Source organism: Homarus americanus, unplaced genomic scaffold (assembly GCF_018991925.1).
Source record: "Homarus americanus isolate GMGI-L3 unplaced genomic scaffold, GMGI_Hamer_2.0 scaffold57980, whole genome shotgun sequence".
Lineage (NCBI taxonomy): Eukaryota > Metazoa > Arthropoda > Malacostraca > Decapoda > Nephropidae > Homarus > Homarus americanus.
In genome coordinates, this window is record NW_024716703.1 from 24786776 (window position 1) to 24858864 (window position 72089).

The window sequence follows — 72089 nt, forward strand, 5'->3', positions numbered from 1 at the left end:
ACGCCATCACATCACACTAAAAGGTATGTCCCTCAATACTGTCAATGCCTATGGCCTGGCACTTGACATTGTTAGGGACCTGCCACGCTTTGCCATAAACAGATAAATTGTACCGGGAACTTTCCCCCCACACACTCATCATTCTGTCACTTTATGTAACTTGCTGACAAAACCCATGACCCTTCAGGCTTTTACGCCCTTAATGCATGAGTCATAAAGGCAAGCATGAACTCCGCATGCTTCCCAGATGGGCGCTGTAAACGCTTCTGCGCTTCACCTTGCACAGGATGTAAGGGGGTGCCCAATAAACTAGCCTCCTCCGGGGCAATCGAAAAAAAAAATCTACTCTGCCCATCATAGTGACAAACCTTAGGCTACGTGTGTTTGGTAAGTGAGATCTTTTGGTGATGTATAAGACCATGGCACTGTACTCGACCTCCTCCACTTCCTCATCGGCAAATGAATATCAAAATAAATATTGACAGATACAAAAAACCCAGACAGACAAAGACAGAAAGATAGAAAGACAGACTTACACATAAAAGGAAGAATAAAGATAACAGCTGATAGAGATGATAAATGAGGAACAAGACAAACGAGAGGTAGAGAAACTAATGATCATAATCCTCGTTCATGAACCTTGCCAAAAGTGAGGCTCTGTGAGAAGGTTCAACAGAGCTCTTTCAATGAGACGGACAGGCAGACAGACATGATTACACCCTTATGACGTCCTCACAAAATAAGGTGTACCTGAGAATGAGTAATGACCAGGTGAGTTACAAGATACATGTCACGATTAGGTCCTTGGCGAAACTCTTTTTTTGTCGTGGTAACATCAGCCTCCAGCACGAGCAGACACCCTCAGCGTCTCAATGTATTATTATTTCACTCGTCGCCCTCTCTGATCACTACCAGCTGACCACGACACTAACTATCACTGCCTCAGGTTAGCCTTGCTTGTGTCCTGTAAACACCATAAACTTTCCCAAGAGCAAGAAATATCGAGAGCCTCCTAGTTAGCAATTTAGACTTTACCTTTCCCTAACAAATCAACAGATGACACACACACACACACACAGACACATCCACACACACAGACACACAGACACACACACACAGACACACAGACACACACACACAGACACACACATAGACACCACACCTTATGATTTGGAAAGTGTAAGTGGGTGTAACACAGACGTTGCTGATACAACACACTGACTACTAAGGTTTCAGAACACAATGAGACAACCTGGCAGACACCGTACCCGACTACTCCATTCATAGCTGGGTGAACCAACGACTCGTAGGTCAGGAGGTGAGTACTGTTGCCACTCAGCCACAGCACTTCATCTTCCATTTAAACATTTAACTGCCATTAAAAATATTCTATACATTGAAAGTGGTGATTTAAGTAATAAAGAGTAGTTAGTGGCGCTCGTAAAGATTTGTTATCGTCTCGTATATAACCTTTTTACAATGAAGTAGTCACAAGTGTGTTAAGTTGCTCTTGGTCGAGTGTCAAGCCTTCGTGTTTCTTCTATCTGGATAACTTAGTAATTACTGATGACAGATACAACTTTAATACGAGTTAATCTCTTTAAATCGTGTTAATTAAGACCTGACACAGACCCGCCACAAATAATATATATATATATATATATATATATATATATATATATATATATATATATATATATATATATATATATATATATATATATATATATATATATATATATATATATATATCTTATACTCGGAGACACCAGAATAGTTCACCTCCAATAACTCGCCAATCATCTTAAATAATTAACTCTTTTCTTTCTTTAATTTCCATTTAAGAATAATCTAATAATTTGTTAATGGGGATTATATTTCAGGTTCTTATGAACAATTATTTTATACATTAATACTCACAAGGCAGTTTAATATGCTAATGAGAGCTTGTTAAAAATAATCAATATATTATTTTTTTTTGCTGGTAGATGGCTCCAACACACAGGAGAGAAGTTGTCTTGTTTTTCCTGTGTTTGTTAATAAGTTGTCTAGTTTGTTTTACTTGTTTTCCTTTATAAGTTGTCTTTTGTTTGTCTTGTTTTCCTCGTTTTCTATAATAAGTTGTTTTGTTTGCCTTAATATGTTTCCTTGATTTCCTAGTTTTATTTATTAGTTGCTCCACCTGCCCGTGTTCAGTAACCTTGTTTTATCGGCGGCGTTCATTTAGTTGACTATGATGGCGTGGTGTGGTCGTATCTCTGCTTGGTGTACGAGGCTGGTCACAAGCGCCGCCATAAGCTTTACTACACACAACGAGGCAGTCAGGTAGGTCAGTCTTCACATTCATTAAGTTGATATCAATTTTAACTCGCCCAGCTGCTTGGTAGGGGGTGGGTGGTTGGGGGTGGGTGGTTGAGAGGGTGGGTGTGATTGGGGTGGGTGGTTGGGGGTGGGTGGTTGGTGTGGGTGGTTGAGAGGGTGGGTGATTGGGGGTGGGTGGTTGGGGGTGGGTGGTTGAGAGGTGGGGTGATTGGGGGTGGGTGGTTGGGGGTGGGTGGTTGAGGAGGTGAGTGATTGGGGTGTGGGTGGTAGGGGGTGGGTGGTTGAGGGTGTGGGTGGTTGAGGGTGTGGGTGGTTGAGAGGGTGAGTGATTGGGGGTGGGTGATTGGGGGTGGTTGAGGGTGTGGGTGGCTGGGGATGGGGGTTGGGGGATGTAAAGAAGACGTTCTGCGTGCTTCGTGCGCCTCAGTCAAGGTCGACCTCAAGTTAGAGCATGACACGTGCCGAGTGAAGTACAAATTTCTATTGAGTTTGAAGAGTTTGGAGGGTAACTTTTCTATACTAATCGGTTGTTAATTGTAAGTTTGTCACGTAAGTTAGTCATTTTGTGTATGTTTTTATATCAGGTCTCTTAACTGACCCTGTTTCTGAAGCTCCTTTGACTTGTACCGAGGGCTGAGGAGCTGTACCGAGGTCTGAGGAGTTGTACCGAGGGCTGAGGAGGTGTACCAAGGGCTGAGGAGTTGTACCGAGGGCTGAGGAGTTGTACCGAGGTCTGAGGAGGTGTACCGAGGTCTGAGGAGGTGTACCGAGGTCTGAGGAGGTGTACCGAGGGCTGGGGAGTTGTACCGAGTCTGAGAAGTTGTACCGAGGGCTGAGGAGTTGTACCGAGGTCTGAGGAGGTGTACCGAGGGCTGAGGAGCTGTACCGAGGTCTGAGGAGTTGTACCGAGGTGTGAGGAGTTGTACCGAGGTCTGAGGAGTTGTACCGAGGGCTGAGGAGTTGTACCGAGTCTGAGGAGTTGTACCAAGGTCTGAGGAGGTGTACCGAGGGCTGAGGAGCTGTACCGAGGTCTGAGGAGTTGTACCGAGGGCTGAGGAGGGACCACCTAACCTTCCTGAAGTGTATATTAGTTCCTCCTCTTCTTCTCGTTATGGTATTAGTATGCTGAGCTCGGTCTACCTCAAGGCCGCCTAGTCTTTAGCCAACTCACTTGCTCTGGATGGTAATGAAACGAACCAAAAGTAACAGCAGCAGCATACACAAGTAACACAGCAACAAGTAACACAGCAATAATAACAAGTAATACAACAAGAACAAGTAATACAGCAATATTAAGTAACACAACAAGAAGAACAAGTAACAGCAGCAACAACAAGATGGTGAATAGGAAAACGATAAAAATAATTCAGACAAAATCAATAATAAAAACAAAAGCAAATCAAAAATAAAATACAATAAAATAAAATAAAAGTATGAAAAGAGAGAACTAAAAGAGATTATAAATAGAGGAGAGAAGACAAAATAAATAAGAAAAAGAACAAATGCAAATAAAGAATAAGAAATATAATATAGACGTGGGATGAGTAACATGTTGGTTGTGGTGGCCGAACAGATCACCAGGTACCGCTACCACCTGCGAGGAACAAGTACAGTAGGATAAAGTCCACCTGGCGTCTACCTGTCTTGGTTACCTGTCCTAGTTAGGCCGTGGTACAGGACCTCATCCTACCCACCCCCCTCCTCTCTCTCTCTCTCTCTCACATCAGCAGGTACAGGGACATTAAAGAATAAACAACGGTACAGTAGAGTCTTACAGGTGTACACAATAGAGGAAAACGGTACATTAGCCTTCTGCAGGTACAGTGGAGGAAGTTATGGTACAGACAACGTTAAGTTCACAATGACCTGAGACTTCTTCTTCTTCTTCTTCTTCCTCCTCCGCCTCTTCCTCTTCCTTCTCGACTCTCTCCTGGTCACCATAACTCACACATACACGGAGAGTATCACCAGCAGGTATTTAGGTTAGGTTAGATTAGGGTAATTTAGGTTATAAAGTTATTCAATGCGAAGCCTAAATATTGACGTGTGAAGAATTCTTTATTGAGGAAGATTTGACCCGATAAAGATGAGAAATCCAGAATTTTCTCGACAACTGAAACAAACTTAAGAATTGTACAAATCCTCCAGTATACAGTGATCGCTCCTCTACACTGTAACAATCATACCGAAGTCAAATAAATTCATGAACCCGTGAACCCCAGACATCACACATAGATAGTATACTGTGTCATGTGATGTCTCGGATTCACAATGTTCATGAATCTCGTCAAGTCTCGGATTCGTAGGTTCATGAGTCTCGGGGTTCATGTATGGGAGGGAGAACGGACAGGACTTTTTACCGTGACTGTATCTGCCCTGAAGGGTCATCATCATCACACGCTGACAGACAACAAGTACAACCAAAACTACACGAAAGGACAGCCAGGAAGAGAACGGTGAAGTGACCTTGATGGCTCGTGAGAGATGGAACTTTCTAAATGATAAATCTAGTTAATGTTTCAAGCATGACCTGCATGTTTACTTCTGGGGTGTGAGTAATGAGCAGGTGTTGTGATTGGGCTCAGGTAGTGTGTGTGTGTGTGTGTGTGTGTGTGTGTTAATGTGTAAGAGTATAATAATAATAATAATAGTTAACAAAATGTATGTGTCACTGGAGGTGTATGAATATTTGTCCTTCAGACTTGGATAACAAACAAGTTCTCAAGACAAGCAAACAATTCTGTCTCGCGTCACCAGAAACAAACTAAACGAGAGATACATTAAAGTGGCGTTAATGATCTTATGACAAAGTTTACAGCTTCTAATTATTACAAAAACGAATTAACGCCCGCAATAATAAGATCTGGTGGACGTGTTCAGTCTCCGAGCATCACCACCGGCAAGTTTCAGGAAAATTATCTGAAATGTAAAGGACTGGACTACTGAAATTACGGAGAATAATGTTTGAAGGACGGAGGGAAGATCTTCAGCAAAATCTCAAGTCCTGGTTTGCAAGATGGAGGTTACTTTGTTGTATTGGCCAAGTGATGATCTCGTGAGAGTTGAAGAGTCCTTGTCGACATACCACTCTTATATATAAGGCATTTACTACCGTTCTTATTCCCAATCTGTATTCAGTTGCCAACGAAAAATAGTAAACACATAAGACAGCACGCCACGGGACTCCAGGGACTGACCAGCATCAACAACGATACAGAATCACAACCATTAGTCGTCTTCATCACGTCCGCACCCGAGATAATTTGTAAGTCTGATACCGACCGCAAGATTGTCAGCACGCGCTATATCTCTCTGTCATTTACACACAAACGCGTGCCGGTGTAGTGTTACGTGTGTGTGTGTGTGTGTGTGTGGTTGGTCTGCTGGTTATAAGAGATGGGAACTGACTACATCTTTACTATATTCAATAATGAAAGAAGAAGAAGAAGGAAAAGAAGCAAATAATAAAACAAGAAAATTGATAAGGACTCAAGATTGTGCTCGAAAGGCGTTAAGACAAGCCTTGACCTAGGACCTTGTGGCCCTGACTGCGCCCATCACCCGGTAAGCCTCCCCCATGAGCCAGACAAGGTCATTTGTGTTCTGATGGCTGAGGACCACTATCTCATCCTTACAGTAATCAATAAAGGCTCGGATGACACGACTCTCAGAGCCAATATGATGTTTTCTCATGCCAGGGTTGATGTACATGGCGTAGGTGATGAGTTGGTGTCCTTTAAGCCGGAGTTTTTCATCATGAACTCTGCTTAATAACCCTACAGACGGCGGTCACTTGGTGCTTCACTCCAGTAACGATTAGTTCTGTTTAGGATGTTAGGTTAGCGCCCCCAGGGCCACAACAGCTCCCAGGCAAGGCTCCACAACACCACCCCGTTGGTCCTCACCCCGCTCTTGGTGGCCACAGCGCCTTGATGTATCACACACGGAGGAAACAAACGCTCAGTTACAACGTCACAAACCATAAGTCTTTTATCAAGTCACCTCAGCTTCTCCCTAAACCAAGTTCCTCCCCAGGCTTTAAATCTCAAACACTCGTAATGTGATTTGATTTTGTTGTTTATACCTCACGTAAATAAATCCTGAAGCCACGAAGGTCTATCAGCTTACACACGGTCTCGGGTGATGGAGTCGACAACATAATCCTCAGCTTAACCAGACAACGTCAAAGCTTAACCAGTGAGGCGTCAAAGCTGGACATGGATGATTCAGACCGTGAAGAAAGTCTAATAATTTTCACTTACATGGACAGACCTGAGAGGAAGATCTTGAAAACTTTACAAAAAATATATAATTGTTTTGAAGATTCCAAAGGGGAAAAAGATTGAGAAGAAGCCAAGTTACACACACTGCAACGGTCCACAGCTCTCGTGTTCACCCAACCACAAAATCAACATTTCTTTAAAGGTCGAGAAGATAAGAGATAATAGATGATAACGAAGGGAATATCTCTCTCTCGTCTCTGTTACTCCCTGTTATCACTCTCTCTCTCTTGTGTCTCCTTTCTGTTGTTTGGTTGACAGAATCTTTAAACCTTCCAAAAACTTTACACAATCAATGAATCATTTTTCTTTGTTTCAGTCATGATGATTTGCATATACCTGTAGCTTCTTGAAATATATAAGAACAGATAACGTCTAGTTTCGACCACTTTAACACATTGATTAAAATAAATGAATCCAAAGGTATTGGTTAATGACCTGACTAATGATGGAGCTTGGACAGGTAGATACACACTGAGGCAGGTGACAACAGCTGATGTAGCGTACCAACGTGTTCCGACAGTTGTTGTAATTATGCAGATTAACTCAGCCTTCAGTGTATTAGTTTCACATAGACTTTAGGTAAACTAAATGTTAAATGAGAAGGAAATTCACCATAAAATCATCGTAAATACAATTGAATTAGTCCTGAAGCCCATAAGAGATTAGCTCAATGAGTTCTGTCTTCTGGGAGCTCGTTGGTACACTCACATGAAGGGAATTAAGAGTAAAACAATCTAAACGGGAAACAACATTACGTCTCTCTCTCTCTCTCTCTCTCTCTCTCTCTCTCTCTCTCTCAAGCGTTCCATTTACGGTGGTGCTGGGAATAAAAGATCTTGTAGGCATTGTCGTTGATTGGTCTAAATTTATACCTGCCACTCACCCACAGACCTCAAGCTCTGTGGTGATCTAATTAATGGTAGGCACTCATCAACAACTCTTTATCTTGGAGGGACAATAATTCATACACCAGTTTCCCCAAGAAGTGAAAGTCTCTCGTGAAACAGTTCAGTTGTTTTAATTATGGTCGCCTAACCTAACCTAACCTACCATAATCTACCCTAACCTAACCTAACCTACCCTCCCCTCACCTATCCTAACCTAACCTAACCTAACCTGTAAAGCCTCGTCGTTGTGGCTTGTCCAAACAGCTTTTGTTGTGTTAAAATATTCGAGTTCCTATTTGTCTGTTTTATTTACATATTCCAGGGACTTTTTTGCTCTCATCCATTCTCTTCATTTTCTCTTTTCGGTTGTAAACTTTCTCCGAGTTAATTTATCTTATTTTCTCTTTCCTTTCTTTGTTTTCGTTGTGAAGTGTCTCTGTTAACATCCATCAGGCTGTTATCATCCATCAGGCTGTTATCATCCATCAGGCTGTGGCTTTATGACGGATCAATCGCAGGTAACACAGGTGAGGAGATAATTATCTTGACTCCTGACGTGAATATAATATATCTCTCTCTCTCTCTCTCTCTCTCTCTCTCTCTCTCTCTCTAGGTCAATCACTTCTATATATGTATTTCATCTTTGTGGACCTCAGAGGGACACTCAAGCTACATCCAAACATTCACTCCTTCATGGTTCCTCCTGTTGGCTGCGGGAAAGACATACTAAGAGAAGGACCCAAAAGGCTTCTCTATCGTTCCTTCGTAGGATAAGAACGTGATCCTTCTATACTACTCATAGTCCCTAGACTCTCGAGTTACTTCTGGCAGTGTTCCAAGTCTACCCACACGACGAAGGACAGGTAAGTCAAGAGCTTGTATCAGATAATTAGTGTCATGCAAGTTATCTTACATCCCCTGCTGATTACTTCACCCCGTCCTGAATCATATCAACAATATAAATTAAAGATGGGAGAGCTAAGTTATTTTCTCGCCATCTGTTGCAGCCATGACAGTGTCGACAGGTTCGTACACAGTCAGTCCTCAGGGGGCTTTACATCCTTTATTGTGTTTATTCATTACTTCCAGGTGATTAAACTTTAAGATATTTGATTAAACATTCGTAATATTATTAATTGTCGCTATTCAATCTACAGATAGGTAAATATTTATTTTTATGCTGGGTCCTTGACGCTGATTGGTTAAGTTACAGTGGAGTCATATCAGAACAACGCTTTCATTGGTCAAGTTACAATAACGTCATATCAAAACAAAGCTTTTATTGGTTAAGTTACAATGACGTCATATCAGAATAACGCTTTCATTGGGTATATCACACTGTGTACTGTACAACATCGTTACCAGGAATTGTGCACCTTCCACACAGATCACTACATCATCACCAAATGAATTATCATCGACCATAAACTTAAACACCTCAAGTCACCATGATTCACCATCCATGCCAGACAAGAACACAAATTTGTCTCACTCCACTAAGATCTGTTCTAACGACACGTAGCAACATTCTCAGCGTCTAAGATTCCATGATTGGGATTTTTACTGGCGATCCTGTGTTCATTGTATAAGTTACCGGAGTCTGGTAATGTTCTCAGGGGATTATTCACTCAACATTAACAATAAACAGATTCTCACATAACTCAAGATGTACTGACAGTCGGCAGAGCTCAAGGTTTACATATAATTAATTTCATAATCGTAGAAACAATATATGAATAAAGATGAAGGAAGCAAACTGTAATAACTGCAGCAATAGTCTGTTCAAATTCCTCCTGTAGATACCGAGACTTTCAGGAGGGGTGGTGGTTATATGTCAGACAGCGAGCAATGTTCCTGATAGTGTTTGAAAAATACTTGTTGATTACCGCCATCTATCGACGACGCCTCTCCCTAACGTTAAGAGGATGAGAGCTGCTGGTGGGTGGGTCGAGGTGAAGTTCAGAGGTATCTCGAAGAACAGGTCGTCTGGAGGAGGAGCCAAGTAGGATCACCTGAAGATTAGTAGTCCCTCTTAGTTTATTTCACTTGATGATTAAACTTCTTAACGCTACCTGTGGAGAGGGGGTCTAGGTTAGGTTAGGGTGGTTAATCTTAAAGTGAAGTAAACCGAGGGAACTAATCTTCAGGTGATAAGATTCTTGTATAATGTTAAGATTCTAGCCTCCGAGATCTTTCCACGTCCACACCTGAGGGGATTTATCTCAGTTTATTGCCACCTGACCTAATTCTCACTTTAACACATTTCCAGAACAAATATTTTTTCTTATCTGTGGAACTTAATAAAAGACAGTTAACATACATCTTAGTCTTACTGTGGAATCCCTCAAGGCTGGGTTTTGTTCATCTAAATTTTGGCTTTTGAAGAATCTATAAGGAAAAAAAAAAGGCTACTGCTGGAACATCTGGTACTTCAAACGCGGTGAGGTAAAGGATGTCACACGCGAGTCTTCTCTTTAACCACAACAAAGTGTACAGGAAGTGTATCTCAAAGGCACTGATCCATCACCAAATAAAACTTATGATCATCTCGGCTTTTCCCCTTCACTCGCCTCAACACGTACAGCCTGGGGGGTGATGTGAGAGCCGGAGTACGTTTCAGCCTTACACCGAGATACGCTCCATGGACTCGGGTACCCTTTCTACCCAACACCTGCCAGCCTAAGGGAAATGTTCACCTGGTAGGAGGAGAGTGAAGCCTTTATCCCATGTTTTGTTGATAATTTACTCCTGGTAAATGTATACACAGATAGGTAGAGACAGGACACCAGGAAGACACGAGGTACTGGATTGGACTAGAAAGTGTGACCCGGAAGGAAGGCGAGTCAGTCAGTCCACCACACCCAAAAGTAGACGTCCCCGCTGCTACTAGTGACGCCTGAGATATGATCAGTGGGACTGCTGTGTCACTACTGGTATAGCCCATTGTCGCTCTCTCTCTCTCCTTCTGACATATATTCTTTCTCACTCTCTTTATCTCTGTCTCTTCTACCTCTCGCTTTCTACACTTCCCTTACACTAGTCTACCTTACCATATATATTACACCCTGGACACTGAACAGTAATGAGCTTCTTTTGATGACGTCTTTGGCGGTCGTGACGAGCGTGTCATCCATTAAAGTCTTGACAGGTAAAACCAGCAGCTCATACCGTCGATTGTCTACGTCACGCAGGTAACATTAGTATGCAGTGTATTCTGGGGCGTCAGGTGAAGAGCGATGGTGATATGTAAAGCGTGTGTGGTCCAGGTGGGTCCCTGTTGGGGAGTATGGGAAGGTGAGGAGGAGGTCCCCGGCGGCGTGGTGGGACCTTCCAGCTTGGAGCCAGCCTGGTACAGTGTGACTCTGATGGCGCTATTGGTGTTATTGTCCAGTTGGGTTGTTTGGGAACCTTTGTGGGTGTTGGTGACCCTTGAGCTCCTCGCTGTACCTGAGGTGTTGTGCTCTGGGGGAACTTCACCCATTGCCTGTAGCAGCTGGTGATGGTAGGTACACTGGTAAAGGTAGTGTGTGAAGCTCTGTTGACTCTGGGAATGTCAAGTGCGTGTCTTAGTCTCAATTGTCTGTCGTCCATTGATGAAATTTTTCAAGCATGAACATAAGAACACCATTTATATTCGCTTAACTTCAGGCTGTTTTATGTTAAGTCTCAACTACATTAAGAACAAGACTCACGTGAAGTAAATTTAAGTTACTGTTAATCAGAAATAAATGTTTATAAGTGAAACACAAACCTAACCTAACCTAAAAGACATCAGTTGGTAATGTTAATCGGACAAATTAAGTCTTCCATCACCAGCCTCCACGCTGAAGGTATCATTAAAACACAACTTCAGGTACAGGTGCGTGTTTGTGTACAGTGCATCCTCCTCCTGGCTCCCTCATCAAACAAAACAAACAGACAATATTTTCCTAGTTCTACCAAAACAAGAAAACAAAATAAACACTCGGGTCGGGTCGGGCCGGGTCGGGTCGGGTCGGGTCGGGGCCGATGAGGAATGGGACCCATTTCATGTGCAACTGGTAATAAAAACCCTTGCTACTGGTACTGGTGTTGGCTACTGGTGAGCTGAGACAGACATTCCTCGGTGCCCCCAGGTGGTAATTAGCAGTACTCTCTCTGTACCCTGACCTGATGGTGCGTGTCTGATACTTGTTTCCTCTCCCCATCCATAGTTTCACCTGGTGTCAGTGTTGTCTCCATAAAACTACACGTGAAAGTTGCTTCAGTGATTTAGTTTTGAAGATTAAGATTTCTCACAAGACAACGTGTAGCTACAGTGATGCCCAACTCGTTTTATTCATCAACAATAATGGAGCTTTGAAGACCACACCTACGGTACCTAATTCATGTTTTCAGGCCATCATTCTTCATTGTTGTTGTCTCGTAGTTCCTAGTAACACCGCTCAAGTTTTGTGGCGCTGTTAACGATCAGATAGTAGAGTGGTAGATAGAGTTCGGCCAACTTGGTGACATCATGCAGTTGATGAAGAAGTTTGCGTTCGTACTGTAGATGATGATGATGATGATGGTGATGATGATGATGATGATGATGGTGATGATGATGATGATGATGATGATGATGATGATGATGATGAGAGACATAACTTTCTATCGTAAATTATTCTTCAACGTTGTATTAAGCTTTTAACATGATATATAGTGTATTTATATCACGCCTCATTACCACCACTCCTCAACCCGGACTTCACCCGTGAGAAGCTGGAGTACTACCCACAGACTACAGACCACAGAACACAAACTGGCATTTCAATCAATTTCTAGTTCGACTCATCGTAGCCTGAGTATCATGCTGAGGGTCCAGGTTCAGTCCTTGCTTGTGATGGTTAGGTTAGGTTAGGTTAGGGAGGAGTCAGTAAAGGTCACTTGTTCATTCCTCTTGAACAGATATAGTGAAGTATAACATAATAAATAATCTGATAAAGGGAACAAAGGAACATATACAAATTTGTTTATTATCTTCAGGTATAACTCAGAACAGAGAAGCTCTATCTCGCTGACCTCTTGATAACATTGTTTAACTAATACTATTGTCTATTAACTTCTGAGAGGAGAAAGAATAAGGAGAGAGAGAAAAATTGCAATAAAAGAGAAATCAATCGAAACAGGAGTAGAAGAAATATTGATAACAGGAGAAAATAGAGAAGGAGAAACACACAATAAGTAAAACAAGACGAAAAGAACAATTGATAAAAGAATAACAATAGTATCAGATGTAAAGAAGAACAAGAACAAATGAAGCCTTATGGTGCCAGGTATTGTGTTGCAGATATTGTTTTGAGATTGGTGTAGTGTTTCTGTTGTGTGTTGATGTGGTGTGTTGATGTGGTGTGATGATGTGGTGTGATGACGTGGTGTGATGACATGGTAACTTGTGCAGGAGTGAACGAGAAATTATAACTGAACGGTATAAACTTATTCCTTATTGAGTTTATGCTTTAGGTTAGGTTAGGTTAGGTTAGGTTAGGGTAGGTTAGGGTAGGCTAGGGTTAGGTTAGGTTAGGTTAGGTTAGGTTAGGTTAGGTTAGGGTAGGGTAGGTTAGGTTAGGTTAGGTCCATGACTACTGTAGAATATTTAACTCCTTTGGGATATAAAATTAACTTAACGTCTTTTTTCCAGTTTAAGAAGATAATTACTGCATTTATAACCGCGAAATTAACACATCCTCTCTCTGGTCTCTTGGAACCTCCATATAAACAACTGCAACAGAAATCCACCTTCATATACGCTTGAGTAGCCATCTGGGGTAGAGGTAATTACTATAGCCAGGTAATCTATATTTATGTGGCAGATCCCGGGTGTTAGTGAGAGCTACACGACACGACGCGACGCCCTGGACCCACCAACGCCTGGAGCCCCGTTGGTCAAGACTGGGTATAATGGTAGTCGTGCTTGTCCTCACAGTGATGGTAGTCGTTCTTGTCCTCACAGTGATGGTAGTCGTGCTTGTCCTCACAGTGATGGTAGTCGTGCTTGTCCTCACAGTGATGGTAGTCGTTCTTGTCCTCACAGTGATGGTAGTCGTGCTTGTCCTCACAGTGATGGTAGTCGTGCTTGTCCTCACAGTGATGGTAGTCGTGCTTGTCCTCACAGTGATGGTAGTCGTGCTTGTCCTCACAGTGATGGTAGTCGTGCTTGTCCTCACAGTGATGGTAGTCGTTGGTACTTGTCCTCACAGTGATGGTAGTCGTGCTTGTCCTCACAATGGTAGTCGCTTGTCCTCACAGTGATGGTAGTCGTGCTTGTCCTCACAGTGATGGTAGTCGTGCTTGTCCTCACAGTGATGGTAGTCGTGCTTGTCCTCACAGTGATGGTAGTCGTGCTTGTCCTCACAGTGATGGTAGTCGTGCTTGTCCTCACAGTGATGGTAGTCGTGCTTGTCCTCACAGTGATGGTAGTCGTGCTTGTCCTCACAGTGATGGTAGTCGTTCTTGTCCTCACAGTGATGGTAGTCGTGCTTGTCCTCACAGTGATGGTAGTCGTGCTTGTCCTCACAGTGATGGTAGTATTCTTGTCCTCACAGTGATGTATTCCTTGTCCTCACAGTGATGGTAGTCGTGCTTGTCCTCACAGTGATGGTAGTCGTGCTTGTCCTCCTGTGATGGTGGTTTGGTACTTGTCCTCACAGTGATGGTAGTCGTCCTCCTTGAAGTCGTCCTCACAGTATGGTAGTCGTGCTTGTCCTCACAGTGTGATGTAGTCGTGCTTTCCCTCACAGTGATGGTAGTCGTGCTTGTCCTCACAGTGATGGTAGTCGTGCTTGTCTCACAGTGATGGTAGTCGTGCTTGTCCTCACAGTGATGGTAGTCGTGCTTGTCCTCACAGTGATGGTAGTCGTGCTTGTCCTCACAGTGATGGTAGTCGTGCTTGTCCTCACAGTGATGGTAGTCGTGCTTGTCCTCACAGTGATGGTAGTCGTGCCTCACAGTGATGGTAGTCGTGCTTGTCCTCACAGTGATGGTAGTCGTGCTTGTCCTCACAGTGATGGTAGTCGAGGGAGATTCACTACAAAATATAACAATCCAGGTGAAGTAATGGTAATAAAAAACAAAATGCACTACAGGTAAAACTGAAGTTAAGAATAGTGCAGTTAGAACCATGATCACACAGGTAAAGGAACTACCGTACACTGTCTAACTCTGAACATAGGTAGGAATGGCGGTACAGGTGAGGGCAACACGGTAGAGTTCTAGGTATTTCTGAATACATAACAGAATTACAGTACTTTTATAAGTATTATAGAACAAGTAATAATATAATTCATTGCCTCGTTGGTTCCCTATAATAAATAACTCTCCCATTTCATTATAGGACTGAAACCCTACCCATACATTAATGATAAGTGTCTCAAACAAGCCACATAAACCATTCATAGTCAGAGAAAACGTATGATACTGCACGAAGAGAGAGTTGGTGATGGTAGTGAATGTAGCTGAATCAAGCAACTAAACTAGTAGGTCTTATAAGGAGGTCGTTTAGATATCTAGACGGTCCGTCCCTCGTAACGATATTCAAGAGTGAAGTGCTTCCCCGTCTGGAGTACTGTCACCCCGTCTGGTCCCCGAGATATGCTAGGGACGATCAGTTGGTTGAAAATGCCCTAAGGAGGGCCACTAGACTGGTTTTTGCACTATAGCACCTCAGCTACCCAGAAAGATAAGAACACGTGCAGTTGCCTATAAAGCCCAATGTCCAATACTACAGGCGGACGGACGAGGGGTGACTTAAATGAAGTTTATAAATATCTCAGAGGGCGTTACTTAGTCGGGTATTCATGCCTGGAGCTGACGGACGCCCGCCCCACAAGAGATCACAGCTCAAGAAGCCAGAATGAGTCCCTGGGTTGGGTTAGGTTTTGGTGAATTTGATATATGTATCATAAAGTCATCAGGTAGCGAGGCCTCAGGTGTAAACGCTGAGGAGGCTTCTTAGACTCGGCGATCTTCTTTCAGGAGACTGGAGACGTTGAGTCCAAGAGTAAACGCGTTATATAACTCGGCCTATTAACAGGTCATGTATTTAAGGTGACTTGTGTAACGAGTACTAGCTCTTATCTGTGTCTAAATCCTGATAGGCTCTAATTATAATAGGCACCAATTTTCAGTGGTTCTAATCCAATTATGCCCCAATAATAATGAGTAGGTAAGGTTAAGCTAAATTTCGGTAGGTTAGGTTATGTAAGGTTATTTTTTTTTTTACGGGGATTAGCCCACCCGGGCACAGGTCACTGACCCACATCGGGGCCTGGGGGGCGAAAAGAATAATAATAATAATAATAATAATAATAATAATAATAATAATAATAATAATAATAATAATAATAATAATAATAATAATAATAATAATAATAATATCAATATCAATATCAATATCAATAATAATAATAATAATAATAATAATAATAATAATAACAACAATAATAATAATAATAATAATAATAATAATAATAATAACAATAACAATAATAATAATAATAATAATAATAATAATAATAATAATAATAATAATAATAATAAATAAATACAAAAACGAAAAAATAAATCAAGAGAGAGGAACGATACACATTATGTATGTTGTGTTGTCCAAGTAAGAGAAACAATTGAGACCCAGCAATTGTGTGTAAATGAGGCAGAAAGTCAGATCAGCAACCAGGGACTTGGTCACAATTTTCGTGATGCCATATGGCAGCAGGGTCTACCATTAGACAACACATTATGCTTCCAATATCTTCCCAGGCGGTAGTACCTCCCTGTTTGGTTGCTGCTTACTGGAACCTATAGAATATGAATTTATTTTGACGAGGAACGAAGATTTTTATTGTTGATGTTGTAAAGTATAACTGAGCATCAACAACTTAGGCGGGCATTAGAGTTAAATAAATTCATCGATTAAACCATTGTCTTTAACGATCGTAAATCAATCGACCTTTTTTTAGAGTCGACTTTATTTACAAATATAATTTTTACAGATTGAACTATCCATTTGTTGTGAGAGCGTAACAAGTAGTTAGTAATAGAAGTAATTGAACAGTTAATCTTAGGTTGACTGTAGAGAACTACTTGATAGAGGAGAATACAGTCATTATGTTTATAACTGGCTTTCAACCTGTTAAAGATGGGCATTCAGTATCACTAGACAGCCGGGTATTATACAACTTGTGAATAAGATAAATAACTTTTGGTTGCACGGAGCCGATTTGGTCATGTAAGCGTGAACAGTGAACCGCAGCTTACGACGTGAAATAAAATGAAACCCCTATGATTTTTAAAGTTTACAATAGGTTAGGTTAGGTTGGGTTAGGTTAGGTTGGGTTGGGTTAGGTTGGGTTAGGTTGGGTTGGGTTAGGTTAGGTTAGGTACTGAGAGGACAGCCACAACCTTATCATTAACTACTCACCTGTAGACGTTAATTATTGTCCAGGAAGAATTATAGGTGTGACCAGAAGTAACAACGACACACACACACACACACACACACACAACACACACACACACACAAGCGCTCATGTGCCATAAATACTCTCTCTCTCTCTCTCTCTCTCTCTCTCTCTCTCTCTCTCTCTCTCTCTCTCTCTCTCTCTCTCTCTCTCTTTCACTATACCGCTGGACTAGTCTAATTTTATGAGGCCTCAAAGTTCTTGTTAAGTTCATTAAGCGACTCTCTTAACAGCTTGGTTGAAGGAGTGTAAGCGTCTTCCACTGTTGTTGTTGTTTTTGTTATTGTTGTTTTAGTGTTGTTTTTGTTATTGTTTTTGTGGGTGTTGCTGTTTTTGTTGTTTTTGTTATTGTTTTTGTGGGTGTTGCTGTTTTTGTTGCTGAGTTTTGTTGATTTTCTTGTTGCTGTTTTTGTTATTCTTGTTGTTGCTGTTTTTTATGTTTTTGTTCCTGTTATTGTTATCATTGCTGTTTTTTGTTGTTTGGAAAGTTATGTAGCAAAGATTTAGAACTTGATACATAATCAAAGGCCAATACAAACTCTGTAGTCAATAACTGAAACTTTTGTAATGTCCGTCTGTAACCTTTCTACCTAACTGGCGACTGGCAAGTATAAATTGACTGGTGTCGACTGGTACATTGCACCCACTCACCCTCAAGCTACTCGTAAAATATTCGTAACTGGTCCAGCACACACCAACACACATACACTTACCGACACTTAACCAAAGTGTAAGTGTCTCTCTACGCAACACTAACACAGAGTAAACAAAGTGACCTTCAAGTGACCCCCCCACCCCCCAGGCAAGCTTCAAGTGACCCCCCCACCCCCCAGGCACTTGAGGACTGCGGGAAGCTTACAAAAACAAACCAATATGTAAAAATACTGATTGTGAAAGAATGTTATTAGATATAAATACGATACTAAAGGTAATTACAGGGAAGAAAACGTAATTACTGCTATTAAAAAAAAAGTATATGAAATGGTGATCCTTATAAGTTATATGATCACAGTTACGCAAGATCCTAATATAAATAAAAGGATTAAAGAATATATATTAACAATCTCAGGTAATCGAGTCATTTATAAATAATAAAGGTATATCCTAACCTAATTAATTACGTACAGGTGTTCTCGTGGAATGACATTCTCAAGGTGTTGTATCTCTGTCAGGTGTTCCAGTAACGACGCTATGACAGTTGAAACAAATATACATTGTCTGTCTGTCTGTCTGTCTGTCTGTCACACACATCCTAGCACCAACAATAAGAGAACATATCCTCCAGTTAATACTAAAGTAGGATATTGAAGTAGGATCTCGTTATAGACAGGATATAAATGTCAAGATCCTATATTAACTATCAGACACAACAAGTATTAAGACTGGATCCTATATCAGATAACAAGCTCTGAAATTGGATCCTTCACCCTTTGAGAATTTGACCTTCCATCAAAAATATAACCCATTTTATTTTCGTTCAATGTCAGAGCTCTTGGCAGATGCTAATAATCTCTGATGTACCATTAATTCAGAAGCCAGGCAGATCGTCTCACCATTCATCTGATCACCCTAGTCCTAAGGCTGACGGTAGCTGACGTTGACTGACGGAGACTGACGAAGGTTCATTATAATTGATGGCGATTGACAGAAGTTGAGTGATAGAAGCTGAGAGTGACTGACAGAAGCTAAGAGTGACTTACGGAAGCTGAGAGTGACTGACGGAAGCTAAGAGTGACTGACAGAAGCTGAGAGTGACTGACTTAAGCTGAGAATAACTGACGAAGGCTAAGAGTGACTGACAGAAACTGAGAGTGACTGACAAAACACCATCACCTCTTGGTACCATCACCCTCAGTAGTACACTCAGATCACCGCCTATCTATAAATCTTCGTCAGGAGGGATCGTGGGAGTCATGACTGGCTACTTCACCACACCATAACGTCTTCACCTCACTCCTTCTGCCTCAGGAGCCTCTAAGACTCACCCTAGTGGCTGATAAGTGACTCAGGAGATTATATGTTGACGAGTCTGGTATGGGTTGTCATAAACTCCCATACAAATAAACGATTCTACATATATATATCTCACTTTAATAATATCAACCAAGATGATAATAATGGCGAAGAACAAAATATTTCTTCATACAAAATATTTATTCCCCAGAGATTTATTTTTTGTCGTTACAGTCACCTTGATGGATGTCTTTTGTCGTGTTCACAAATTAAATATCTCGTTTAATTAATTACTGAGAGGATGGGCGACATGAGGGTATGTTAGGTGTACAGGTGAATCACAAAACACCGAATAATAATACCTACATTTTAATTAATTATATTGTAATTAAGGTATATTTTGATGACCTTTGTGTATATTACCTAGTGTTTACATTTTCCCTTACCTGGTTTTATCACACCTGTACGGTACCATTCAGATAAGTGACGTCACTGTTTGTTTATATACCATCTTGTGTCTTGTTTTTAGGTTAGGTTAGGTTAGGTTAACACGATATGGCCAGACCAGGTGTGCTAGTCACCCCTCCTACCTGGTCAACCCGTACCCCCAGGTGAGACTCTCCGCGGGGCACTATTGTAGACCTGACAGTAATTAGTACCTGGTCGCTAATACTAATTAATTGATGTTAAGCCCAGGTAGTTAGTTATTTGTTAGTGTGAAGGAGTGTTGTGTTGACGGTGGGCGCAGGGTAAGGCAGTTCTATGAATGCTAATCCTGACTTAAATGACTCTGATGGTGTGATAAATTGACTGGGATTTTGACTTGTTTCTCGACTGACTGTCTTGACTGGCTGGCTGATTAACTAAATGTAACTGACTGACTGGCTGGATGATTGACTGATTAGCTGACTGACTGAGAAAACTCTTACCCAACCAGCACTTGCACAGTATATACAGACTCAAAATCCTTCACAAGACAGACTGACTATTAGCAAAACCATTGTGACAAAACATTAACCTAACCTAACCTAACCTAACCTAACCTAACCTAACCTTACCTGACCCTGACCTGACCTGACCTTACCAACCAGGAAGTTGTGTTAATATGTCTGCATTAGTTACATCAATAAACATAAAGGTATTCTAACAATTACCTGTATATATTGTTAATTAAGACAGGTGAACAGGTATTGTGAGTACTGGACCATCCTGCTTTGTTCTTAGGCAAACTCATCAAGACTTCTTTAGGTAAACAAAGGTAAATACTAGTGAACACAGGTAAATACTAGTAAACACAGGTAAACACTAGTGAACACAGGTAAATACTAGTAAACACAGGTAAACACTAGTGAACACAGGTGAAAAAAAATGAACACTCGTCAACAAAACAATACCCACAGGTGAACACTAGTGAACACAAGTGCTCTCCAACGTAGTTTTTGCTCCTTGCTTTCTCTCCTATGATCCTATTACTCACTAGGGTGTGGTCTGAGTCACCTCTAACCAAGTGTATCGGCGCCACAACTCAAGAGCAGGGAAGACCAACAGTGTTTATACGTGAGTCCAACGTAACATCCCCTACAGCTGCTACAGTAATGGTAACGTAAACATCAAGAAATAAAAAAAAACTAACACGAGAATATTAACACCAACAAAACTCTTATTTCAGGTTAAATTTTGAGCTAAAATAAAATGTTGAAAAAGAAAATCGCAAAAGAATAAATTTGGAACAGGAAACTTGGATTGTTCGATGGTGGAAACTTGGGTCTGCATTATTATTTTACCGCCTCTTGAGAAGCATTAAATTATCAAGTGACATAACCTGGTATTAGGCTCCAGGTAACTCCTTATTACACGGGTTAATTTTTGTCTCCTGTACGACTTTACTGTATCTTATATGCCTTTTGTTCACGACCACGAAAGAGAATGATATGACACAAGAGAAACAAAAGAAATGTGTTTTTGTAGTTATTGAAGTTAATTTATTTAAGCTAAACTACAAAACAACTGTGGATAGATAGTTAACTAGCTTTGAGGGACAGTTAATTGTCCTACAGTAACTGACTGCGGTTACCCACTCAAAAAAATAAAACTGTTTGTATGGTTTGACTTTTGTCCTTCAACTAGTTACGTGACACCAGTCCTAATAGGCCCAAACCTGACCAAACCTGACCTGACCTAACCTGACCTAACCTCCCCCCTCCCTTGCATTAGGTCATGGCGCTAATCATATATCAATAGTTTCTTCTCTGAGATTTTTTTTGGTGACTCACGTTATTAGACTTTAACGACATATCGATTTTGTTTAATGAGGCGAAACAAGTATTAAACGTGACTTCCCGTCTGTTTTTGAGATCATTTAATAATTTCTTATGACATAATTGCTGGTGTAACGTCTGAGATACTGTTCACCTGTGTCAGTAGTTTGAGGCAGCAGACTGTAACACAGGTGATGTTTTTTGTCCACAGTCAATTAAGGTGGTGCATCACACCTGGCCCAAACAGGTTATCGTGTTAACAGAGGTACTGGACAAGTGCCTTACTGCTTAAGATTCAAGGTAACCACTTCATGTATCATTAAGTACTGAGAAAACTTTACATATTTATAACTAGTCACGAGTTAATCAGTGTTAAGTGGTGTTTGACCAGACAAATTTAACAACTTATTCTGCTGTGTTATTATACAAGTATTCTTCCTGAATATTTATGTATGGTAATTGATCTAAACTTTTATATGTGTATTTAATAGATAAAGATGTATTTATCCATAAAGAATACAATAACATATCATTATTTTCAACCCCTAACCTAACCTAACCTTCCCTCTCAAACATTAATAACAATGTTTATATAAATGTTGATCCAAAACATTGCCGGTAATACTAATAACACTAATAATGTTGTAGTAACTCAAGAAGGTAGTTCAGAACAGTTACTATACAAGACTACGGCAACTCTACAAGACCATGACCACATAAAACACTACTGTCCGAGTGTGTCAATGTTCGTCACTGTGGTAAAGACGCTTCACCTGGGGATGATGAGGTAACCTACTCCGTCCTCAACGCCTGTATTAATATCCCTGACGGCCCTCTCCTCACCCTCTACAGTAGGTCTTATACCCTCTACAGTAGGTCTTAGTCATCTGGAGTTCTTCCATCTCGCTGGTAAAATCCAACACTCATCCCCCTTCCTCTTCACCTCCTCTGACCAACGTGTTTGTGTATTATGCAAGAGAGCAGACAGCCACACACTCATCCACTACACCCTGAGAGGTCGCCCCACACCCATGGCGCCTCTGCTGAACCACCACTCCGCGAGGCACCATGCTTACCACCTGCAGCCTGGCCAGGTATTTAATTTATATGTACTCGAGTCACCTGCCACATGGTTCTGGTAACACTGTGCAGGGGTAACTGGTGGCAGCACTATGATCCCGTCTACTATAATGTGGAATAAACTATTAAAACTGAACAGTAAGAAATAATTAATAATATATTACATACCAGCCGCTAGTTATTATTTTTAATGGGCAGTAATTTGTGGCGAGGAACCTGTTTATAAAAAGCGGCATTGATAAAACACCTGAGAGTTACTGCTGCCATTACTGATCAGTGAATTCCTTACAACTGGTGAAAATTATAGAAATTATTGGAAACTTTGTGATGGAGACAGAGAGAGCGCGCCAGGTTCCCACACGATCACTGCATCAACGATTATATTCCCTAGTTACCATCTTGGTGCTGTTTCCTTGTATGATAACATGTGAGAAGGTAATATATATAATCTTGACGTCATTAGTAGATTTAGAGAGATATTTTCAACGTTATAAATATAGTATAACATATTACAACAACTCAAAGAAATCACAACTAACAACATTCACCATTAAGCTACAGGAGCACTCACCCATCTTGGTTTACAATAGGTGAATAATATAATTTCCATCTCCATTTGGAACTTCATTAATTATACGCCTTTTTAGCATTCAACATATATTAAGACTTCATAGGGACACTACTTCCTGATAACTCGACCTGACGAAGACGAGTGTTATAGGCGTAAGCGACAACTCTCTCAATTATATCCCGTGTGAGTTATATAATCGACTATAATTTTAGCTCCATTATCTCTCAATGACTCCCTGAAAGCTTGCATGGTTCATAGCAATCACCTTCTTCCCTTCGTCAGGTAGGTAATCGCCCCCTCCACCAGGTAGGTCATCACCCCTCCCCGTCAGGTAGGTCATCACCCCTCTTCGTCAGGTAGGTCTTCACCCCTCCCCGTCAGGTAGGTTATATCAGATGTCATTATCTATTGAACTCGGGATGTGTGTTGAACATGGACGATTACCTGTGTCTAATTAGTATAATCATGAGGTAAATAGTTCAATGGTTAAAACGTGTTAGTATTTTACAAAGAAACTTTCTCTCCGAGTCGGATGCTGCCATGGAACCCTTATGTAAAGTTGGATTATATATTGTACTTATTTATTACAATATTATACAAATTAACTAAAACATTATCCTTTATTTATTCATATTTTACTACTTTTATTATCGGTATAGTTAATTTATTATCTTTTTTTTTCTTTTATTTATTTTATCAAAAGAAAAATTAATTGACCAAAAATAGTAAAGTTATTAAAAGGTTAGGTTAGGTTAGGTTAGGGTCAAAGGTCAAAGAAACAAAACAGGTCGTAATGCAGACACAAGAGGGACATATTCTGTTCGTTTCAGCCAAGATGTAAGTTATAATTCCAGTTGAGAAATACTATGAGTTGATACACGGGGCCAGGATACACACACGGGGCCAGGATACACACACGGGGTCAGAGGATACACACACGGGGCCAGGATACACACACGGGGCCAGAGGATACACACACACACACGGGGTCATGACACGTGCTGGGGTAAATTAAGACTAATCCTCTTAATTCCTCGTTTATCTTACTCCCAACTTTATCATTCTCACTATTTTTCGTTCATTTATTCCCAGTTGTTCACATCCGCGTGTATATTTCACACTAATTCTGTAATGAGTTGGTTTGCTAGTTAACAATTTCTCTCTCTTTCTTATTTTGGACCACGTGAAGATTTAGGCTCCCTAGTATATTTCACCTTTAAATTAACTAGCCTGAAACTATGTGAAGACGAGTAGATGGATAGAAGGTATATGGATAGAGGGTAGAGGAATAGGAGGCAGATAGGTAGAGGATAGATAAATAGATGGTAGAGTGACTGAACTATCATCAATAGAAATTTGCGAAAAAATTAGGATTTACCTGCCCTTTTACTTACCTCTAATTAACTATCTAAAACAACTAAAGCACATTACGTCAAGAATGTGTTGGCTGTTCATTTCTACCCGTGATATTTATTCTTATATATTGAATTTAATTTATTATTCAGTGTTCAGTTACCTGTATAAATACATATCTAATTCTACTTCAATAATACCTGGTAGTCGTAATTAACATTGCTTGTATTTTTTGTTAATTTAAAAGTATTGTATTTGTTAATTTTTTTGTCGATTTTGTTGATTTTTTGTTAATTTTGGGGGAATTTTGTGGATGGAAATGATTCAGTGAAAGCCAAGGGTAAAATTATCATCACTTATTGTATTCCTGTGTTGTGTTCTTATTAATTTGGTTTTATTTTACTCTCATAATGCTCCATCACAATCATCATTATACTTATGGCATTTAAATGTTACTGTCTTAGATTACAATGACGGACTAGACTTATACTTAAAGCTTATCTTAAATGGTTTATTGTCGTGTGACTGCGCTCGAATTCCTGGAGATCCGTCATAAATTGTACACACACACACACGAAGGGAATCAAATTTCATCATAAGATAATCCAAACACTTTCACCTATGTGTTCGGTATTAAGATATAAGAGACAACTAAGACAGGTGAGGCAATTATCTCATTTATAGAGACACAGGTAAACCAGATGTATTACAAGGAGACCAGGTTGTTGATTACAGCTTAACAAATATTATGTTGTATCCCTTTCGGAGGTCACTACCCGGGAAGGACCAAGATACAATGAGCCACGAACGTATAAGATGAAAGGGAGATGTTTTTATTTGTATATTAGATTAGAAACACGCTCATACACTTGGGAACGTCGGGTCGGTGAAAACAAGACGACTGTAAAAGTTTGATCTTTGAAGAGAAAGCAAACAAGTGCCCGTTAACCTGTAATGTTGAGTAATAGAATCGTTAAAGTTCTAATGTGTCCTAATTGGTGTACATTAGCTTTTGGATTGTGTGAGATTAAGGCGTTTCAAGTTTTATTCAAGAAGTATGCAACAGCAAGTGCGACGATCATACTACACACGCACAGAGACAGAACAGAAGTGTGGGATAATGGCTTGAATTTTCTCTGTGCATCATTGAACGTTAATAAAGTAAATAAAGAATAAGAAAAGGACAAATGAACGATACGTAGAGGAAGAGAAAACAAGGAAGCGTGTGGACCAAGTTTATACTGCAAGTTACAGACAGGTTAACTGGCCCACTTCCTTCAAGGTACAAGAGCAACAGTATGAAGAACCTTGACTCATACACACACAGAAGAGTTACCAAAACGGAGACAATATGAGCGATGTTGAGGACTGATGTAGAGAGAAAGACTAACCTAACCTAGCCTAACCTAGCCTAGCCTAACCTAACCAAACCAAACCTAACCTAGCCTAATCTAACCAAACCAAACCTAACCTAGCCTAATCTAACCAAACCAAACCTAACCTAGCCTAATCTAACCAAACCAAACCTAACCTAATCTAACCAAACCAAACCAAACCTAACATAGCCTAATCTAACCAAACAAAACCTAATCTAGCCTAACCTAACCTAACCAAACCTAACCTAGCCTAATCTAACCAAACAAAACCTAATCTAGCCTAATCTAATCAAACCAAACCTAACCTAGCCTAATCTAACCAAACCAAACCTAGCCTAATCTAACCAAACCAAACCTAATCTAGCCTAACCTAACCAAACCAAACCTAATCTAGCCTAGCCTAATCTAACCCAAAGACAACGCTTGATTATATCACTGTTCTTAAAATCAGAATTAATTTAGACATTCAGACACAAGTACAGGTTGATTTACAAGTTATAAATACAAATATTTTCATACAGTGAAAGCGTCATGGCAGAAGAAGCCTTGACCCAGACACACACACACACACACACACACGCGCGCGTATCTAAAGGATGAGTCATCAAAAACCATTCCTCCAAAAAACCAAAGACGGTCAACTAGCTTTCAATCCTTAAGGGAGTAAGATGTATTAAACCGATCTCTCTTTTAGTCTTGGCTTCTGATCAAACCACGTTTTCCCACAATCTACCGTCAGTAGTGTCAGCAGCACCCACTAGGAACAACTCTCCTGACTTCTTGCTGACATCGACTGAACTATAATGATCCTTAATAATGCATCGAACATATATTTTGTGTAGTGATTTGTTTTTTTTCTATCGTACTTTCACAGTTGATATTTTTAATAGATGGTGAATGTAATAAACGAAATCAGACATCCTTGTATTCGTTGCTCTTTTGTTTTTGAGTCTATATACTTTATTAGAAGTAAATAGAGATATTCAGAATGTATAAAGAGTCTGGTGTTTATTGATGTATCTGGCTGTAGAACTGATATTTCAGATACAGGTTAATATTTTGTATATAGTATTAGCCTGTGTGTGTGTGTGTGTGTGTGTGTGTGTAATAATAATAATAATAATAATAATTAACGGTTTATTGAAAGAGCTTGGCAGCCAGAAGGCTGAAAATATACAGTTACATATTTGGGGTGTGTGTGTGTGTGTGTGTGTGTGTGTGTGTGTCGTCCATCTTGGCATTTATCAGTGCGTGAATAAGTTCCTCGCGGGAAAAACTCGGTGAATTGCTTCAACTCTTTGCACAAGTACATTAAACTTTTCGAGAATAAGGAAGAAGCCTGAAGGTAAAAACAAAACAGAAATTGGATAAGAAACTGATCAATTAATATGAAAAATACCTGTTCTTCCCTCCCTTCCTCTCTCTCTCCCTCCTTCCCTCCCTTCCTCTCTCTCTTCCTTTCCTCCCTTCCTCTCTCTCTTCCTTTCCTCCCTTCCTCTCTCTCTGCCTTTCCTCCCTTCCTCACCCCCTCCTTCCCTCCCATTAAAAATAAAATAGCGGTGAATACACACTAGCTTCTCCACGTTGTATAAGTCTCTGTGTCTTGAGATCCTGAAGTTTGAGGTAATTTAACAGAAGGTGTCAGAATGTCATTGAGGATTTTTACTTGACAGATTCACCTGATGAAATATATACCTTTATGTTTATTGTGTGTGATACCTGATGTTGGTTACAAGACTAGCGAGGTCATCCTAAAACTGTACCCCGAGACCTCACTAGGATTACGCAGTTCAGTTCTGGTCACCGTACTACAGAATGGATATAGAATCCCTAGAAAGAATTCAGAGGAGAATGACAAGACTAATCCCGGGCATTAGGAACCTTGACTACAGAGACAGGTTAAAGCATCTTAATTTGCACTCCCTCGAGAGACGTAGAGTGAGGGGCGATATGATCGAGGTTATAAATGGAAGTCAGGGCTAAACAATGGTACTCAAACTATCCACATACTGCGAAAACCCGAGTCATTTGTCGACCCCCAAGAAGTTTCACGAGTTAACCCTCTGTCTACAGGCACACGCGATCTCAGTTACACTACGAGGCTAAAGGGATTCTGCTGATTAACTGTACCTACTGCATAAAACAACAATCACTGGCGACTCTCAAAATGGCTTAATGTGAACACTTGACATCAGCATCCTAGAGAGAGACACTAAAGGATGATAACCAGAGGAGTTGTGCTGTCGCCGTGTAATGCTATGTGGCGGCCCAAGACTCCAGAGCCCCGCAGAGGTTGTGGTTTTCGAGTAATTCAACGACACGGAGACCAAGTCTGACCCTAAGTGATTATTTATTTGGAATCCTTATTAGTTACACCTCTAAGGGCGACACCTTCGGGATGACGAGGAATTGAAGGAGGTTATAGACAGATAGACAGACAGATAGACAGGCATAGGAGGGGGAACTAATTAAGACTATCTTGAAAGGCAAGTGAAGTACAATTATGGATCTATTTAATATTATTCCCAGTTAACATTTGATAGTCCTTTACAACACTCTACGGAAACAACAATAAAGTTTTCGCTAAATTTCTTACACTTTCTACTGTGTCTTGGTAATTAGAATAGCAATAACGTAACCTCACCTCACCTCACCTAACCTCACCTCACCTAACCTCACGTAACTTTGATCACTTCTATAAAACGTGGGTCAGAGGTCATCATCAGGGGTCAGCAAGTCACAGGGTCATCCGGCATCAACAATAACATCTATACTGCCACGATGAAACAAGGAATTAAACCACCTTACTCTAAGTCATCGTATTTAAAGGATTAAGTCATCTTTGTCAAGGGTAAATCATCGTACTCAAGGGGTTAAATTACATGTACTCAAGGGGGTTAAATTACATGTACTCAAGGGGTTAAATTACATATACTCAAGGGGTTAAATTACATGTACTCAAGGGTGGTTAAATTACATGCACTCAAGGGATCAAATCTCATCAGCCAGATCTTTCCGATATGAAAATAAAATGAGAAATATTGCAGAGGAAAGTTTCTCAGTTCGTGGTTTCCTAAGACTGGGAAAGCCTCTGGATATGTTGTGTATGTTCGTGAGGGATTGGGAGAGGTCGAGGCAGAAAATGACTCTAGTAATTGTTTACCCTCAGGCAAAACTAGTCGGTGTGTGAAGGGCCAATGATCTTCCGCACACATGGCGAAGTACAGGGAGGTAGGAAGGTTGTACACACTGGTACTCTGGTATATGTATTAGTTTAAATTTGATTTCATACACAAGAATGCGCCGCCGGGTGGGTGGGAGTTCACACACACACACACACACGCGTGCTTCATTCACAAACTAACATACAGTAAGGTGGGAATAACGTGATAAATTATAACACAACAAGAAGTCATTAGTTATTGCAGTTAATAGAGCAAGATACTACACGATTCCCCGCCCCGCTGGTGAGGCCACAACCATACGTGCTTGAACACCACTGCCAAGATAACAGGTGTGACAACAGTTCCAGGAAGTACACTACAGATGTCTAACCCGGTAGCAAATTTTATCACGGTCAGTTAACATTTGTTCCAGTTAATGTGGTGTTAACTCGGACGCCCGCACCCGCATGTCCTCCCGCACCCGCATGTCCTCCCGCACCCGCACGTCCTCCCGCAAGCAAGCACGTACAGTACACATTTCACAAACCTCAATTACTATAATACTAACATTATCTTAAACCCACTTGATGAGCAAGGTAGATAGGTCAAGGTAGATCTCTACTGAAGTAATTTAAGACCAAAACCAAACACTGAATTAAGAAGGAAAATAAATTGTCTTAAAATTCTTACACTTTTCTTGTTACCATTTCAGTATCTTTCTCTCTCTCTATCTTCCTTAAAGAGAGAGAGAGAGAGAGAGAGACGCTCGTGTCATGCATCAAGTGTCATGACATGTTACTTAATATTCACCGTCGTTAACAAACAAGAGACGAGCCTTTAGAAAATTATATGTTGGGTTTCATGGAAAAAGAATTTCTCTCTCTCTCTCTCTCTCTCTGTTTACCGTGTCCCTACCGAGATAAATGGTTGACTTTGAAAGACACACACACACACAGTCAGAGAGAGAGAGAGAGAGACGGTCTTACGATAAAAAATATTAATATGTCGAAACTTACAGTAAGCTTTCTCTGGGCGTGATATAATTCAATGCCATCACCAGACAGACTCTCATTAACAACTACCTGCCGATGGAAGTTCAATGATCTCTCTCATTATCTCAGTCCATCTCAAAAAATTCCTTGATCCACCCCAGGTGTAGCAGGATCAGGTCTTATGCGTTAGTACAAAGTCATCATGGCAAAAAGACTATGAACTTGTGTATCCACTTTGGAGGTACAGCAAATATCCTGGAGGGCGAGGATCTTGACTTCCCTTACACCATGACAACGATATTCGGCAACTCGTTTGTTGCCGCCCCGGTCAGACGTGCACTGTGGGTGATAATGCATACCTAAGTACATCGACACAGCGCACAAGCGTTCTCTTCAACCGTGTGCAGCTCATTATGTTCTTGTAAAACTTGGTATTGAAGTTTTAATCCAGAAAGCTTGACTTCACCATCGCAAGTCGAGTAATGTGTGGAAAACAGCTTAGCCACATCATAACTGTATCACCGGACACACTCTCACGCGTTCAGATCTCCTTAAGCTCTTCAACCAGGTGCAAGTCACTTCTTTCTTGTAAGGGTCTGTTCTTGCTCAACGCTTGATGCCGCCAAAGCAAACTTGATATTGTGGGGATAATGCTCTCTGAAGATAGGCTACTACAGCGCCTGAGAGAAGGAGACGGACGAGAGAGTAGTGACTTGGACCGGTGTATATGGCTGGTGAGGTCACTAACCCTTGGCGAGGACCCTGTGTCTGACTCCTCCCAAATTCCCGGCCACCTCGCTACCTGTCACGCCAGGACTCGCGGCTACAAAAGCAAAGGTTACGAGAGGTAGACCAAGGGTATGTCGACACTCCAGAAAACTTGTCCTTGAGAATGACGAAGCCAAGTATATCTTTCTTCTTCTCTCCGACTCTCTCTCTCTTGTATATAAATTTAGCCAGATAAACAGCACAATGCCTGACAAAATCACCACGGAACGACTCCCCCGATATGATAATTTGACTTGCAAAATCATCACTGATAAGTTAATTCTGTTTGTGTGTGTGTGTGTGTGTGTGTGTGTGTGTGTGTGATGAGGAGGGAAGAGGAGGGGGGGGGGTGTATCATCATCATCATCATCATCATCATCATCATCATCATCATCCTGTACAATCGGGGTCAAAAGTTCATCACTCTCACCCCAAATGAAGCAGCATCGACCCCTAATGAGATGAAACAGTGAGGGTAACTCAGTTCAGTGACTCATTCCTGGGGCTCAGTTTCACCACGAGGAACGAACCTTTTGTCCCTCACTGTACATTAGAACACCACTCTGTAAAGATTACCTGAGGACCATAACTCGTTAACGAAGAATTACAGTTCTTACAAAACATGGTAATGAAACTACTGTCCGTATTGTACTAAGGTAACTCACCCCTAACCACCCCCTTTACCTCTACCTCTACCTCTACCTCTACCTCTACCTCTACCTCTACCTCTACCTCTACCTCCAGAATGTAGAAACACAAACAGTAGAGATAAACGATATGAAGAAGAAGGAGAAACAGACTAAGAGACAAATAATTAGACAAACAGATAGAGAAAGAGGAATAACGGTCGAACGGCGATAAAGAGGAATAAGGGCATCGAGACAGAGGCTTCAGAGGGCGTGAGAGAGAACTAGAGAAAGAAAGAAAAAATAGACAGACAAAAATACAGAAAGGGAAAGAAAAAGCGACAGAAGCAAACGTACAAATGACATACTTCTGACGGTACTGACAGAAAGACGGTGGAAAATACAAGTAGCTGATTCACCAGCCGTTGGAGGAGAGAGAGAGAGAGAGGTGGGGGTAGGGAGACAAATCAACTGGAAATTGTGAAATGAAAGCGACTGAGGTAAAGGGAACTGGAATGAGTGAGAAGGGGGGTGAGGAGGGGGTAGGGGTTAAGGGGGAGGGGGGAAGGGAAACTTAAAGGGGAGAGATGTGGAGGAATAGGATGTTAATATTACCATCTGAGGTGAGTCTTGAAAGGATACGAAATTGTTTACGCTAGGAAAGGTGACCATTTTAAGAGATCCAGTGCGGAGAAATTATACCTTACCGTCACCTATAAACACCAATTGCTAAAAGGTTACTCGTCTACAGTTTCTCTGGAAAGTGGATGAAAAATCTTGATAATATCCTTCAATCCATCGTTTGTGCTTGAAATTATGGCATTAAGTTAAGATTCATCATAGCCAGAAGTTCCCACACAATATTTATTTTGTTTATTAATAACTCTGTGATATATCGTGATGACGGTGCGCTTTAGTGGTACAGGAAGAAAGAAAGTCGAGCAGAGATAATATTCCAGACCGTCACCTCAGGAAACGACACCAAAGTTTCGCTCGCGGTTTTTTTTGCCCTGGACCCCTCCCCGCCCGACCGATGCATTCCGTACATCTTCAACCGAACGAGGTCACGGGGGAGGCGGTATATATACACCCGTGGACTCTGCAGCCATCCACAACATAGTCCAAGCTTGTTTAGCAACCATCAACCACAATCCTCCACCGTGAGTATCTCGTGTGTGTGATGACAGTTGCTTCCCATCTTTCTGGGAGCTGGTGATCATATGTCTTAGCGATGTGTGTGTTGGATTCTCCGGTGGGCCACGAATGAGTCTTGCTGATTCTTCTCTCCGCCGCCAGAGTTAGTGTAACGTTATCTTCAAGTTCTTCGTCGCCTTAGTGTTACAACGCAAGAGAACGTGCGTTTCCACCATCGTGAAATAGTACTATAGATACATCATAGCTTCTGGTGCTCTCGGATAACACGCAGGAACACAGTGATGAAACTAGTAACTCAGGATGTGAAGACGAAGATCATGTGAACTATCGTATCGTAACCACTCCACTCTGGAACTCTAATACGCCAATGGTTTACCCTTAAAGATTGACAGAGGTAAAAGATTTATTAACGTATACGCATAAAAATATCAACGAATCCCACTACAAGAGTCTGTACCTGAGGCTCCATCATATTTCTGTTGATGGTTGGCTGTAGTGATGTGTTGTTCCCGAGGCACCGAAAGCCCCCTGTTGATGACCCTCACCACTTAATATTTCACAACTAAAATAACTAAGACGTCAATATTAAACTCAGAAGCTAATCCCTCGTCCCACTTAAAAGATTATGTCTAATTCCTTCCTAAACCACAAAATTCCTTCACCAAATAATGTTTTTCGTTGTAAATTTCTAAACCTTAACTGCTTAGATTTCCATTCGGGTGACAACTACTTCAGTTACACAACTCTAAACTTTTAATATCGTCAATCATCATTTTCCTCCGTATACACAACATTAAAGGGATCGTCCCCTTAAAAATAATTGTAAAGTTACCCCATATTAGTCTTGAAGATAATATAAAATAGTTAAATTCACAGTAATTTAACGATCCTATCACACGTTTAAAATAATACCCCTTCAAATTTTTCAAGTATAAAAATAAAAAAGTATATCCAAATTACATATATTGTCTCGAACATAATATTTTCTGCTCGGAAATTATACTACATCTTCCTTAGGCCAAAGTTTGATAAGACAGCATCTGACGACCCTCTCACAGTCAACCATAAACTTGATTCTTACGTAAAAACTCTAATCATGAGTGACAAACCTGAACTACATTTACTGAAGAATAGTTTCGTTATAATCAGGAGTAACGACGTAAGGTAACACAGATCAGTCAATTAACCTCACTTAACGATGTTTTAGGCGTTCACTGTACTTGATACGTTCACTCGATGCGTTCACTGTACTTCATGCATTCACTCTACTTGCTGCGTTCACTGTACTTGATACGTTCACTGTACTTGATACGTTCACTGTACTTGATGCGTTCACTGTACTTGATGCTGAACGTATATGAAGGGCTTTACTATACAGGTTTAGAAAGGAAGGTTGCGTAACGGTGCAGAAGGTTTTCAATCATAAATACCTCTCCAGTGAAGTCAACACGGTTTTCCCTTCATCTTAGTGTGTGTGTGTGTGTATGCGTGTGATTCAGCAGGTGTACACACACACACACACACACACACACACACACACACACACACACACACACACACACACACACATACACACACACTAAATCAGCCACCAAGTAAAACAACAAAACTGAATTATTTCATTTGACTCGTAAAGAAACTGAACGATAATTTCTCCTTTAAAGTCAAATAATTCTATCGATATAAAAGCATAATTAGGTTAGGTTAGGTTAGGTTGATTATAACATATCTCGTAAAGTCAGGCTATAGTTGCGTTTACATACAGCAATAAGCGTTTACACGGGTCAACGCAGCTGAACAAACGATAAACGCCCTCGTGGCCCCCAAACTGGTTACTCAGCTCCCGCCCCTGAGGAGTAAGCCCCGCCCCTGAGGAGTAAGCCCCGCCCCATACTCAACCCTATCTGATTCGCTCCCTACAACTGGTTAAGCGGGCCTTAACCCTAATAGGTCCAACCTAACCTAACCTAACCTAATGTAACCTTACCAACAAGATTACGACTCATTAGGGCTAAATCCTATTAAGAACATAAGAATGGAGGAAACTGCAGCGGGCCATACTGGGCAGTCCCGTTTAATAATAATGGAAGCCCCTCGAAATCGAGGATGGCCTGCCCAAGGGCCCCAGCCCCTATCGCTCATATATCCATCCAACCTCTGTTTCAACCTATCCAGCGTATTCGAGTTAATGATGACGTTCGGTAACTTGTTCCACTCATCCACTACTCTATTTCCAAACCAATGTTTACCTATTTCGCTCCGAAATCTAAATTTGTCTAATTTAAAACCATTGTTACGAGTTCGCTCCTGGTTGGATAGTTTGAGTACCTTTGTAATGTCCCCTTTGTTTAGCCCTGACTTTCATTTATACACCTCGATCATGTCGCCCCTCACTCTACGTCTCTCAAGGGAGTGCAAATTAAGATGCTTTAACCTGTCTCTGTACTCAAGGTTCCTAATGCCCGGGATTAGTCTTGTCATTCTCCTCTGAATTCTTTCTAGGGATTCTATATCCATTCTGTAATACGGTGACCAGAACTGAACTACATAATCCAAGAGAGGTCTCACAAGCCCAAGATATATAGTTTTAGAACGAGGGCCCATTAAGATCAGGTTCCAATTGAAGTAAGAGCCCAGGTACCCGGGCCATGTGTACTTGCTACGACCAGCCGCCGCCGGGTACAGGGAAACATCATAATATCTGTATTTTGCTCTTTTTTTACTGTAGCAAAAGCTGTAGCCCAACAATTATCTTTGTTACCTCAAGTCTCGCTGTAGTTTGGTACCCGACTGACTGGTTATAGTATTAGTTGGTATCACAACTGAGCAATGTAGCTTTTCATGCCTGAAGGAACATCGTGGAATGACTTTAAATCGATTTTTTTTGTAATATGTTAATAGTGTATGTATATATGTGCGTGTGTGTGTGTGTGTACTATAGTGTAGTTTGTGTGTGTGTTTGTAATTGGCCATTATATTTCATTTTTTAAACAAATACATACAATTTCGTACCAAGGAACAGGATTAATTAGTGAAAAAAGGGGAACTGTGTCTACCTGTACACACCTGGTCAATGTTACTACACATTTACACCAGGATGTAAACTACCTATCCCCAGGTAGCTTGGGTAGGTACACTCGCAACAAAAAGTATCGGTGCATACTGTAGTGTGAACAATTTGAGACCAGTGACGATAGGTATTGGGAAAGGCGAGTTGTTCCAGCAGTATGTTGGCAGCCCTGATTGTCAGCCATATGGCAACACCTAGGGAAGGGGGGGGGGGTTATGAGGATACACTTACCAACCTTCCCGACATATCACAGTGTATACGTATCGTTTCGGAACTCGTCGATCTCACCCTGCACCGATACTTTTTGGTGCGAGTGTACAAACCCCAATAATGACTAGTAATTACGATATTTTACCTGGGTGTACTGTACGAGGGTGTCTACAAAGATTACCTGTATTGTGTAGAGAGAGAGAGAGAGAGAGAGAGAGAGAGAGAGAGAGATCTTGTTGTGAGAAGGAAATTATAACCTCGGATCATTCATCATATAATTACTAATACCAAAACATGTGTCGTGACTAAAAAGTGTTTATGATGTTTCAAAACTAAATACATGGCGACCATTAAGTCCCGTTCTGATTTCAAACATTTGCATTCGGCATAAAATATTAAAATACACCTTTGTTTTTTGCATTTGAAGAGTAAATATTCAACTTTTTCACCAAGGTAAATGCAGAAAGCTACATTTCAATATTATGTACAAGTACTTTTGAACTCTACATGAACTCTTCTTTTACGTGAAACTAAGACAAGAATTATAATTTCTGTAATAAACAACGGTAGTTCAGCTTAACCTTCTTCCTGAGCGAATAATCTGGAGTAATTTATGTTTTTATCCAACGTTCCTGTAACTGAAGCTTAGTGGTTGATTTTAATGCTGCTTGAATGGAAGAAATACTAGTCGGTTATGATATCCGGATGACCGTGTGTGTGTGTGTGTCTTGATCACACACACACACAAAACACACACACGAAGAGAAAGCTGCCGATATAAGGAGATTTTCACTCGCGTCTCCCTACGATAGTTCGAGGCCAGTCTGTGCTTTCTTATCGTAAACAATAGACAGTAACCCGTCACCATGAAATACAATGAGAAGAAACTTTATCTGTCTGCTATCTCTCAGAAAACTTCAACACGAGAGCAAACAAACACGAATGTCACTATAAAAATGACAATCGTATCGAGTTTATCTCTCTCTCTCTTCTCTGTCTCCTTTCTCTTCTCTTTTCCTCCTCTCTTTTCCTTTTCCTCTCCTCTCTCCTGTTCTGTCTTCTCTCTTCTTCTCTTCTCCTCCTCCTCCTCTTCGGTCTCCTCCTCTCTCTTCTCATTCCCTCATGCTCCGGACGTTTTCATATAGGTAAAATTACATCACATTACACGGTCACGTACAGGTGTAATGAATAACTGTAACGAGACCCAATTACGACAGGTGGCCGAGTCGTGTACACCTCATCACACGAAATACGTAAAGAAGCGACAGATGGTGTTCGTCAGGTGTTCGTCGGGTGTTCGTCGGGTGTTCGTCAGGTGTTCGTCAGGTGTTCGTCGGGCGTTTGTCGGGTGTTTGTCGGGTGTTCGTCGGGTGTTCGTCGGGTGTTCGTCAGGTGTCTTTCGTTTTATTTCTCTCTAGCTCTCTCTTCACGCTGTTGTGTCTCTCTCCTCTCCTTTCTCTTATCTCTCTCTCCTTCACATAAATCACCCCCTCGTTGTCGTCTTCACAATCTCCTAAGTGTCGTGGTGCGTGCAGGCCAACAAGAGACCAGGTATCTCTGTGCTCAGCTCTTGATAACAGTGGTGGCTTTGGCTGGACGTCCCATTCCTCATTCTGTATCGACTTGGTATTTCACTGCGATAAGAGTCCAAGGTTCAGGTCACTTGGTATCAGAGTAATACTGTATTTAGAACCTGTGGTGTGTTGTGTGAAGGTTATTGTGTATATTTACCTAAGACCGCGAGAAGCTCCCCACAGTGTGATTGGCTCCCTGGACCCACACAGGTGTATATGGGTCACCTGCCTCATAACTGGACCAGGGCAGTGTTCCTACTTCTTCTTTTCCCTCTTTCTTCTTTTTCCTCCTTTCTTCTTCTTCCTCCTTCTTCCTCCTTTCTTCTTCTTCTTCCTCCTCCTTTTTTCTTTTTCTTGCTCCTTCTTCTTCTTCTTCTATTTTATATTTTTGGTATTAATATATTTTTCTTCCTTCTCTTATTCATATTATACTCCTTCGTTTCTTCTACCGTCTCTAATCTTTCTTCTTCTTCTTTGTTTTCATCTTTCGGGTGGGGCGGGGTGAGGGGTAGGGGAGTGATGGGTGGGGGGAGTGGGGGAGGGTGAGGGGGAGGGGTGGGGGTGAGGGAGGGGAGGATGGGTGGGAAGGTGAGGTGGGGGGTGAGGGTGGGGAGGTTGGGGATGATGATGGGTGGGGGGAGTGAGGGGGGTAGGGTAGTGAGGGGTTGGGGGGGTGAGTGAGAGTTTTTAATGCCGGTGTACAGTTACAGGTAAGGTAAGTGATTAGTAACACAGGTAACTTTTATATGACAGAGTTGTGGCGTAACCAATAGACGAGTGGAAATGTAGAAGAGTTTGGATTATTTCAATATATTTTCGAATAAGTTCACGGCGTACTTGACCTAAGTTGACCCGGATATAACAGATCGTGACAATTAACCTGCTTTACCAAGTCTGATCACACACACACACACACACACACACACACACACACACACACACACACACACGTCAGGTACACACACACGGGTTACTATTACAGAAGGTTAAGTTTAGTTACGATTTTGTTCGACTTATTTTCCTTTCTGAGAATTTCTGAAAAATCATTAAGAGAATTCCGTGACCGGGTGTTGGGAGGGGCGCCACACAGGTGACGTTATGAGCGTTAATGGCAGGTGGGAGATGACTAAGTGACGTGAAGCTGAGGAAAGGTGCGATTAACAGCGGCAAGAAGACGAGACAATGTAAATAATGATAATTAATGATGATTAGTCAAAGAGTCTCTCTCTCTCTCTCTCGCTCTCCCCACACACACACATGCCAATAAACAATTACTCTGGGAACATTACCACCGTATATAAGACCAACCTGACTGACCCCTCACCCATCCTCGTACCCCAAGGCCTTCCTCCCAACTCACACCCACACAATATATTCTGGTCAAACACGATCTTTTAAAACCTTTTCCTTCCCATGTTAAGAATCTCTCCTGTTATGAGACTATCGCATACAGCTCACACAGCCTTTTATAGTCTCACAATGCCGCCTTGGTTAATGTTATCTTGAGTGTGTTAATCGGAGAGTGTGAAGTCCATCTAAAGTGCATCATTTACACCCGCTGTTTCTGTATCTCTTACCACCTCCTCACTTATCCTACCCCCGCCCCCCCCCCACCACCTCTGTATCTACACTCCTTGTTTACCTGTGTTCACTACATAGCTCCCCTACCTACCCCTCCCTTTCATCAACTCATACGGACAACCATAACGAAATCCTGAACTAGCACACACAGACTGTATGCTTGCTTTAATCATCTCCTGTGGCGGCCGAGGGTAAAAACAGGATTTATTTGATGATTATTAACGCCTTCCCTCAAGCAAATGATTTCGCCGAGTCATCTTGAGGTGAACGAAGCCTTGTTCCTCCGATTAATCCTCAAATAAACATTCTTACCTACACGAACGTTCTTCAGGTACACACACACACACACACACACACACACACACACACACACGGTATATATCGAAAAGCAAATTAGGATCTTCAGTGGTTAAGGAGTGATAATCCGTTTCGTTTCAGTGATTAACACACACACAGCGACCGGTATTAACATGAACAACCCAAGAATACTTATCAGAATATTTTATCTTTCACAAAATATTAACTCAGATTCTCGGAGGTTATCGTCCTCTGACAGTAGTACGAGAACGACGTGAAAAATTTCAATACCACAATATCCTTCACAGTCCATAAAACAATAATGGTGGTGACGTGACAACATTTCAGGAATAGTCAGCATATTATCATGTGAGTACAATGAGGTTAACTGTGGATGTTAGCCCAGAGAAATGCCCTGTGGAGTTTCTAGACCACGAGTTACATTAGGGACGTCAATTGTGGTGTGGCTGTAATATGCAAAATAACCAATGTTGATAAAAAAAATACGAACATGTCCACTAATTTTTTTTTCTAAAGCAATTGACACGAACCTAACCTAACCAAATTTAGCGATCTTAGGATAATTTTTGGTTAGGTTGGGTTAGATTAGCGCGCCTCGTGTGAGAAATACAAATAATTTAATGTAATTAGTATGAATTTAACATCGACCACTTCACAAATAACAACGCTGTCACCAAAACGTCACCCAGAGTTAAACAACAATGTACAGTGAGAGGAGACCCAGGAGCATGGGTTGGTGTATTTGTTCCTTTAAAGATTCAGTAGGTGGTTGTTGATACAGGAACACCTTATCTTAAGACTCAAGTTGTATGTGGAGACGCAGAGGACCTTGGTGACTGCAGTGTGTGGGTCGTGTTGATGGTCCAGGTTTTCAGAATTCTTAACACATTGCCACTGAGGAACCATGAAGACCAGAGGGAATATTTAGGCAGCTGACCTGTACGGCAGTTGACCTGTACGGCAGTTGACCATTACCATTGAACTTTTTCTGGTGTTAAAACTTTAATATTTCCTTTGAACTTATCATTTGACTTTGAACTTCATCTTAAACTTGCTTCCTTTGAACGTGAGACTCCGCCTTGTATAACAAAAGCTTCCTGACATTTGAAAATAATTATAGAGTGAGGGAGTCAGGTGCCCGCAACAGCTGACCGAGCAGCCAGACATTCAAACAAACCGAGAGACCAAACATGGTTAAAAATATCTCTACCATTTCCTCTCCCAATTCCATTTATTCTCTCTCCTATTCTCTCTACCATCATTTACCTCAGTTTCTTGTTCTCTTGCCAAGTCCTCCTCCACCCCAACTTCTGTGTCTCTTCTATTCTCCTTTACTTCTCTTCTCTTTATCTTTTACTCTTCCTCATTTTATTTGTTCTTTTCATCTGTAGTATAAATTACTACACAAGGCTCCTGGACCAGCCATGCTACTTCATGAACGAGATTGACACCTACCTGGTTATTACCTGCGACTACTTGGTGCAGGTCAAGGCAAGTGGTTCTTCAGCGCCTTCTGTAGAGTTTATTCCATCGTATCCTTCCCTTTCTCAAGTCTTCCTACTCGGAATATTGATTTATTATACGATAATTTTCGTATTGAGCTAAACTTTCTAATACCATATCGAATATTTATAGCATTATCTTCTCTCCCAGTTGTCTTCATGAGTGACCCTAATCAAATAAAAAACTAAATCCTTTTCTTAATTTTCTCGCTTGACTCAGGTCGTTCAAAACCTCCCTTTGTGGTGTAGGAACTTGTCGTCTTTTCTGTTTGTCATCTTCCATACTCCGTCACACTCGGCGTGTTATATTAAGCTTCATGACGACCTTATCTACTGCCAGCAAGACGGGTACATCAACCACTGTTACCACTAGGTCGGTGAAGCAGTTATTGTTGGAAGAGACACAGACCCTCAATAGCGAGGGTCATGCCACACAATGGGTAGTCAAGTCCACAAGCTACTGGGAACATGTGGAGTATTCCTAGCTGGTTCTGCCTGGGACGGTGATTGGAGGGATATGCATGGCTGTACACATACTCCGACAGACACAAGAAGACGTACACACATACAATTTTGAGCACACACACACACACACACTCGCATCATCACTACCTTCACCATCTCGCTCACCATCACACCTACAACTTAAAACTCACTGAACATGTCCAAACCATATCGAAATGTCAATAACTTCAGAGGTTAGGTTAGGTTTCTTGATCCAAGTCCACGATTTTAATTAGGTCTGATCTTGACAAGAAAAGTGGCAGATTCGACACCTCAGCTGACTGCATATATCACCATGTTGCTAAGTCTAATCATTTTCTTAACAAGGCTCCAACCAGAACAAATTGTTATATATGTGTGTGTGTGTGTATGTGTATCTATGTGCGTGTGTGTGTGTGTGTGTGTATGTGTATCTATGTGCGTGTGTATGTGTGCTAACGTGTGTATATAGTTAGCCAGGAAGCTTGTCTATACTCGTACTAAATGACACATAAACAAAGTGTTACATCATCAGTAATAAGACCGACACTCAAGCACATAAGATCTTAAGTTCCAATACTTCCTTATTATCCTTATCTTCTACCAAGATACAAGAGACAGCGATAAAAAGAAGAATTAGAGACAAAGGAAAGTGTGGTGCGTGATAAAGTATAGGAAGCGGTAATACAGAGCTAAACAATAAATAAGAAACACACACACACACACACACACACACACACACACACACACACACACACACACACACACACACACACACACACACACACACACCACCCAGGATCAGTGTTGGGGCGTCTCGTCAAGGGGGAACAAGTCAGGGAGGACTACCCAGACACGGCGCTGAAGATAAAGGCAACGTCAGATTATTGTGGTTCTTGTGTAGTGTTCTGGTCTGGTGAGCTTCTGCCTCCTGCCGGTAGTGGTAGGGGGGGTGATGAGGATAGGAGTGGTGGTGGGGGTGGTGATAGTTGTTGTGTGGGGGGGGAGGGGGGGTCATTATCTGTCCCTCCACCCCAGCCTTTACAAGCACTGCTACACCTTATATATATTTTTTTCATTTAAACTCCCTATAAAACAACATTAATATCACCTATTCATTTAATACCAATTTATGTTTTATAGAAATAAGCTTAAATTTGAACTAACCTACCTGGTAATTGAAGCTCATCGTAAATACAGACTTCAAGAATCTTTCAAGTCATCCAGTCATTACAGTAATAAATTCATATAAATTCGGGGTGGGGATTTCTGGACCCCACATAACCTATCTAGGGTTAAAAGTGAGTCGTAAATATAGATTATCACACCATAAAACTAACCGTGAATAAATACCAAGTCATCTTACCATACAAAACTATTCTCCATTAACCAGAACCTCATTAAATATATAAAATAATCCACCCAAAGTATAAACCACAGGACGATAATAATTTGAGTTAATACTTTTGAATACTATTTAGCGTGAGAGCACAGTCGCGTGTCCTCCTTCTCCTTCCTCTCGTAGCTCTTACAGTTATAGATGAAGAAAAGAAGATAACAATCGACTATTGTTCATTGTCTTCAGGACTTTGTCAGGTGGGAGAGTTACGACTGCCTTGACTGAGTGATTGTCTCGCCTGTGACAGTGATGTGTGTGAAGAAGGGGGCTGAAAGTCGTGTGTTTGTGTGTGTGTGTGGCCTGGTGTGTGTGTGGTGTGGCCTGGTGTGTGTGTGGTGTGTGTGTGTGTGTGGCCTGGTGTGTGTGTGGCCTGGTGTGTGTGTGTGTGTGGCCTGGTGTGTGTGTGTGGCCTGGTGTGTGTGTGTGTGTGTGTGTATGTGTGTGTGTGTGTGTGTTCAGCCTCTATTTGAAGAAGCTTCGTCGTACCTGTGAGCAGTTTGCCACACACACACACACACACACACACATATCTACATAACAATTAACCGGTCCAGAAGCAGGCTCAGAGAGGGTCAGAAACCTGCCTAATATTAAACCTTGTCTAACCTACAACACACACACACAGATGACTCGGTAGTAAGAGACACCAAGACATTTACACCCATAGGATTTATAGATAAAATATAGACGAGGTAAAATTGTTGACCTTAAACACATATAGGGCGTCACAGACCAATGTCCCTACCTCCCTCCTCCCTCCTTGGCCACCTTCCTTATATACTGCACAGGGTCACCGAAAACAGAACACAATACCAATATTTTAAAAGGTTTATATTGTATATCAAAACCTGGGCATTGTCTTACGGTCGATTGTATATATGTTTTTAAAAAAGGGAATTGGTTTTGTTGGCAGGAGCGAGAAGCGACAAACTCGATCACTACTGTACCTGCTCCTAGCCCGCCAGACCAGTTCTTAGCACCGTGATGACAGACTTTAGGAAAAATTTTGCCTTTGAAGATAATCCAGCTGTAACCACTCATTAAGTGAACAAGTGTACTGCTTACACTCGATAATTATTTTGTCCTGTTGAATTCCAAGATAAAAGTAAACGAGACTACATTACACTTATTACCTGAGCACATTAAGTATTTGTTAATAGTTTATGATGTAAAAGATGAACATGAAGATTACAGCGGAAGGTTGGTAAAACTTTCTTTATACGTCTTATCATATCTATAACTACTTACTTCATTTGCATATATCGAGATGTGAAGAGCTACAATATTCACCACAGTAAACCTCACAGACCCAATGGTTAAAGGCAAAAGGCTATGCTCATGGTTTTGACAAAGGCTTTACTGTACTGAGCGTATCTCGCCTAAATAATGTGGACCTCACTCAAATACAACCAATTATTGACGAATCGAATCCCATAGTAGTAGTAGTAGTAGTTGTTGTTGTTGTTGTTAATGTTGTTTGTTTCCATATTTATCGACTTCAGGTTCAAGTGCTGTGTTGTGTACCAAGTGTGAGGAGGTTGATGAGGGTGGTAGCGGCATCAAGCTGATCTGTTGAGTTATTTAACATAAGACAAGTTTTTGTTTTCGTAGACTCGTTCGTACCCAAGAAACACCCCCCCCCCCCGGGCATACCTGATCTTGGCAAGCATAATATAATCTATTTTTTGTTTCCTCCCACCACGAGTGACAGAGTTGCTGGTTAACTAGAGTGAACAAATTTGATAACACGAGGATACATAATCAGAAAGAGAACAAATAATTCTGAACATTACGAGTAACATATAGGACGATTGTCGGTTCAACATCCTCCCTGTGTTTTAGAATCAATTTTATCCTCAAGTCACAAAAAGAACAATTTTTACAGGTGAAACTCTTGCCAAAAACACCCACTAATAATTTTTCTTAACTAGAAGTAACTAGCATCAATATATTTTGCATCTCGATAAGGTAAAAATTATTCAAAGTTGTTACTGACGAATACAAACTTGCTAACATAGACAATGAGTTGTTATACGCCTGTAGCAGACTTGAGGTGTAAAGTTAGTTATTTCTCACAGAACAGGTTTTAATTAAGAGCTTCCATGGCTTATTACACCTTCAGAGGCAGCAAGGTGTCGGTAAATGGTTCTTTGATTCAAAACAAGACTGAATTTTCCTATTTTTTTTATCTACATCTTGGTTTCCTTTCCACTTTAACATCAAAATTATTATTAAAATCAAACCTGTAAAACATATCTCAAAGTAACTCAAAGTTTTAATGGATGTAAGTGAGTTAGTTGATGATGGACGGTGTGTGTGAGTAAGAAGGTGAAGTGGTTTACCTGGTCGAGTGGCAGTAAGTGGTTATGTAGCCCGAGGCAGTGTGTGTCAGCAACAAGCATTAAGTGTGTGTGGATAATTTGTCTCTTCATGGTATATAAGTGTGTCTCATTACTTTGGACATTTACGATAACTCTTGTGGTCTAATAGGTGTCTGGTAGGCTGTGTGGTCTGGTCGTGTAAAACATATAATATAAATATCATAAAACACAATACTATACGAGTACACATAACACAATGGCTCCAAAGACTAACATCACCAACAGACTGACGATTAAACTATATTCCTTAATACGTCCTAACAGAAACGATATGCCTGTGTGTGTGTGTGTGAGGTATCGAGTGCAAACCTCACTGTGAATTACTGACCACCGAGCTGTTATTACAATAGATAAGAGGCAACAATTCGACACTCTTTCTAACCCTCCCACCACCATGAGTCAGAGGGTCATCCACATCGCCTTCAACCTTGTTATTTTTTTTACGTGGGTCGGTTTGTTTCTATCTGGAGAACTTAAAAGGCTTAAAATGAGTCAGGAACACAGAAGGATGTAGTGTGGGAGTGTTACCTGGAGAAACCTCGAGTGAGATGACGATAATATTACGGTTAGAGAGTCGATCGTCACACTTAGCAACGCAGGTACGAGAGGCGATGACCTTCTTGAATTTCTCCCAGTGATGTTGTCCACTCTGATGACACACACAAACACACACACACACACACTAACCCCCTCTACACACACATACACACACACTAACCCCCTCCACACACACACGCACACACTAACTCGCTCCACACACACACACACGTAAATAATATATCTGTAGCGTATTGAATGTCTCTAGATTAAAAAATATATATTAAATATTATCTAACGTCAGGTTCTCAGGGTAGCGTCTGATGCCATGACCCGTCTTAGAGACCCACAAACCTTAGTCCTGGCTACTCCTACGTCTCCTCATATTCAAGGCACAGACTATATCCAAACGGCCTCTGGAATACTGAAAATCTGAATATAATTTTTCGTTCTCTAGAGTAAAGTTTTCTTGAGTCGGACACCATTCTTTCAGGTAATTAGTTACATGGGAATACAATCTTACCGTCCGTTTGTGCGTCCGTCCGTCAACTGTAAACAGACGACTAAGAAAATAGCATTACTTGAATTGAGCCAATCTCACTGGGCAAAAAACACCCTCCAGGGACTCGATAATCAGCAATTTTCTATGATTAACCTAACCTAACCTAACCTGATAGAGACGCTGTGGTGTCACCTGAAACGGATGGTGTATGTCGTCTCGGGCCACACTCCTCCTCAGTCCCCCAGTTCGTATCCCTGTCCTGGCTGGCTGAGTCACATGAATTTAAAAAGAAAGCCACAGAATTCTTTCATCGAGGTCATATTATTTGTCTGCTAATGTAAAAACCTGTTATAATTTCTCGGTCTAATCATTTTTTCAAGACTTTCTCAAGTATTTACAGTGAATTATTGACAAATTTCCGACGTATCCGGTAATCTCAAAGTCATTTCAGGATATCCGGTGTGTGTGTGTGTGTGTGTACGGTCATTACACTATTATGCTAGTGTTGGGTGTGGTCTCGTGGGGTTCGTTTAGAGCAAGAAGCAGGAGGTCAGACCAGAGGTGTGTAATTTAAGTCCTTCTGGTGATCCGCTGACAGGTGGAGGAACTTGAGGTAACATAGTTGTGGTTAAATATATTGTTTTTCTCGTATTATTCATTGTATTCACTATATATTTTTTCCTTTGCTGTCAGTCTTCCTTTCCTTTGTTATTCATATTTTTTTCCTTAATTTACGTTGTTGTTGAGAATTATTTGTCGATAAAAAAAACCCATCAGAAGTACTTAATAGTGGATGATTCTATTTGTGTTCATTATCAGACTTCTTTATTCCTGTCTCACACTGTTTCTCACTCACCCTCTGTCTCTCACGCACCCTCTGTCTATCCCGCACTGTCTCACTCACCCTCTGTAACATCCACCGCCTAGTCTTCGCCTCGTGTACTCCCCCAGCAGGCGGCTCATGTGCCTCAGTAATGGCGGCTTTGTACCCACTATTCACCTCAGCGCAACAAAGACCGCCTCTGTTTTCCCTCATGTCCTTCACTGCTCCTGAAGGTGACACTGTCTCCTGCCGCATTTCAGACACTTTAATCCTGAAGTTTGTTTGTTTTCACGAGAGACATTGTTCTAATTCATGTCAGGTTAAGAAACAGAGCGACGCCAAGATGTACTTTTAAACATATGAAGGCATTTACCATAAGGAGAGAACGGTATACCATGAGAAATATTTGAGAATTCTCAGTATTAGCCTGATCCCATGAAAACCTTCCTCCCGGTATACGATTCAAAGATAATTTCAGATCATGAAGGCTTCAGTATCACCTATTATAATATGTATTCTTAAATTTCTGGCTTAACTCCATATTTTGCTAAGACAGTGGTAGTTATGGTAACAGTATCTTACCTCTGTGTTCCGTAGTAACGAGTCTTTAGGTGATAAACCATATACCAATACTACAATGGTTTGATAAGACGAAATAATGTAGTGAACAATATTTAGAATGAGGACAGGGTCTTGTGTCAGTCTGAAGCAATACGGGGCACGGGTAGGTTTTCCCTCACCATCCGGACACTGTACATCACAAGACACCCCCCACCAAGTCTAGGTCATCACAGGTCATCACTGTTCACCTGTGCCACTAACCCACGAGAGAACAAAGCAACTCATATCACCCGCCACTCACCTCAACTCACCACCATCAACCATAACCTCACCACCATCAACCATAACCTCACCACCATCAACCAAAACCTCACCATTTTCCCACATCGCCTCTCGTGCGCTAGGCTCTTCAACGGAGTCTTATCAACACACTCTAGACCAGGGGTTCTCAACCAGGGGGGGGGGAATTTCCCCCCCCTCAGGTTTTCAGGGGGGGGGGAACTGATACTAATATGGAAAAAATAAAGGATTTTCAGTATTATATGCATATTATTTGGAATGCACTTTTTGAGGCAGACAATCTTGGAAAGGAGGGGGGAATGACATTCTGACATGGTGAAAGGGGAGCATGGGGCAAACAAGGTTGAGAACCACTGCTCTAGAGGCTCCATTCTTACCCCCGCTAAGCCTTAACCCCCAAACAACTAAGTTTCACCTTTTCACACCTGACCTACTTCCCTGGGTCACTCCTTCATCCCCCCGGCCCTGGCTGTACTGGGTCACTGTTACATTTTCTTGCGGCGAGTGATTCATGATTGGCGAGTGATTCGTGATTGGCGAGTGACTACAATGGATATAATGCGATCTCTTGAAATGATAATGTATAATGATCCTTGATGTTGTTCCGGAAGAGTTTCTGGGAGGTACTTAAGACTCCTGTGTACCTCTAAATAAACATTCCTACTTGGCCATAAACAATTTGTTGCAGACTCATGATGTAAAATTTCTAATACCCATTTGTGATCACATGACTGACCTCAACTTGTGCTTTCTCAAACTCTCTTTCTCTCCAGCCACGGCCATAAATTCACCCCCCCCCCCCCCCCCCCTCTCCCCTCCTTCTTGCCTCTTCATTGTCCACACCTACTTCTCACACACACATTGTCTCTCTCTCTCCTTTCCCTCCATCTGTGTTGTTGGAGCTTCAGTATCGCCTGCCACACCCTCTACCTCTTGTGGTTGGATAGTAACTAACATACGATTTTTGTTCCAGATGTCTTGGGTCTACCTTCTCTTCTCTGCCGCGCTGGTGATTGGCTCAACCCTCGCCGAGATGGAAGTCGACGCGACCAATCAGGTTCGTGTCTCAATCCCTGCTTGACTCTCATTGGCCCTCCTTATGTACGGTTTAGAAATAGAAATATTTATGACATCTCTGTTTTTGATTAGTCATGCAGGTTATGCCGTTGGAGGAATATGTAAAGAAACATCCGATAGTCAGCTTAAACTAACTCCTGATCCCTACATGAAAACATAATTCAGTGATAAAAACAATAAACCAAGAGAAATTCAAGGGGCTTCTATCTATCTAGCTATCAATTATCTTATCCTCCTCCTCACACCCCAATTTATGTACGGTGGAGAGAGAGAGAAAATGGAAAGATGAGAAGAGAAAAATGGACGACAAAATGTGGAACAAGAAAAGTTTAGAAATCGAGGAGGAGAAAAGTGAAAGCTCACGCTATCAACTCCTTACTGTACACACTCACGTAACTCTCACACTCATATAACTCGCCAGTAACTTTAGTTTTTAGTCCGGCACTCATGACTTCGCTGTTTAAACATCCTCCACTTATTTCAGGTTCATCTTGGTGAAGACGGTGCGGTTGAAGGTCGAGCATGTGCGACCTGCCATGGTGGGGCGGAGACTATCTCCTCGGTCCCCTACGGTTCTGGTGGCCTGGACGTTGGTGACCATGGCACCTTCATCCCTACAGGACACTTTGACTTGTTTGGTGGACTCTTCAGCGCCATCGGGGGTCTGGGTACTGGTGTGTTCGCTATCCCCATCCTCGCTGTCAACATTGCCATACTCGTTCTTCTGGCTATCTTGTTGGGTATGTTGGTCTGTCTGTCTGTCTCTCTCGTTTATTCCATCTTTGTTTGTATTATTCATTCTGTCCGTCAGTTATTATTTTACTCTTTGTGTAATAGTCTCTCATTCTCTCTTTGTGAAACCCTTAAATCTATTAATAAACTCTTTGTCGTTCACAGCTCACGTGAAGCAGCTGGGAGGATATGGTGACACCGGCTCCGTGGACCCCATCATCCACTACGCCCCCGTCCCATCTTACAGCAGCGGTGTAGGTGTTGGTGGCGGCTCAACCTACCAGTCCTACGATTCCGGTGCCGGCGGCTACAGCAAGAGATCCACTGAGGAGGCAAGAGGCCTTCCCTCTCCCTCCACCTTCCAGTTCCTCTCCAAGATGGTTGCCGACGCCATCAGCAAGTACAGCGAGATGGAGTCCGAGGGGGCAGCCTCCAGCGACGCGAAGTAAATGGTAACTAAGTAAGACTAACCCAGGCCGGACGTGACAAAATAGAATACGTTCCTAGACGAGACTTACTTGTTACCGTAGTTCAAGACTCAGCTGTGACTAAAAACTGCGACGACGTTCACATGTAATGCAATATTAGATAGTGAACGTACAAAGAGACAATTAATGAACAAGACTGGCTGTGGATTCTAATTTTTACCAGGTAACTCTGTCAGGGAGACTACCAGCCAGACAGTCAGTCGACAGAGGGTGATGACGTGGCTCATGCTAGGTCGGCTGATAACAGAGACAAGACAAATGGACAAACTGAAGTCAAGAACACAGACTGACGACGAATTCTACGGACAAACCAAAACGGCAATACAGTTTGTGATGAACTGATACAGACAAAACCTGACAAGATACGGCAAGACACTTTAGACTCGACTTACTGATGCCTGTGATAAATAACTTATATTACTAATAGACAGACAATCACGGGTAACATATATCACAATGAAATGACAAGTTTACCAGTAAGAGGTGCTGGCGTAGGTCTCGAGTGATTTACATATCGTGGCTGGTGACAGAGATGCTAGACGCTGTACGACTCTACGACGGACATGGAACTACAAAACTGAAGGTGATTTCATCTCCCTGCTGACTCGACCGACACCCTAGACTACTGGCTGCTGAAGACGACGACTTTCTATCTCTCTCTTTTTCTTCATAGGATGACAGCTTGACAATCCTCACATTCTTGGATATTTTAACCTTCATACGTTTGGCAGACTTAAGACATTATGACGACAGTAGTGAACATACTTACGGGCGAGGTTTGGGGCAAATTTGGATGTTATGACAATCGTGAGACTTACGTGACTCACTGGGGGACGTGACAGGGACAATCTCTTCATGGCGTTGTCTCGAGACATTATGACATCAATGGACAACGTGTTGACTTTTGTGGGCGACGTCTTCACGTTCTGAGAAGACACTGACAGGGGCGACTACTTGAAGTCATGGACATACTGAGACTGATGGACGACGCATCACATCAACCTTTCGACGTATTGACTCACTTGGGCGACATTGAACTCTGACAGTCTTGGACATTCTGACCCCCAGGGAGGACAGAGGGACCTCAGGGAGGACATAGGGACCTTAGGGACGTAGACTGTCCACACGTCTAGGCATCGTCAGTTTTTGTCATCATCGTCTCCCACAACACTTTCTTATAGGGAGAGTTAACTAGACGATGGTTGAAATATCCTGTAGTATTACATAAAGAAAATATTACCACTGTAAGGACTCTTACGACAGTACGAGTTAAGGACTCTTTAATTACTCTGAAAACGATGACAAAAACTGGATAAGCCACATGACAGCCAACATTACGCTTGTAAATATTTGAAATTATTTTTAAATTTAATATATATATATATATATATATATATATATATATATATATATATATATATATATATATATATATATATATATATATATATATATATATATATATATATATATATATATATATACACGTTACATTGGTGGGTAGGTTAAATTTCGTAAATTCATAATCCACACGAGTGTTCTTGTGGTCCAGATGTATGGGTTCGTTACCATGTGATACATATCAGACCTTAACACTAACGTCCACACAATAGACTTTATCTCTTCGTAAACAAGACTGTTAACACAACCAGGTGCTTCAAGGTGTTTACCATACTCAGTAAATATAATTTCATTAGGTTGTTCAACAGGATGATTCATACGATTTATTACCTTAAATAAAAGTGACAGCCGTGACGCCGCGGATGATAAGAATCACTTGCATGAGAAGAATTCTATTGTGCTATATTATGATGATAGTTGTATTTATTTCTCATAGTGGGTTGGTTACCATGACAGTTCTTCAGGCTATAGGAATATATTATTGGGACTCTCAAGTTCTACCTTAAATAACGTCGATAATTCTCCCCTTAAACCCATACAAAGCTGACCGGAATTTGGCAAACTTCTCTTTCCTCTGATGACAAACCTTCTCATCCCAGCCTAACACTCATTCAGATGTGTGAACGCCTTTCCTTCTCCTTAAGAGGATCAAAACCCTTATCTATCATGGCGAAAACGACCGCCATCTGTCTTAGCTCATGTAGTGAACATTATAACTGATAGAAACTGCTCTCCCGTTTTTTGTAGTCCAGAACATTATTGTGTTGGATGAACCAGCTCTCTACCGGATGTGTTCTTTACCTCTGTACAGAAGAATCACTTAATGCGCAGTTAAATCAAAACACGTGATTGTTGTTTTAAGGAAGTAACGAGGAAAACAATCAATCTACCCCCATGTCATTATCTTCCATTGAGGTCCCCCAAACTAGCGTTTAACAGATCTATGTAGCCTCACCGTTGATGGAGTCTTAATACTCATCTCCCGTCTGCTGTGATAAGGCGAGGAGGCTGTGTTTGACGTTCAGGATTATTACTACAGGTAGACGCTGACGCAGGTAATCACACCTTTGTTGTTCTCTGTTATACCTGTCTTCTATTTTATCTACACTACTAATGTTCTCTGCTGGCGGGGAATCATTAGTATCCTGTTATTTATTTTTATTTATTTTCTTATAATTATTTAATAAAATTATGGTTGGAATAATTTACTCTTATTTATCCTAAACAACATTGAGACTTACGTGATGTAATAATAATAATAATAATAATAATATGAAGAATATGAAGAATAACACCAAGAACAACAAGAACAGGAGAACAAGAATATGAACAGATACAGGTGTAAACTACTGTTCTCTGACATCTATTAAACACACCTTGTTGACTACTGAAGGATAAACAACAGATCCTGAAAGTCAGATAAATATCCAACATCCTTTGGTCTATGAAGTCTTAACTATCCAGGATTTGCCTTTGAGATTTATAACCACATTCCTTATTATCTTCTACATTCATCACTAATTACAGGTATGAATTAATGACCCAGATGAAGAAAATACACCACTCATAATTAATTACCTTAATGATCATAGTGAAATAAAGTAACTATGATATGTAAATTAAACTTGAATGATAGTCTTGGGTTAGACTTTGCTTGGGAGATTGGTATCCCCGCATCCCCTGAGCAACGCTCTTGTGCATTATGCAGAAGACCCGACAGCCGCACCCTTATCCACTACCTCCTAAGATGTCCCCACACACAACGCTTCCGTGATGCCTGCTGGACCACCACTCCACGACCCCCTGACGGAGACACGATGATCCTCCCCATACTGGCCAGATATTATGTAAATAACATTGATTATGTGTTAAAGAAATATTCTTCCTTCCTTAGGCTTTAGTAAGCCCCTTTATAATATTTATACTGTATATACTTGTTACACTTGCCAGATGCTACTGGTGTTATTGTACAGGGGTACCTAGTGACAGCACTAGGATCCCACTTCCTCTATCAAGGAATAAACAATTGAAATTGAAATTGAAAATGATAGTCAATCAATTTCTAGTGATTTATGGAAGTTGATTTTTTTCTTATGAGTCAAGAGTTTACGCCACAGGTGTACAGTACATAGACAGGTAAAGGTAAATAATGTTAAGGGCAAAATACCACAGTAGATGATGATCCACCAACAATCGTCGTATGATTATTTTATTTTCCTAGTTGAATGTTTTCTTAATTAAACGATACATGAAAGATATTAAAGGTCTGACAAGGTTAAACCAGAGAGATACGACCCTTTGATTGCACAGATACGAAATGAAAAAAAAACGTGTCTACGAATGGAAGAATTGGTGAGGCTCATGTGAATGGACTAGAAACAGATGTAAAACGAGTCTCTCGGTATTAGAGGAATAAACTCAGAAAGCGTCACGACCTGGAGACTAAGATAACGTAAGATAACAGCGCCGTGTAAGGCCACCAAATGATCGGAGCTTCTGAGAAAGACATGAAAAGATAGAGTATGTCTGGTTTAGGTTGACCAGGACAGCGACGTCTACTTATTACTGAGCGTGGCTGAGGTGAGCGGGTGAGTTTATGAATGGCTGAGAGTAATAATTTGAGAGTGGGTGTATCTGAGAGTGTCTGAGAGTAAGAATCTGAGTCTGAGTGTGTCTGAGAGTAAGAATCTGAGAGTGTCTGAGAGTAAGAATCTGAGTCTGAGAGTGTCTGAGAGTAAGAATCTGAGTGCGAGTGTGTCTGAGTGAGAATGGCTGAGTCAGATGTATTGCAGGATATGACAAAGAGTTATATTTCCGTACAAAACATGAAACAAAGAAATAAGAGCAAATTGCAATGTTAAACACAAGGTAATTTAGTATGTGGTGAGAGATGATGACGACCAATACTGACAGAGCAAAGTGATATAAAATTTGTATAGAGCCTATGAGTTATACCTTAAGATTAGCCCCCTGACTAATTTACGCTAACCTAACCGAACCACAACCGAACCTAACCACAACCGAACCGATCCTAGCCACAACCGAACCGATCCTAGCCACAACCGAACCGATCCTAGCCACAACCGAACCGATCCTAGCCACAACCGAACCGATCCTAGCCACAACCGAACCGATCCTAGCCACAACCTAACCTAACCTAACCTATTCTATCATCATCCCAGACGGCCAGTGGAGGACGTAGAGAAGGTCGATATTGTACACTGATGGAGGGTTAAGAGGCCACACTCCCCCAGTACACTGATGGAGGGTTAAGAGGCCACATTCCCCCAGTACACTGATGGAGGGTTAAGAGGCCACACTCCCCCAGTACACTGATGGAGGGTTAAGAGCCACCCCCCAGTACACTGATGGAGGGTTAAGAGTACACTCCCCCAGTACACTGATGAGGGTTAAGAGGCCACACTCCCCAGTACACTGATGGAGGATTAAGAGGCCACACTCCCAGTACACTGATGGAGAGTTAAGAGGCCACACTCCCCAGTACACTGATGGAGGGTTAAGAGGCCACACTCCCCAGCACACTGATGGAAGGTTAAAGGCCACACTCCCCCAGTGCACACTAGACAGGGTTAAGAGGCCACACTCCTCCAGCACTGATGGAGGTTAGAGGCCACACTCCCCCAGCACACTGATGGAGATAAGAGGCCACACCCTCAGCACAGGGGTTAAGAGGCCACACTTCAGCACACTACAGTACACTGATGGAGGTTAAGAGGCCACACTCCAGTACACCAGTACACTGATGGAAGGTTAAGAGGCCACACTCCCCCAGTACACTGATGGAGGATTAAGAGGCCACACTCCCCCAGTACACTGATGGAGGGTTAAGAGGCCACACTCCCCCAGTACACTGATGGAGGGTTAAGAGGCCACACTCCCCCAGTACACTGATGGAAGGTTAAGAGGCCACACTCCCCCAGTACACTGATGGAGGATTAAGAGGCCACACTCCCCCAGTACACTGATGGAGAGTTAGAGGCCACACTCCCCCAGTACACTGATGGAGAGTTAGAGGCCACACTACCCAGTACAATGATCACGCCTCGCTAAATACACCCTCAACCTTGAGAGGGTATTTAGCAATAGTTCACCTTGGCCTTCCTTGATTACGTGTTCATTAACCCCTTGAGTACAATGACCTTTTCCCCAAGAGTAAGAGGTCTAAGTCATCATACTCAAGGGATTAAGTCATCGTAGTCACGGAGTTAAAACACAAGACGACACCAGACAGAAGGAAGACGACACGAGACATGAAACAGAAAACAGACGACACGAGATACGAGAACCAGAGGGAGGGAATGATCTTAGCTGATGACGAAGGAACATTCCGGACCGCTGAGCAGAGGTTGCAACTGACTCCTGGTTGGTGCTCATTCTTCTAATACGTCTTTAAATACACAAAATAAACACACTTAAGTAGACGCAATATCGGTTAATAAAAGATACTTATTAAATGGGTAAGAAGACTACTTATGTACTGTCTTCATGAATGTTTAAGTGGGCCTCCCCCTTGAGAGTTCGTGGCCCGAGCTGGTCAAGTAGCAAATCTAGCGTCGTTCAGTCATTATCACGTGACTTAATATTGGCGCCAAACATCTTATACCTAAAATAGCTTATCTCCGAAACAACAAATTATACTTATTAATATATGGCCAACTTATTATATTACCAGGTACTTTCTTATTAAATCCGGTAACTAAATAAATCTTAGTTTAGGAGATAAAATTCTCACATCCCGCTGCTAATGCGTTACCTTTATTACTAGTCACTCGGGCGATACATTCAAGAGCACTTGTTAACTCGTCAGATTTGCTAGGAACGTAAGACTATAATCAGCTTAATATTCTATTGCTTTGTATAGGGAAATATTTACATTAACAACGTAATCTTTGGCAACACACCCTGTCACCTTATTCTTTACTGATGATACAAATGTCCCGCATTCATTACTAAACAATATATCAAAGTACTGTACCTCTTACACTATTCAGGTATAATATAACTATCACTTGCATTTCTATATCTCCATTGCTTTCTATTACAGTAATCAATCTACAGTATTATTTTACAAGATTATTCTATACCTAGGCATACACTAACTCAACCTACCTACAGGAAATATAAGAATTGAATATCAGTTTTGCGAGGTCTCCCTATTTTTCACGCATAAAAAATGGGTTTTCTTTAAAGTTAAATACATTTTAACGGGAAGCTCTCTTATTTTCAACTATCATTTACGCAGCCATTACATTATGTTCATATACTAATTCTTAGCAATACTTATGTAATATCTTAATAAATTGAGGCTTTTATGATTGTAATAAACACAGAATGACAATCACTTTATGCTAAGGTGATTCTGTGCAGTGTATTTATAATGGGGGGGGGAGTCGTTTCCGGAGGGCGAGAAGGTGAGATGCTACTAGAGAAAATGGCAAAAAGTGACAAAAAGTAGACGTGGCGAAGAATTCCGGTTTACTTGTACTATCACTTGTTCATTATCTAGTGTGGATAACTATTATTTTAACTCAAGCACACGTCTATATTGTTAAATTTTCATGTATCAGTATTGCATCAAATTTCTTTAAGAGAGTGATAAGCGTCTTGTAACACTCGAATCTAGTAAATGTTTTTCTCTCTCACAATACACCTTAAACACCTACAATAATATCGTTAATGATCACAAACTGCAGTAAATAATTTTTAATGTTATCTTAGTGGTTCTAGTATTTTAATGATAACTTAAATTAAAATTAAATAGAGAATTGACGTTAAATTACGCTAAATGAAAATACTTTGCCACGCGCTGTTGTTTTTATTGACTTTTACGAAGCAGCGATTTCAAACTATTGCGTCTAGTCTGGCGGGGAGTAAACAGGAGTTAAAATGTCTCATGTTGTCAGTATACATATTGATGTCACTTGAGTTTTATCTCAGCGTAGGACTTGATCAGTTTATCCCAATAATCACCTAAACTTGAATGATTTTTATTACATATATTCGCTCCATTTCAGTCTCTTGATTACTCTTATGTAGAATATACCAGATGTGTTATTACCTTAGATGATTTTATGACCACTAATACTATATCCTTCATATTATCACTAATATTACTTCGCTGTGGATACTAATGGGTCTATTAATTCAGAGCGAGTAGAGACCAAAGCTCCTCCCCCCCAAAAAATATTCTGTAAGGGATGGTTGATAAGAGTTACCCCGGCCCATACATCCACATCGTAGAGAACGGTAGGAAACGGTGTGAGGTGACGGTGACCAAAGACACTACTTTAGAAGGTGATGGCTAACAAGGGGGTGTGCACCTTCGTTAACACCACACTAACATAAGTGTTACTAGTTTATTAACATTGAAATACCCGAGAACTTCAGTTTGTTGTCAGTATATACAGCCAGGTCATTTTCACATTTGATCTTAGTTAATGATGTTTCCTAGTGACGTTGGGACATGTGATAAGTGTCCTTTTCCATGTCCCAACGTGACGAGGAAACATCATTAACTAAGATCAAATGTGAAAATGACCTGGTTGTGTATATTGACAACAAACTGAAGTTCTCGGGCCATTGTAAGAAGAAATTAATCAAGCAAAAAAGCTAGTAGGTCTCATAAGAAGGTCATTCACATACCCAGACGCTCAAAACGCTTCTGAAAAGTGAGGTGCTTCCTCGTCTGGAGTGCTGTCACCCCGTCTGGTCCCCGAGATATGCACTAGATTATCAGTTGATTGAAAACGTCCAGAGGAGGGCCACCAGACTGATGCCTGCACTACGACACCTCAGGTACCCAGAGAGATAAGAACGCCTGCAGTTGCCTAGCTTATACTATAGGCGGGTAAGGAGCTACTTAAAAGAAGTCTACTAATAACTCAGAGTGTTAAACCTGGAACTAGAGTGTGAGCTCATTCAAGACCAGACTTGACCAACACTGGAGCAGGTTCAGATACATTCTGGAACCTGTGCATGCTCAGTGCTTGCCAACAGTGCGTAACAAGCCGATCAATGTGGAAAATGATAAAATATAGTTACCATTATAAACTATAAATAATCAATTGTATAGACTAGTTTTCGAGGGACACACTCAATAAAGGTCCACTCAATCACTAATATCGATACTTAACTCTAATACACATAATTTAATCCTGACGCGGTGTCTACCAAAAGACGACCTAACCTAACCTAACCTGTCTAAACTTAATCTAACAATCACGGTGAGTTTTGAGTCCATTAGATTAGACTTCTTTAGTTCATATCTTCCACGTTTAAGAATTACAAAAGTTCTACCGATCATACTATTCTTCTTTTCTTTAACAATAACCAATCTGCGACGGCGTGGGGAGGTTACCTAGAAACACATTAGTTTCCCCTCAATAAGTAACAGAAAACTATAAATTGTTAGAGAACGGTGACGTGTAAATTCCGTAGAGTTTTGAACCGTGAGTCGAGAGATATCCTAAAAGGACCTTAAGTTCTAATGTATTGTGAGATTATACTAATTATGGTATCCGTAGGTTAGTCTGGGGCCTATTACGACTGGGGCCTAATAAGACTGGGGCCTATTCTACCTACAACCACTTAAAATCCTTGCAAATATACAAACTCTATCTTATTTCTCGTGAATTATTGTCGTGTGTGTGTGTGTGTTCAGCAGAGTATTTCATCAACATACTTTACATCCCTCATAATCAACATACCAAGCATATTGATTCAACATACAATATACATACATGAACATACAGCAACATAAAGCACATTCAACATACTGTACATCATCATATTCAGCATACAACGACATAAAACTACATACAACATATTCAACATATTACCTGGTACTAGAGGTATACTAATTAGTAATATTAGACCCTAGTAGGAACCCTATTAGAGTTAAGGCCCAGTGGGAATGGGACTTATTAGGACTGAAGCCTAATAGGAATGGGGTCCAATATTTATTTGAGGAACGGTTGGAAGAGGGCCTTAGGATCAGAGTCTATTAGGAATTGAATCTCTGAGGAATGGAATCTATTAGGAATGGGGTCTCTTAGGAATGGAAAACATTAGGGATGGAGTCTATTATGAATGGGGTCTCTTAGGAATGGAATCTATTAGGAATGGAAAACATTAGGGATGGAAAATATTAGGAATGGGGCCTCTTAGGAATGGGGCCTCTTGGGAATGGGGCCTCTTGGGAATGGGGCCTCTTAGGAATGGGGCCTCTTAGGAATGGGGCCTCTTGGGAATGGGGCCAATTTAAGCACCAGGCCTTTCCCGTAAAACACCTCCTACCTGACCTGCCTGTACTTCCCGGTGCTGGACTTCCAACCTCTGAGCTACAGCGGCCCCTAGTGTCTGACTGACCAAGTGGGAGGGAGGTTATGCTGCCACCTGAATGAAACAATACTAAGAGGCGGAAAAGGGTAAGATAATATGAGGAGGAGGAGGAGGAGGAGGAGGAGGAGGGAGGAGGAGGAGGAGGAGGAGGAGGAGGAGGAGGAAGGAGGCGAGTATGTAAAAGCTGGTGGAAACAAGAAGAGGAAAGGTGGAGAAAGAGGAAGGAAGACGTATTGGTGGAAGAAAGGAAAAGAGGAGGAAGAGAGAAAGAAGATGTTGGGAAAACGGAATGGAGGAGGAGGAAAAGGGAGGAGGGGGAAGGAGGAAAAAGGGAGAAGAAGGGAGAAGAAGAGAAAGGAGGAAGAGGAAGACGGATCTCAATAGGTCAACATACCCTACACATCTCCCTATTGCCTACCAACCTGCAGGTACCTCGTATTGATAGCCTACGTACAAGCCATCCTCTCTCTCTCTCTCTCTCTCTCTCATCTACATACAATCCATCGTTATCATCGCCACGTAGTTTAACAATAAGAGAGGACTAGATACATAAGAAAGTAGGGATATGTAGATAAATATTTGTGTTGCTTTAAATTATCCTGTGTAGTTTACGTCTTACATGACTGAAGAGTAATATTAAGGGTTCCTCTCTCTCATGTGTGTGTGTGTGTAAGCATTTTATACACAGAGAGAGAGAGAGAGAGAGAGAGAGAGAGAGAGCTGGAGAAACTCCCTGGATCAAGTTGTGTTGGCTGGCAGGGTAAGCGCCTCCTCTCCCTCCTTCCCTACACGGGTTCCATAGCGAGGGTGACCCAGTTAGCTCTACCTAACCTACCTACCTACCTACCCACTCCCTCCCTCCCTCGAGTCTCCCTCCCGCCACCCCCCACACTTATAATGCAGACTTAAGAGTGCATACTTGACACGTAAACTTTTGAAAGAGGGACATAAAACACTCTAAATGGACTTGATATTCTGACTTTAATTGCATAAAAGTACAGATTTAAAATACACTTATAATCTTACGATACAAACTAATGATGCACTTAAATTATTAACTTCAAACACAGACTTTATATCCACATAAAAAAAATATACATGGAACTCTTAAATGAAAATAGAATTAAAAATACAAATATGAAAGACAGAACTAAAACATGTACATTGAACCCAGACTTAAACCGCACATTTAAAACACACAAAAAACACCACTTATTTTTTTACAACCACCCACCAGCCCACCTACCAAACCCACCCACACCCACCCACCCATCCGCCCACCTAGTTCAGGTTCTTGTGCTACTCGATGTTTTCTCTCGGACTTTACTCATTAATAACGTGAGGCTTAGTTCTCTTTGTACTGTTAGACTGTAACACTAGCAACGTCTTCAGTTCTCTGGTGCCACAAGACGTTCATAACACACTAGACGAGACGGACTGAGTCGTATAAGTCCTCTACTTAATGAACGTAAATAAAATAGTTATATTCTTGTTCATTAGCTTCAGTCTACACTCTGAACAACTTACATATCATTATGGTAGAGCGTAAACTTCTCCAGTCTTTATCATGACGACCATCAAGACCATGAGGCCACTACTGCTGCTGCTGCTGCAGTCACTTGCTGTAACAGCTTCCTCTATTGCAAAATAGTCAAATGATTTATAAGACAAATGGGTCGATAGTGTTGCGTCACTTAACGTCATCGTAAGAAAACAAGAGAGATGAGCAACACAGCAGCTAGAGTAACTGTTCACAAGGACGCGCCCAATATTGCCGACCAAAACGGGACTTGTGTCCGGGCTGACGACGACTCACATGATAATTATTTACCTTTATCTAAAGGTACAGCAGGGTGTCGGTGCGTTGTTCACTCAACCATCCTCGAGTTAAAGCTTAAGGGAGTCTGGTAAACACATTCTTAAATCTTCAGTTAGAGGAACATTGTGTGCGGGCACCTGTGATGATCCCGCCCCTCTGGCTGGTCTAATCCTCCCAGTGCCAAATTCCAGCCTCTGATTCATTCCTTCGTGACCTTAATAGCTGGAGACTTAAGAAGACGAGTGTTTACTACACTAACTATGTGCGCACTCTAAATCCCTTTTCGCGTATTGATGACGATGATGATGACGATGATAATGATGACGATGATAATGATGACTACGAAGACGATGATGATGATGATGATATCTGCGTGTGTTAACGGTTCCCGTAATATCTTATTATATCCTAAGTTCCCACGGATCAGGGAGCCAATAGACAGCTCCGAGGTTCCGTCTTCTACAACAGACTAGGTCAAGTATTTTTTCAGACTTTCTCCCTCCAAGATCATATACGTTAACCCTACGCCTCCTCGTAGGTCGTCTGTCCCGGTAGTACAACTGATGCCAGCCGCCGCCACCAACATTTCTCTTCCAGGTAAATACTCTGTCGTACTCCAGTTCTTAAGCTGCTAACGAGTGCAATGCAAACCTAAATTACTCTCTCGTGTAGAAATAATTAATGGTATATGAATAATTTGTTCTCTAATTGTGATTATCAGAACAGTTGGAACCTCTACGGGAAGTATGTTCGGATTGGCTGGCGAGTCTCTCTGGCAACGCTCGCCAGACGTTCATGGATGCCATTATCTTCATGATTTTTTTGTAGAAATTCCTAGAAAATTCAGTGTACCATTGAATGAAGGTTCATATAACATCTAGTAATAAAGCAGATTATGTACACCTAACCCAAGATACCAGCTTCACGACTACTGACACGAGACAATAGTCGCCTGCGTCACCCGGCGCTGCACATATGATCGTCGGATATTTTCACTTTCTGAAACACATTTTCACAATACATCGCGCAGGTGCTACAGATCATCAACGTTAATCGCCTTATTATGTCACTAAATGTCTATGTTATATGCCTGTACACAGACCAATGAAGGTTTACTCTTAATATACGTTTTAATACAGTAGTGTAACGTGTTGTATGGGCGTGAAGAGATGATGTGGGTGGGCGTGGATCACCATCTGGGTTTACAGGTCAGGTGTACTGGGTGTGAGTGACCCGAGCAAGACTATATAAACCCCTCCATGTATACGCTGGGCGCTGCAAGAGTCAAACACTTGGTCCTGAGCCACGGTGCGGAACACATCTCCTTGTGTACACACGTGAGTCTATACCAGTCGAGCCTGAGAGAAGAGTCCTGGGGGATATTATCTACGTTTGGTATACCATTATCCCAGCTCAATATGTATAGACCATTTTTATTGTTTATTTAGCGAATTGGTGACTAAAGTCTACTAAAAGTTTAGTCTAAGTGGAGTTGTATATTTTGGCAACAAGTTGACTTGATACATAATCATTATTATTGTCATCATTAACATTAATATTTTTATCTTTTTTTTAGTCTCAATCACTGATAGTTTGGTAACGTAGTCATGTTAAACCAAAACTCGAGTGTGTTTGGTCCTTCTGTTGTTTGTCTGGAAGATAATTTTAAGGATATCAGTCAGGTTGTTTATGTTAGTATATTGAAGTGTTGATATAAGCTCCCAGTCATGATAAACTCCCACGTTAACTAACCTAACCTAACCATTAGAACCAGTCCTAATGGTCCCAATCCTAAGAGGTCCCAGTCTTAATTGGCCCCAGTCTTATTGAGCCCCGGCCCTAAGAGGTCCCAGTTCTAATGGGTCTCAGTGTTCATGGTTTAGGTTAAGTTAGGTCCAGTTTTATTAGAACTTTGGGTTCATTTGGCTTTCGACAGTTAGTGTTGTAATGAACTCGTGACCGTGAACCGTACACCCCTCTCTCACACAGCCCCGCCTTCCTGTCCCCAGCAGTAGACACATCCCGGTGCCTTAGTCCGCTGATCTCTGGTTCTCGCTGGGAAGATGAAGAGAACGTTGTTACTGTTGGTGCTGGTGGTGGGCGCCGCCCTGGCCGAGGAGGAGCACCAGGAGGAGCCAAGGACTGCTGGTAACGTATTGTGTGACTTCATTTACTGTGTTAGATATTGTGTGGGAACTTCACTTACTGTGTCAGATATTGTGTGGGAACTTCACTTACTGTGTCAGATATTGTGTGGGAGCTTCACTTACTGTGTCAGATATTGTGTGGGAACTTCACTTACTGTGTCAGATATTGTGTGGGAACTTCACTTACTGTGTCAGATATTGTGTGGGAACTTTACTTACTGTGTCAGATATTGTGTGGGAACTTTACTTACTGTGTCAGATATTGTGTGGGAACTTCACTTACTGTGTTAGATATTGTGTGGGAACTTCAGTTACTGTGTTCGTATGCGAACTTCATAATACATCTAAAACACACACAACCATTAGCCCTTCCTCCTCACCTCCCCCACACAGAGGTCATCAATACTCTCAACACCGTCAAGCTGGTGAAGACCACACTCTTCGGACCTCTGGGGAGTATCATAGAAATCTCCGCCGGGATTGTTGTCCTCATCGCCCTCGTCCTGCTTATCGGTGAGTGCCAGGTCTTTGTTGTTGGTGTGTAAAGTATTCTCTCTAGTTTGTACCGAGATGTTATGTGGTCTTGAGGGAGTTTCATCGTGGACTCAGAACTTCCCGGGAACTTCAATGACATCACAAGTAATGATCTTAAATCAATTTTGTGCATAAAGAGAATTTTTTGTTTTCAACTCATTTATATATGGCGGCCTGTGTTATATTGGTCAGTATACTCACCATACAAGTGCGTATTCTGTGTTGGATCCCCAGACAGGGTGAAGATATGGGAACATTTCTTTTCACTTATTGGCAATTGGGACCTGGATATCAGTCAATTGGTGGATCAAATTCTGAGGTATAATGGTTAGCTAGTGCGGTTAACGAGGTGTCCGATCTTCCTGGGCTACTCCTTGACACAGGTTACGCCTCACCATGGAAAACTGCGACAGTTGCAATGGACCAAGTTACAGCTAATCACCTTTATTTTTCTCTTCCTCAGTTACCCTGAAGAAGTCCACCGGGGATGTCTTCGGTGGTAGTAGCAGTCCGGACTACGAGTACTATTCGTTCCCTGCTGGCGGCTACGAGACCAGCGGCGGTGACGGCGGCAGCAGCTACACCGGCTACCAGAAGAGATCCGTCGACACTCCATCCTTCATGGACCTCCCCATCGTCCAGCGACTCACAGAGCGCGTCCACAATGCTATCGACAACTTCAAGTACTAAGTATGTTGGATGGGGTTAAAGTAGGACTTGCTGGAGGCACTTCCTCAAGTCCTTCTCCCGTGTCCTAACCTCTCCTCCAAGAGACCTGGGTCTATAAATGTCGTACAATTGTGCCTTGCCTATCTGTTAATTTTTGTTGGTTGGTCGCAAGCCGAGGTTAAGGATCGCTGGTTCGATTCCTCCCCTCGTATCCATAATATACATGTGTAGCACTACCTTATAATGTTGATAACCCACTAATGTTTGTTTAGATTACACTGTGCAGACATTAGACAAGACACACGCACGCACTCCAAGACGATTGGATCGAGACAAAACACAACAACAGGTTTGACCCAGACTCGGAACAATTACTGCTCAACGCGTCAACTTAGACTCTTGACCTTTCTCAACCCGCGGGCATATCCGACGGCGGAATTCTTTGACTTCATCATGTAACCGCAAACTGTTTTTGCTTTCTTTTTTCGTTTTACCTCCTTGGATCAGTCAGTCTTCAAAGCTTTATAATAATCGGTACACTGACTATCAGACTCCTGTTAGTCAGTGTCAATATATACTGTGATTCCAGTCAGGATATAATAGATGGTTTAGTTTTACTTTAATGCCAGTATTTCTGACCCTGTCTGTCTACTAGAGAAGAGCAAAGTGTTACAAATGGTAGGTGACGGGGGGACTCTGTTCACCTCCCGTCGTCAGAGACTCTCCCCGGACTTGTACAAAAGACCATAAACTCATCAAACTCATACCAAATAATCATCCAACTCGCTGACCTCTACCATGACGATCGATCTCTCTCAAGACGCCGGGATCAACTTTCTTCCTTAGGCGTTAATCTTTTGTTTTCTTATACGACAAAACTTTAATAATCTTTAGCCATGACGACATATTTTTGGTTCTTTCACTAACAACGAGACTTATTTCCGAGTTGTTTTAGACTCAGAGAACCATTTAGACTTTAGACGAGAATTAGACTTTAGACGAGAATTAGACTTTCGACAACTCACTTTTAGACATACCGACAAATAAGACCTTACGTATAAGGTGACGTGTGGAGACGATGACTGACTCTGTACCTTAAGACTTACTGTAAGACGTGTGACGATGACGACGACTTGTACATAGGACGATGATCTCTTGATGACGACCTAAAACTTATTATGAATTTCCCGGCAGACGATTTACCGCCCTAAGTCTTTTTTTACCCACCACAGACGAGAATAATCACCCAGACTTATTAAACTTTTATTGACGATTTTCACCACCTAGGAAAGACCGAAGACTTTGTGAGACTTCAGACTTTTTAGACATTACAGTTTAGACATTTAGACACCACAGTCACCAGACATATTTTAGACGCCTCACTTTTAGACTTCTTTTATTAGACACAATCTTTCAGACATCTTCAGACTTTAAAGACATCATTAGACGTTCCACTTTTATTATAAGACAAGTACCGTACTGACCCCCCCCCCTCTCCCCCAAGTGACCTGACCTTCACAAAGACATCCTACAGCTCTCTGGACGATTCCTTCCTTCCTTCACTCCGGCTTCAGTATGGGAAGGAAGGATACCGTGACCTTGTACTCCCTGACCTTACCGACAATAGGATATCACCCGACAGAGGATTTTTTTTTTAGAGAGGGGTGAGGGGAAGAGACCGCTTTACCGGCCTCTAACTGTTGTGTGTTTGTAGACAGTTTATATTTTAGACGATTTCTATGAGACCACGACTGTATTTAAAATGTATATTATATGTGACTGTATTTAAATGGACTGTGTTATTTATTTAAGTTATTTATTTTTGTATTATGTATTATTCACGTAATAAATACATGTAAGATTTATATTGTATTTTTTCTTTTGTATTAATGCCTGTAACCCAAGGAAGAAAGAGAATTAAAATAGTAACTAGTCATTTCTGTGTACTGTATGTATGAATGTATATATTGACCCCTATGGCATATTATATACATATTAACAGAGAGAGAGAGAGAGAGAGAGAGATTCATATCATCATCCACATACTGAGTGGTGTTTGAGACTACCTGAACCATACACAGCCCATAAGTGGAGGCAAGACTCAAACATCAACAAGACAACAGGAGAATTTTGCCTCCTGTCAGACTATTTTATGAAAGATAAAGCCTCTTCACTCACACCCACCACTACCCTCCGCCACTACCTCTACCACTACCCTCCGCCACTAACCCAATATACTATCCACCTATACCTCCGTCACTAAACTACCACTACCTTTACCACAACCACCACTCCCCACCCCCCTACCGCCACTGCTCCCCCTACTCCCACTGCTCCCCCTACCGCCACTGCTCCCCCTGCTCCCCCTCCTCAGACTTTTAACACTACACTGGGTTGAGGCCTCGAGGCGCGAATGGTGACCAGTTGGCCTCATTCTTTGTCAACCTCAGCTGATGGCGGCGGTGGTACGGTCAAGGAAAAAGGTGAATGACGTTTTATATGTACGCTTATATTTATTATCGTGTGTGTGTGTGTGTGTACAACGAAGGTTAGGAAAGAATACCAAGAAGAAAAACTAGAGCGGAGATACACATCACGTCTTTGTGCACCTCTGTTGTGACACCCCCCTCACACACACACACACACACACACACACACACAAGACCTTAGCCAGTAGGAAGCCGTCATTTCACCTGTAGCCTTTGTGTTAGTGTAACAATCTTGGTAAAAATAATGTAATTTTCTCTGGTAAGGAGGAAGTCATTATACTATTGAAGAAAAGGTTTGTGGTTTTAATATAATCTGAAGAAGAATCAAGTTCCTTCCAGTACCTGTTAAAGCATCAGGTAACTCCAGAGCAAGACAATAGCTTAATGAGGTGACAGTATCTTCAACCTTGCTTGTAAGCCTGGACACACACACAGCGGCCACTAACGCTGTCTACATCTTAACACAATGAACATTATTTCGTTGTGTGTCTGTTACAGCGTCCACAAGTACCTGTAGCTCATGGTCTCATAACTTTAATAAATTGATAAAAAATAAGAAAAATAGATATATATAAATCAATAAATTTATACATAATACAACTAAAAATAAAACAGCAACGAGACAATAAACAAATACAATCCTAAACAAACAATAAATTACAGACATATAATAAATAACAATATAAATAAAACAAGACAAATCAAGTTTTATAAAAAAATTAACTCTAGGATGAATACATGTTATCCGGGTCAAGACTTTCAAGAGTTAAGTGTGAAAAATATTCCTCGTAACTGGATCAATAAGAGCGTACCTGACCGGTTAATTTAATATAACATCCAGGAAATTAAATAATTTTAACAATAAACTTTCTAGCTTAAATAAAACCCCGTTATAGGAGACCAAACTGTGATAGAATTTTTTTTAGGAAGACTCTCTCTCTCTCTCTCTCTCTCTCTCTCTCTCTCTAGGAAGGGAGTAACTCGTCCTCCCCACCTTAGTTAATGGGGTCACTAGGATAAACCAGAGACCATCTTTAGCGTCACCCACACCTGCACACACGCACACCATTACCCCCCCCCAACCCACCACTACCCCCCCCAACCCACCACTACCTTACCCAGCCCACCACTACCTTACCCAGCCCACCACTAACCTAATAGCCAAATATATACACGACCATAAAACACAAAGAAACTATCATTACACTACATAACATTACAAATATAAACACGAGAAACAAGACGGGACCCACATTATCCCCCTAACTAACACCACTGAGTCAATATAAAACTTTAATCACCTTATACTCTCTGTTTTCTCACCTTCCCGGTCTTTACCTCGTGAGCCATGACAAGGGAGCCGTTCCACGTTAGTCAGAAGCACCTTATCGGAGTTTATTACCAGGGACAGATAGACGTTTACACCAGAGGAAGCCAAGTGCCTGACTCATATTACTACCTGAAATTTGTAAGACCTTGAGACCATAAAGTTACAGGTGGTGATGTGGGAGTTGTTGGGGAAGGCTGGTGGAGTTTATGGTTGGTGGAGTGTCTGGTTGGTGGAGTGTCTGGTTGGTGGAGTGTCTGGTTGGTGGAGTATCTAACATCATAAAGGGAGGGACAATGATAAATCTGGAAGAGGGAGAAGAAGAACAATGCAATTAATAAAACGAAACAAATTAGAAAAAAAGGAAAATGTGATGATAATTTCGTATAAAGAGAGAAAGGCAAGAAAGATGAGGTGATAGAAGGTAGTAAAGGAGAGGAAGCAAGCGACGAAGAACGCGATAAAGAAAGGCGGAAGAGAAGCAGGAAGCAGTTGATAAGATGGAACAAGGGGAAATTTGAGGGTGCTTAGAGGGATAGAAAAAATCTAACTTAACCACGAGAGAGAGAGAGAGAGAGAGAGAGAGAGAGAGAGAGAGAGAGAGAGAGAGAGAGAGAGAGTAGGTTCATTACAATAGGGATCCTTTGGTTGGAGGAACGGGTGTTGGTCGAGGTAGGATGATGATGATGGTGACAGTGGTGGTGGTGATAGTGGTGAAGGAGAGGAGGTGGTAGTGGTGGTGGATGAGGATGCTGGTTGTCATAGCTTATAATCTGTATAACACACACACACACACACACACACACACACACACACACACACACACACACACACACACACACACACACTAAGGTATGTGCTTAAAAGAAAATCAATGCAATATCTTTCCAAATAGTCCCATCAACACAAACAACACCAGCGATCAAGAAAAAAGGCCTCCCAGACATCAGAGACGGGCTGAAGACTGTCAAGACTCCCAGCCGTGAAGACCTCTCTGGTGGTGGCAGTGAAGACCTCTGGTGCAGTGGCAGTGGGAATACTCTAGACCTTGTGGTAGCAGTGAAGACCTCTGGTGCATTTTGCTTGGTAGACCCTCCTGGTGGTAGCAGTGAGACCTCTGGTGGTAGCAGTGAGACTCTGGTGTTATGAGTGAGGCCTCTGGTGATGTTGGCAGTGAAGACCCCTCTGGGTGTGCAGTGAGGCCTCCTGGTGGTAGCGTGAAGACCTCCCGGGTGGTAGCCGTGAAGACCTCTGGTGGTAGCAGTGAAGACCTCTGGTGGTAGCAGTGAAGACCTCTGGTGGTAGCAGTGAAGACCTCTGGTGGTAGCAGTGAAGACCTCTGGTGGTAGCAGTGAAGACCTCTGGTGGTAGCAGTGAAGACCTCTGGTGGTAGCGGTGAAGTGTGAAGTTGTAATAAGAATAAGGGAGGATTGCTCTGGATATGTCCTTATCTGTCTGTGTCACGTTAATTATCTTTTATTGTCTCTCTCTCTCTCTCTCTCTCTCTCTCTCTCTCTCTCTCTCTCTCTCTCTCTCTCTCTCTCTCTCTCTCTCTCTTTATTGTTTTGTTTCCTCATTCATCACATAGAATCACAAACCAAGAACTCAGTGTCAGAATCAAAAAGTTAATGGAAGTATTTCAGATGTTGGTGTCAAGAGGTGGTGTCTGGTGATAACAGGAACTGGTGTTGATGAAACTACCACCACAAACGGTCCCTTGACACCACTACCACCACCACACACGGCCCCTTGACACCACTACCACCACCACAAACGGTCCCTTGACACCACTACCACCACCACAAAAACATGACACCTGCCACCACCACACATTGTCAGCACCTCCCTATACCACGGCCTTGAGCACCGCCACCACACGGCCGCCAGCTACTATGTTTCACATTTTTAATTCCTTCAGGATGTTGGTTAATCTCGAGCTGGCCTCGATGTGTGTGCGTGTGAAGCCTCTGTAAGTGTAAGTGTGTATGTATGCTATTATATATGTATGTATGTATTTTGTATGTTAGTAGCGTGCACTGTCACAGCGAAGACAGCACTTTGCACTCTCTACGCCTTCGCTTCTAAGGGCGTTATGGAGTTAGAAGTTCTTGTTTATTTAGGTTAACTGAAGTGCCCGGCGACCTGGAACAAGAATGAATTTCTGGCTTATGCCTGTCTGGCTGCCATATTAATCAACTCGTTTACTAGAGTTCAGTGTCTATAGTGGAAATCAGGTTGAAAATTATCCAAAGTGAGGAATTTAGTTAGTGAAGTGTTGTGTCCTGGGGCATATTGAAGTTACATTGTGGGAAGACTTTTAGTTACGAACTGATCAAAAACCATACCACACACTGCTTACTGTACACTCACTAGAGGGGAGAGATGTCTAATGTCTGCTTCACTTGTCTTAACGTAGGAGTTTTCAGGTGTAGTTGACTGCACGTTTTTTTCTTTTTTGCCGAAGGTGAGTCTACACGCGCGCAAACACATTCTGACCCACAGTTTGTGAGTCTATCGTGGCTGAGCTGTGGTAGCCGCAGGAAATGGTTTAAATGAATTCTTAAAATAACCTAACGAGGATGGTCTGCTTTTTAAGAGGGGAACACTAATTCTTTCCGATTTATACTAATATTGGTTTGGCTTATTTAACATGATAACCACTTTGGGCTGGACTTTAGCTGACTACTTTGGTTTAACAATATACATATATATATATATATATATATATATATATATATATATATATATATACACCCGGTGCTAGTGGTGACCATAAAAGATTTAGTCTAAAGTTGGGTGTTTTGGGGTGTGGGTGGTGGTTAAATACGTAGTGTAATAGCGAAAAGAGAGAGAAATGAACTGAAGTGAAGGAATAACACGCAGAGTCTTGGTGTTGGACATATTCTCGTGAAAAAACAGCCGACGTCAGCAATGAACCTGTGTGTGTGCGCGCGCGTGTGTGTGTGTGTGTGTGTGTGTGAAACTTCCGCCTGTCAGTAGCTCACGGGTGGTGATGGTGGTTATGGTGTGAGGTGAACTGAGGTGCCAATGTCCCCACCAAACACCGTCAATCGCACCGTTCCCTCTCACACTGAGCTGGTTGGTAGGTCAGTCTTTATGATAGTTAGTGTGTGGTGAAGAGAGGGAGGAAGGGTGTAACATCAGAGAAGGAAGAAGACGTCAAACACTCCATCAAAAACAATACGCGGTGCACGACGCTCTACTTCCACACATATTTGTTGCTTTACTCATTAAGAGCTTGACCTGCTAGAACTACTACTACTACTACTACGGGCAGGTCTTGAGAGAACTACTGTTGGCTCCTCCACTTCCTCCTTCCTTCCCTCCCTCCTTCACACACACACACACCCACCCCGCCTCACACACACAAACCCTGACTCTCTCACAGCCACACACACCCAAAACATCGGTTACAGATCAAAATAGGCTTAAATCTTAACCTAACTTAACTAATCACACTGGGATCTATTTAACTAATCATTAGCAGCTCTCTCATCTCTACCATAAATAACTATAACA

General features: G+C 41.6%; 3 protein-coding genes across 4 annotated transcripts; 2 read left to right on the top strand and 1 right to left on the bottom strand.

The window, feature by feature from the left end:
- Positions 1-13396: 13396 nt before the first annotated feature.
- Positions 13397-29261, bottom strand: LOC121858419 (histidine-rich protein PFHRP-II-like). Its single transcript, XM_042354867.1, has 3 exons — positions 29187-29261; positions 13736-14016; positions 13397-13697 (listed from the first exon to the last, which is right to left on the bottom strand). The coding sequence occupies exons 1-3, from the start codon at positions 29259-29261 to the stop codon at positions 13397-13399; spliced, it is 657 nt and encodes a 218-aa protein (XP_042210801.1).
- Positions 29262-32084: 2823 nt separating this feature from the next.
- On the top strand, positions 32085-50436 carry LOC121858353. Its single transcript, XM_042354785.1, has 4 exons — positions 32085-32269; positions 48479-48562; positions 49067-49322; positions 49480-50436. Exons 2-4 carry the CDS (start codon positions 48479-48481, stop codon positions 49761-49763), a joined length of 624 nt encoding a protein of 207 aa, XP_042210719.1. The 5' UTR covers positions 32085-32269; the 3' UTR covers positions 49764-50436.
- Positions 50437-62635: 12199 nt separating this feature from the next.
- LOC121858354 lies at positions 62636-66351 on the top strand. 2 transcript variants are annotated; one of them, XM_042354786.1, is made up of 4 exons: positions 62636-62720; positions 63373-63531; positions 63924-64043; positions 64528-66351. In XM_042354786.1, exons 2-4 carry the CDS (start codon positions 63447-63449, stop codon positions 64752-64754), a joined length of 432 nt encoding a protein of 143 aa, XP_042210720.1. In that variant the 5' UTR covers positions 62636-62720; positions 63373-63446; the 3' UTR covers positions 64755-66351. The 2 variants fall into 2 exon arrangements, with proteins under 2 accessions (XP_042210720.1, XP_042210721.1); XM_042354787.1 differs by having other exon boundaries at positions 62663-62720; positions 63396-63531.
- The last annotated feature ends 5738 nt before the right edge of the window (positions 66352-72089 follow it).

Excerpts from the sequence above, each read along its gene's own strand:
- LOC121858419 (XM_042354867.1), bottom strand. The coding sequence starts at position 29,261 with ATGTGTACTGTACGTGCTTGCTTGCGGGAGGACGTGCGGGTGCGGGAG. Across the intron at positions 14,017-29,186 it reads GGGTGCGGGAGGACATGCGG|CACGACTACCATCACTGTGA; the intron begins GTGCGGGCGTCC and ends TGTGAGGACAAG. Across the intron at positions 13,698-13,735 it reads GAGGACAAGCGACTACCATT|TACCAACGACTACCATCACT; the intron begins GTGAGGACAAGC and ends TGTGAGGACAAG.
- LOC121858353 (XM_042354785.1), top strand. The coding sequence starts at position 48,479 with ATGTCTTGGGTCTACCTTCTCTTCTCTGCCGCGCTGGTGATTGGCTCA. Across the intron at positions 48,563-49,066 it reads AAGTCGACGCGACCAATCAG|GTTCATCTTGGTGAAGACGG; the intron begins GTTCGTGTCTCA and ends CACTTATTTCAG. Across the intron at positions 49,323-49,479 it reads TCTTCTGGCTATCTTGTTGG|CTCACGTGAAGCAGCTGGGA; the intron begins GTATGTTGGTCT and ends TGTCGTTCACAG.
- LOC121858354 (XM_042354786.1), top strand. The coding sequence starts at position 63,447 with ATGAAGAGAACGTTGTTACTGTTGGTGCTGGTGGTGGGCGCCGCCCTG. Across the intron at positions 63,532-63,923 it reads GGAGGAGCCAAGGACTGCTG|AGGTCATCAATACTCTCAAC; the intron begins GTAACGTATTGT and ends TCCCCCACACAG. Across the intron at positions 64,044-64,527 it reads CGCCCTCGTCCTGCTTATCG|TTACCCTGAAGAAGTCCACC; the intron begins GTGAGTGCCAGG and ends TCTCTTCCTCAG.